Here is a 72089-nt window from a genome sequence, read left to right as displayed (position 1 = left end):
GGAGGATGGGAGGCTGGTTGTAACCTAGTGGGCCTTTGCTCATCTCTGTTCCTGGCCATCTATGCCCCACCCTACTGGACTTTTTACTAACACCCCCCCTCAAAAAATAGCCTGTTATATAACTGGATGGCTGAGCCTCTCCTACCTGCAAACCCTTGTAGGCAGCTCAAAGGGCGGGGTCCCCTTACATCCTATTCCCCCCCACCTAGCCTGCAGGTACACTGTCTCATGCTGGATGCTAATCTCATCAGCCTCAGCTGCTCAGCCAGGTAGAAGAGGGATCTAGAAGAGGGAAGTGAAGCTGGGGCACAAGGGGGTGTATCGGGCTTTTTATTTTTGTCACTGCCATGAATTGCTCTCTCCCTCTCTAAACTCATTCTCTCTGAGGCTTGGTTATCGTAAACAGGCCAATGAGGAGGCAAACCTGTCTGGACTGTGACACTGCAGACTGCAGGTGAGATCTCTCGCGACGGTGCAGTTAGGTTATTGCAGGGAGGGGGTGACCCTTGTTAAATGGCCGAGGTGCATTTCCTTCACTTGCTTCGGGGTGTGTGTGTGTGAATCATGTTGTACAATGTACAGGCAACTCTCCGTTTACGTGGGGGATACATTCCAAGGCACCACACATTTACGTGAAATCACATATACTTGAAAAAACCTTTGGAAAAGCCTGCAAATGCCCTCTAAACCTCTGCAAACCCTTGGGAAATCCTTTGAAAAATCAGCAGCACTTCCAGACACCAAACTCCACCACAATTGCTCCCTCCAAACCTCCTTGCTCAAACTTCAGCTCTCCTCAGGCCTCAATGGTCAGTGCAAGAGCTCCTGGTGTTGCACTTGCAAAGGCTCATGGGATTGGTAGGCATTGCTCTCGGACCATTTTGCCATTTTTAAAGTCATTTACTGGTTTGTGCATGGTCAATTGGTCATTGCTTGTACAATAAACAATAACACAAAAGACAGCAGATGTTTTTATAAAACAAGAACAAAACAATACAGACTACCGGTAGGTACCAATGGCAGACATCCATCAAGTTCTAAGTTATGGGAAATCATGAACTGAATATATACAAAATTATTCAAATGCTTATACAATGACATGCAGAAGAGCTTTAAGACCTCAATTAATCAACAGCTGCAAACTGGGCCAGCCCACCCATGAGGCAAGGTGAAGCAACTGCCTCAGGTAGCAGGTTCCACAAGGGCAGCAAATCCTGATGGAGATATTTATTTTCCCCCTTGTCCCTGGCTGGCAGCGGACACCATTTTTGGGTTCACCTCAGGTGCCAAAATGTATTGGAACAGCCCTGGTGGCAAATCACAGAAAACAATTCACCAGTGTGATATGCTGTAAGTGTAAAAACAAAATATTTTTTTAAAAAAAAATCCTTCCAGTAGCACCTTAGAGACCAACTAAGTTTGTTCTTGGTATGAGCTTTTGTGTGCACACACACTTCTTCAGATACCTATGCTGTAAGTGTGATGTAGTAGTGAATATACCGTACACTGCAGCCTAGAGTCACAGAGAGAATTAAACACGCGCACAACACTGGTCCAGATGCACGTCAGAAGTTGAAGCCCTTCCTTAAAGTAAAAGCATTTGGAAAGTCAAAATTCAGAAACGTACTTTGCAATCCAAATTAACCTGCCATCTTACATAACTACATGCTGTGAAAACGTGTTTTAACAGACAATATTTTACTTTCAAAGCTACTGGGCTGGGGAGAACAGAAATACAAGGCTTGCATAAAACTACTTTTTAAAACATTTACGTAAAGCGCAATCTCTCTCAAAAAAATTCTCAATTGAAACTGGATGCATACTTCACCTAAGGAGGTTTATTTTTTATAATATTAGAAGTCCTTATACTTGGAGATGGACCGTATGCTTTGCATGCATAAAACTCCAGGTTGAATTTGGAGCACATCCCATTCAAAAGATAAGTTAGTAAGTGATGTGAAAGAAATGGTAGGAGCCACTGACAGACCCGACAATACTGGGCTAGTCCGACCTGTCACAAGGCAGATTTCTAAGGGCCCTCTCAGAAGAGCCTGTACACCTGAGTCTCCATTTTGGAGATGCAACTTCTTGCTGCCTCAGCCGTAGGAAGGAAATTATGCTGAGCCACTGCAGAGTGATGAATGATCCAATCAATCCCTATTATCGGTTGCTGAGCCAGAACAGGAGAAGGCAAGAGGAGAACAGTAACTCATGGAGGGATGTAGTGGGCAGCCTCCTCTGTAGGAGTGGAGTTCTTTCCATTCGTGAGATAATCAGCTCCAGCCTTTGCAAACCTGGTGCGCCCTCCAGTTGTTTTGGACTACAAGTCCCATCAGCCCAGACTACATGGCTGGAACTTACAGTCATGTTGGCTGGGACTGATGTGAGTTGTAGTCCAAAACATCTGGAGGGCACAAGGTTGTCAAAGGCAGCTTTACTCAAATTCATTTCTCCCAGCACATGAGCAATTCTCTTGCATCTGCACCTGGCACCCTAGGGCAGTTGCCAGGGCCTTCCCCGGCAGCTCCACATCATACAGCTCTTACACTTGCCATGAAAGTCCCAGAGTGATTTAATACTAGAGTATCCATTCTCAAGGAAATCGGCCCTGAGTGCTCACTAGAAGGACAGATCCTGAAGTTGAGGCTCCAATACTTTGGCCACCTCATGAGAAGAGAAGACTCCCTGGAAAAGACCCTGATGTTGGGAAAGATGGAGGGCACAAGGAGAAGGGGACGACGGAGGATGAGATGGTTGGACAGTGTTCTCGAAGCTACTAGCATGAGTTTGGCCAAACTGCGGGAGGCAGTGGAAGACAGGAGTGCCTGGCGTGCTCTGGTCCATGGGGTCACGAAGAGTCGGACATGACTGAACGACTGAACAACAACAACAAATTAAAACATCAGAGTAGCATTCAAGGACAGAGCCTGCCTGCTTTCTACTGGACCCATTGTTCTGAAGGTGACATGAGTTGTGCTACAAGTCCAGGTGGGGACTACCAAGAGTGCTCCCCCAATGAACTCAGTGCTTGACCCAGGACATACAGGGTAAGGCCCTACTGAAGGTATCCTGGGCCTAAGCTGTTCAGAGCTTTGAAATGGCCCAGCACTGCAGTGGATGGAAAGCTACTGCCAGCACAGCTGTGTTTCAAGCCATGTTTTTCATTGCTGTACACACCAGAGAGGGGTTGGGGAGATGTGCATTACCTGGTTAGTTTCCCTGCAGCTGCAAACCCACTCCCTTTCCATGAAGCCATTATCTGTGCATGTGCCGCTAACTGTACATGTGCAATGGATGTCTGAAAGGTATATACCTCAGTGTAACTGCAGCTGACGGTTTCAAATCAGATGGAAGCTGGTTTGAGAGGAAACGCATTGCAGCAGTATTTATCCAGAAACGACAGGCAACATGTGGATTATGGCTAACGTTTTGTGTTTTTGGCTTCAAACACCAGCAGTGGGAGTGCACTAGAGCTGAACTCTAATATAAACCCATCACATTTATTCTAAGCTTTGAAATACAACTTTAATCTCCAAAATGGGCATGTTTGATTTAAAGTGCTGGCTTTTCAAGCAGCAATCCCTCCCCCCAATCATTTGCCTTCTTCTCCAATCCATCCATTCATCTCCCACACAGGTGTCCTTCACAGCTCCCTTTGGGTTGCCTTGAGTGCAATCAAAATGAGGGCCACCCACAGCTGCATCCTGGACTCACCAGGCAGGTCTGTGTCCTTGGCAGAGAGGCCCACACTCAACTGCAGAAAGACGCCAGCCTGAGCAAATGCAGTTTGAGGCACATCTGGACACTATTACTGCAGAGGTCTTGTTGGGGGCAGCAGCAGTGCCAGCCTCCCCTTTGGTGCCTCCCACACCCATTGTCCTCTTCACAGCTCAGGATTTGGTGGAAGCTAAAAGTCTCCCCTTCCTACTCTTCTACTTGTGTAAAAGGCCCTTCCTTGATCACAAGCACGGAGTCTCAGAAGACCCCTGACTACGGCCCAGGGGCTTCCCAGGAAACATAGCTCAGGAGACAGAGGGACTCTCTGCTGTTTTGCCCTTCCAACGCAGGAGTGTTTTGCACTTCTCACTTCCTTGTGAGGGAGGCAGGAGCACTGGAGGCTCATGGCACATTAGTAGGATCATTTTATTTACAAATGTATACTAGGTGGTGGTGGCTGGTGGTGTTCCTTGGGACCAGTAGGAAGGCAGGGAGGCCAGCAGCTGCTGGTGCCAGAACCAATGACAGAGGGTGGGTCCCTGCTGCAAAGGGGCTTGCAATCTAGAATTCAACACAGGGAAAACAACTGAGGAAGGGGAGAGAATTAGAAAAATGGAGGCAAGGTGGAAAGGAGAAGAATGTGTACTTCTATGGAACACACAATTCCTCAACATTCCCAAAGATAGATGCTTTAGGGCAGGGGTGGTGAATCTGAGGCCCTTCAGATCTTGTTGGACTACAGCTCCAACCAACCCTCACCATTGGCCATGCTGGCTTCTGGGGATTCTGGGAAGAGGAGTCCAAGAACACCTAGAGCAGTGTTTTTCAACCACTGTTCCGTGGCACACTAGTGTGCCGCGAGATGTTGCCTGGTGTGCCGTGGGAAAAATTGAAAAATTCAAGAGAATTACTTTATATATAGTCAATATAGGCACAGAGTTAAATTTTTTAACATTTTCTAATGGTGGTGTGCCTCGTGATTTTTTTCATGAAACAAGTGTGCCTTTGCCCAAAAAAGGTTGAAAAACACTGACCTAGAGGGCCACAAGATCCTATCCTTAGGGCTTAGGGCTGAGGTGGGAGAAGGATGGACCAGGCAATGAGTTTGTGTTTACTGAACAATAGTCCCCCCCCCCCGGCCCACCGCCACTCTTCCAACATTGCCCAGCAGATTGCTTTTATATTTGAGTGAGTTTCCAAATTAATTGGGGGGTTTAGAGAGGGAAAATCTACTCATCAAAGATAAAAAATCCCACTGAGCACAGGGAATGCCCCGCGGCAGCCTAAAGTAGCTCTTTGGGTAGCAGCCAAGATGTGAAGATAATGAGAATGGCAAGTTGTTGCTTAACATGGCTTAACATTATTGGAGCAATATATGTGTTATTTTTTGCTTTTTAAAGTTTCCTTTAAAACATTATCAAAAAAGCATTATCTAACTTAGGCATGCCCATTAACTTCAGTGGAGTTAATTAGCATTGGATATAATTTTGTGTGTGTTCCCCGTTTGGAAATGAGCCACAGGCCTTAAAAGGGTGATGGCCTCTGGTTTAGTCTGTGGAAATTGCAATGAGCTGCTCCCAAATCTTTAACCCAGTTATGTATAGCGTAACTTCCATGATAAATGAATACATATGTGATTAGCACTCCTTTTTTTGCCTGCTCCCTTTCCAATCACTTCTTCACAAGGTGAAAGCCTCCTTCAACTATTTTTTACTCTCTTAATTTTTGTACATCTTTAGCAAAAATTGAAAATGTTTAAAATTTAAATGTTCAGTTCTGGCAAAGGGATATATGGGGATGTACTGGGCAGAGGCACTGGGTTTTCCCCAAGATTTGGGGGACGTGTGTCACACATGTGATGTCACACATGTGATGTCACACACACGTCACACAATGCCACCAATGTTTCCTGACGCTGTGTAAAATGGTGCATATTGAGGAGGCTGAAGACGCCTCAGCCCCCTCAGGGTTGGCACACCTGGTACTGAGGATGGGGAACCTGTGATCCTCATGCTGTTGGTCTTTAATTAATATTATCAATAATATAGCACCCTTCATCTGAAAATCTCAGGTTGGTTCACAAGATAAAACCCCCATCACCCCTGACCTTTGGCCATGCTGGCTGGGGCTGACAGGAGTTGGAGTCCAGCAACATCTGGAGCAGAAAGATTAAGGAAGAGGGCTGGCTATATGAACCCTCCATTAATATTTAGAGACACTTACCACTGAATACAATAGCTGGGGACTACCACCACAGGGGGGCTCTTCCTGTTGGCTTCCCATAGGCATTTTGTTGGTCACTGTGGGAAACAGGATGCTGATCGGGTCTGATCCATCAGGGTTCATCTTATGTTCGTATTGCTTCCACCCACCCGAATTTAGAGACATTCTATCCAAAATCTCTGTAATTACAGTGAAACAGTCCTGGCCAAGGCTGTGGGTATGATTCCTCATGCCTGGTTTCCCGAAAGCAACACCTTCCTTTGAGGTCTCTTGCTTGGACCAAGGCTGTGTACTGTTAACTCACCCGAATGCAGCTCTTAGATTTGTGCCGCCAGGGGGAAAAAAGCAGAAAAAAGCAAGAGAACCAATTTGGAGGAAGCTGGTAAGGCTAATGACCAAGAAAAAAGAGGCAGGGGTGGTGTTGAGCACCCCCCAGAATGCAAAGAATGCAGAGCTGTTGCTGTTGCTGAGATAGACACGGATGTTCATTCGTAACCTCAAACCAAACTCAGTCGCTTGCCACCATAATGGTGAACTCTTTACCAATAGGGCTCAGCCCCCCCCCCCCCAAGTATCCAATCGTTGTGCCATCTCAGGTGACAAGAAGTCAAGCAATTAGGTGTCATTTTATTCCACACAATCCCCCTACAGGGTGCTTCAGAGTTGCCAGTGAATTTCATTTGTAATGAAATTTCAAAGGAGGATTGGGAAGTTCTTAATTAAAGAAAACATCTGAGGAATTCTGAGGAGAGGAAAAGGAATTGTGGCAGTGGCCCAAAGCGCCCAATGCAACAGAATGAACATTTCATGTGGGACATGGGGGTGGGGGCGCAGTGTCATTAGTTTGCCTGAGAGAACAAGAATGCCAGGTTTATACCCTGTAGACTGTTCCTAACCCAAATAAAATTGGAGAGCAAACTCCAAGGCTCCCATCCCATTCGATTTCCAAAGCCCAGGAACAGATTCTACGCCCAGGCTGCGTTTCTACAAGGACTTCTGCTTGTGCAATGCTGCATTCTCCCCTTCTTCTCCTTGCTCATGCTCTCTAAATCCACTCTAGGGTTTTCCCCAAACTTATGGAGAGAATATTTGAGAGAATGTGGGGTGTGCATGGGGCGTGGAGAGGAGGAAAGCCCTGTTGCATAAGCAGGATAAGGTGCGGTAGTTGAATACCTATAGGAAGGCCTACTCCACTCATGCAGGCTCATATGGGGTGGATGCCTGGGGGGGATCTTTATTTTGTCTTTCATTTTTTAGATTAAAATTATTTGCATAATTTATTACTTTTGTTAAATTTTCATTTGTATTAAATCAATTCAGAATTAGTCATTTCAGATTTCAATCTGTATTTTGTAAATCATTATTTGCAATTGGACATGCACACACCTAACGGTGCCTGTGATTTTTAACTGTGAGTGGAATGATATTGGCAGGCTACAGGCTTTTCTCTAAGGCAATGGTTCCCCAAGTTCATGCTCATGGACCACTGGTGGTCCCCTGACCACAGCTTGGGAACACCTGTTCTAAGAGCATCATGCCTACCAAATGGGGCCGGGTAGGAGGGACAAGCCGAGGATGTAAGGAAGGGGTGTGGGTGATTCCTTTCCTTTATGCCCCTTTTGATATTAAAAACAGACCCCAGCCCTTTATACCCGGAGAAGGCAGGCACGTGAGGAGCAAGCGTGGCTGCCACCATCACGTTTTGTTTGGCCTTGAGGCACCCCAGCCCTGTTGTCAGTCTGCTCAACTCAAAACAGCAGTAGATTCATGAGGGATGTTCAGGAGGGGCAAGGCAAGAGGGGTAGAGAATATCTTCATAAGAATATGAGATTCCTGGGGAATAAAGCAAAAAACCCTGCAGGGATCAAAGATCACATCAGGAATGTTCCTGCTGGCGTCATGTCCAATCTGGCCTACATTCCTGCAGCTGCTATCCAAACGCAGCTGGAACCAGCTCCCACAGTGAAGAAGAAGAAGAGGCCACCACAATGCATGCAACGGCCAGAAAACGTGAGCTTTTATTATAACAAGTTTGGGGGTTATAAAGCTATGTGTCATACTATCCAGGGCTTAGAATCTAAGGAAGCTACTGAGCCTCTTGGGCTTGCTGATTGGAGGGTCGGCAGCTCGAATCCACGCAACAGGGAGAGCTCCCATTTCTCTGTCCCAGCTTCTGCCAACCTAGCAGTTCGAAAGCACACCAGTGCAAGCAGATAAATAGGTACTGTTGCAGCAGGAAAATAAACGGCATTTCCGTGTGCTCTGGCACTCTTTTTATGGTGTCCCATTGTGCCAGAAGTGGTTTAGTCATGCTGGCCACATGACCTGGAAAGGTGTCTGTAGACAAACACCAGCTCCCTCGGCCTGAAAAGCGAGATGAGTGCCACAACCCCATAGTTGCCTTTGACTGGACTTAACTGTCCAGGGGTCCTTTACCTAATTAGCACATGTAAAAGATAATTACATGAGGAACATTTCCTGGGATGTGTATTGGACATGGTAAGCCTAGCCAAATCAACAAGTGTCAATAAGTCAATCAAACTTCTTTGTGAGACGACCACCTGTGCAGATTACCGGTAACTGTTAGGTGGACAAAGCAAAAAGGAAATAGGTGTCAGAATGCAAATGAATGGAGCCCTCTAGTTCATAGGTAGGCAAACTAAGGCCCAGGGGCCGGATCTGGCCCAATCGCCTTATAAATCTGGCCTGCGGACAGTCCGGGAATCAGCGTGTTTTTACATGAATAGAATGTGTCCTTTTATTTAAAATGCATCTCTGGGTTATTTGTGGGGCATAGGAATTCGTTCATCCCCCCCCAAAAAAAATATAGTCCGGCCCCCCACTATGTCTGAGGGACAGTGGACTGGACCCCTGCTGAAAATTTTTGCTGACCCCTGCTCTAGTTCCTCCTCCTGTAGATAAAGAGAGCATAGTTTAGGGAAGGGGAGTGGCAGTGATGTAACCAGGAAGCAGAGAGGAAGAATTTAGCTGGATGTGTCCTGTAGAGCACGGGTCAGCAACCTAAAGCCCATGGGCCACAAGCAGCCCACAGGGGTCATTTAACTGGCCCCCGAACTGAGCCGCCTGCTAAGCGAGTCCCCGCGCGCTGTGCTAAACTGGCACAGTGCAGCACGGGGACTTGCTTCCATGGCGCCAGAAACCGCGTCTGCGCATGTGTAGATGCTGAAAATCGTGTCTGCACAGGTGCTGGAAATTGCATTGACGCAGACGCTGGAAATCGCACAGAGGGATATCCGCTGGAGTGAACCGGCCCAGGTGAGGTAAACCTTGCCGACCCCTGCTGTAGAGCAATAGAGGCTGCAGAGAAGGGATGCTGATGTGATTCTGGAATAAGCTGGCACCTTTTGGGGCGCTGCTACTGCTGTGAGCCCCTCCTTAGGTAGGCTCAAATTGTATATATGTAAATAAAACCGTATATCATAAAGACACCACAGCCCCCATTGTGCCGCATTCCCCAAGAAAACTATAGCTCTGGGTAAGCATGCCTGCAACCCCTGGAATCTCAGAGATAAGGGTGGTGGGTAACAATATGTATGGGGAGCAGCACACACATACACATGATTTAAAAGACTGCAAAGGGAGATGTTAATGAGGATGCTTAAAAAACCGCAAGGCCACCAGCAAATCCAAAGCCTTCCCAAATCCCCATTTCCCAGGCCCCTCGCCTTGCAAATGCTCTTGACCAAAAGAGCCCTGAACTCCCAGGCACACGGCTGTTCTAGGAATGCCCTCTTTCCACAATCATGTCTACAGCATCCCGTAAGACCCAGTGAGGAATATATATATATATAACCACCCCCATGGCATGTAGATCTAAATAGATCACACACACACACACACTTATATAATTCATTATTTTGTTGTTTGGTGTATTCTTTATTAGGCAGTATATACCTTTGTGTATGAATAAAATAAAGATTTTATATTACATGGAGTAAGAGAAAGTGTTTTCAACAAATCTGGCATGACACATTAAGGAATTTGGGAATTTAGCATCAAAATGCAAACCTAAGCAGCTGCCCCTCCCCCGTGGTAAATACCGGTACAGTACCTTCTATCTGCATGTAAACTGTTCCAGTCTATGGCTGCCTACATACCACCCATTTAAAGCAGAAACCCCTGCAAAGAATCCTGGGAACTGTAGGTTAAGGGTGCTGGGAATTGTAGGTCTGTGAGGGTAAACTACAATTTCCAGGATTCATTGCAGGCGGGAGTGTGCTTTAAGTGTATGGTATATACACAGCCTGTAATTCAGGAATGGGCAGAAGGTAGACAGCTCCCAGCCGCTGGCAATGGCGCTCGCGCTGGAAGTCCCGGGAATGGGCAGAAGGTAGATTGGGATTTCTGACTTCCAGTTGTTCAACCATGGATGGCAACAACAAAATGATCATGACAGAAATGACAATGCTGAAATGTTTGCTGGTGGGGATAACTAGGAGTAGATTTTCATAGGTTCGTAGAAAGTTGCCTTATATTCAAGTCAGACAATTTATCTTTTTGGCTCTGATACGCAAAATAAATCCCTGGTCACAGGATTATTTAATACCAAATCTACTTCTTTTGCAACTAGCTCCAGGTGGTGGATCTTGGAGTTGTAATAAAAAATAGAAGTAGATCTTGCAGAGTTGAAGTTTGCCCACCCCTGGTTTAGATTATATGGGATAAGCAGGGACAAAAAACATAACATTTGCTGCCCTTTTACATTACCTGAGGGGATTCAACCACTGTACCTCACTTGCCTTCCCCTGTAGCCTGTGATATGGCCTGGTTGCTTCCGTCATCTGGAACTAGTTCCTCAGCAGTTGCATGCCTGCTCTTGTTTAAGGACACCAGAAGGGCTTCTGAGTGGGGGCCTCAGGCCAGAGCACCTGCCCCCCAGGTTATGGCTACCAGATGTCCCCATTTCCCAGGGACAGTCCCTGGATTTACAAATATGTCCCTGGCCAAAATCAGTCCCCGGAATGCCCCCGGATTTCAATTAATGTCTCCGGATTTATATTTTAAGTGTTGTAGATTTATTAGTAGGGAATGAATGTTGCATGATTGGTTCAACGGCAGAATACACATCATATGGGGACTTCCGGCAAGGCAAAATGGCGGGCACCATGGCAGCAAGCAGCTCCTGAAGCCAGCCAGAGCCAAGCGCGCTACCAGGCTGGCTCTGGGCTGCTGAGACTGCCGCTGACAACACCACTGCCGAGGGGGACGCCCGGCCTACTCCACAGTGGCTAGCACTGCTAGAGAGCAGGCCAGGGCCCAGAGGAAGGGCGCGCGGCAGAGGAGACCACAGTTAAAAAAATAACTCTCCCCCTCTTTTTTTAAAAAGTGTCCCCGGATTCTTTGAAAAAAATCTGGTAACCTTACCCCAGGTGCATCTGGCTCCATCATAATATATATTTCAGCCACAGGTTAAGATGAACCTTCTCACCCAGGCATTTGGGTGGGGGGAGGATACAAGTGTTATTCTCGGGTTATAATTTTTTATTTTTAAATTTAGATTGTGCTCTAGTACATTTGAATGTAATGTTTATACTGTACTGATTTTGTCTGTACCTTGTCCTAGGACCATAAGGTGAATTGGGGCATGGTTAGAAATAGAAATAGCCACATAAAGAATGCTGTAGTTTATAATGCACAGATTGCAGGGTAGGTGGGGGCTGTGAGTAATTGCAGCAAGGGAACATATTATTTGGTCTCTTGATCTATTCTGTCCAGGCTAGGTGCAAGGCAGACTAGCTGGGGAAAGGCGAGCTCTGGGCAGGACTTTAGGAACATGGAGCTGGGGTGGTTAGTTCATCAGGAATAAACCTGTTACAGGTAGGTAGCCGTGTTGGTCTGCCATAGTCAAAACAAAATAAAATAAAAAAATTCCTTCCAGTAGCACCTTAGAGACCAACTAAGTTAGTTCTTGGTATGAGCTTTCGTGTGCATGACACTGAACCTTACAGAGCAGCAGCAGCAGCAGCAACAACAACAACAACAACTGCATCCTAATTGCAACAACAACAACAACAACAACAACAACAACAACAACAACAACTGCATCCTAATTGCTAGCCTTGCCCCTACTGGGCCTAGCCCACTCTAAGATCTTATCCACACTTAACTTTCCCCCACATTTTCCAGGCACGGTCTCTGTGTCCAAGTGCCCTTTTGTTGCCACAGAGCTTTCCCCCATGAAGACATGCTTTTTAACGTACAATAGGAGCAAGCAGCAGCAATCCACAGAAAACCCAAATTGACATTTGCTCTGATTGATCACAAAGGTATGGATTTTCGTGGGGAGTGCTTTGTGGCAACAGCGGCAACAACAAAAACTGCTCAGACACTAAGCTTTTAAGCACAGACCTGTGCCTGGAAAGAGTGAGGGAAGAGTCTCCCACTCTGTCCTCCCTTGGTCTTCTGAAACGGAGTCCTCCAAGTTTGAGGATGGCTGTGCCATATCCTTGGGCTGCAGGGGCACTGGCACCAAAGGCTCATCTGATGCAAGCACTTCCACGGGCCTGTTGTCTTGCTCCTCTTCAACTGACAGCAAGCCACAGCGAAAGGTAACCTTAAAGGGCTGCACTTTCACCCAGACATCAGCCAAATAGCCTGATGTACTCAACTGTAGTTGTACAGTACCATTTTATCAGTGATGGACACAACCCAGCAAGAGGCTCTCCCATGTAAGCCCCATTGAAACAAATGGGAGCTGGGCAAGAATGCTCATGTGGGAAGACCTCCTCCTCCTAAGGATGGCGCAAGAGATTGAAAATAGGCAATTGCCCAAGATGTGGGCAACTTGCAATTGCACTTTGTGGGGGCAGCAATGTGGTATTATATGAACAGGGCAGGAAAAACCTTTAAACCCCCTGATTCTACAGATTTCCCTGTCCAGTGTGTTCCAGTCAGTCTTCTCAGAATCACAGAATCGTAGAGTTGCAAGATACCCCAACGACCATCTTTCTAGTCCACCCCCTTGCAATGCAGGATTCACAGCCAAAGTATCCCTGACAGGGGGCCACCCAACCCCTGTTTAAAAACCTCCCATGAAGGATAATCCACCACCTTCCACTGCTCCGTTTATGAACTTCCAGATCCTCCAGCTGCCCACAACTGGAAAAGGGATGGCACAGGCCCTACAGATATTGTTGGGAATATAACTCCCATCTCCCCAAACGATTGGCCATGCTGGCTGGGACTGGCAGGAGTGGCTGTCCAACAATATCTAGAAGGCCATAAATTTCCCACCTCTGGGATTAGACGGATCTGCAAACTGATCCAACCATTCTTGTCTCACATTCTCTCTGTCTCCCTCTAAAGCCATTCATCCACGGGCATCCCCCCCTCCCCATGTTTATTGATCTCCTTTATCCCCTCCTCTCACAATCTTGTTTCTCTGTCCCTTTGTCTTACCGCCTGTTCCCTTCTGCCCATTGTTTGTTCAGAGGCCTAAAACAGCACATGCCCAGTTCCTTACCAACAAAATGGCTTCCTCCCTTTCATCTTTATCGCTGGTCAGTTTCTTCCACTCAGGGGAAGACAAATATTTTGCACGGCCTTAAACCAACACAAAAGCCCATCCTCTCTGGCGCCACAGAGTCAAGAGTTTGGTGACCAAATCCTACCCTGCCCCCATTATTATTATTATTATTATTATTATTATTTAGGGGGGGTGCCAGTTCTGTTTCCTCACCACCCTCCTGGCCCACTCACTCATGTGGCTACTTTGAAAATAAGAACCGACAAGAAAGCCTGCCATTTTGGGCAAGGGGGGGGGGACTGAAAACTTCCATCCTTGAGGCTGGGTGGTTTTCTCTCTCTTTTAATTCCCCCCCACACACCCTTTTGGCAGGTGGTTGATGGAAACCACATGACGGTTCAGCCCCTGAAGTCATTTTTTGGGGAGGGAGTGTTTGTGTGCGTAGAGAGAGCGCTGTACCTCATTGAAACCAGCTTGCCTACAAGGGAAGTCAACTCCTCTCCATTCCCTCCAGCCCCGTGAGAAGGGCTTGACACACGCAGCTCCCGCCCGCAGCAAAGAAGAAAAAGAAAAACCCACAGAGTCAGGGGAAAGGAAAAGAAGAAGAAGAAGGGGATTTAAAGGCAGAAGGAAGCAGGCATTTGGCTAAAGAAGAAAGTCTGCCCCAGGTTGTGACACCCAGGACCAAATTCTGACCCAAAGGTACCTTTTCTTTTCATTCTGCATCCCGCTCCCCGCATCCCCAGGGCGTCTGGCAAAGTTTTTTCACACGGACTGTCCCCGTGGTGGTTGGGTTAATGAATGGACCACACAGGGATTGCAGTCAGGGGAATGAAAGCCCTGAACTTGTGCTCTAGACTCCCTTGCTCTCACTAAAGCTTAACTTCCAGGGCTCCCTTGCTCTAACCATTGGAACTTAACTCATGGAATCCCATTCTCCCCTAGGAATGTTGCCTTCTGAATCTACCCTTACCCTATTTACTATTACTTCATTTACCACTCCCTAAAGCCCTAAAACCTTATACTGTACTAGTTTCTTTCTAGTGATGGGGAACAGAACCCAGGAGTTCAACCATGGGAGAAGTCTGCTTGGCACCCTCCCTCTGCCCCAAGCCTCTAACTAATATAGATATGATTTCCACTGTAGTGTGTTTGTGTGTATCTGCCTGCCTACCTATCTACAGTGGAATCCTTATCTGCTGCCTGTCGCTGCCACTTCCCTCCATTCTGCTCCCCTTCCTCACAAGCTGATGAGAATTGGGCTGTTAACAGCTTGCTCTTAAACCCTGTAGTTCTCAGGTTTCCATTTGTTAACTTTCATCTGCTTGGCAGCTGCCTAACCCTGCAAGAACAAGACAGGATTTATTGGTTTTCGCTCTCGCTCCCTCGAACAATCTTCAGGGTTCCCAGGCTGTAGCTGCTGACTTTCTTCTCCTTGGTAGCGAAATGTTGGGGCCACGTTCTGACCTCAGCCATAACAGTCCATTGAAGCCTCCTGTTATTCTTGCACCATTACCAGGGTCTCCAAACTCCTTTGAAGGGGTGGTTCCCTCGGCAGGATCTTCTCTTTGCTCGATATGCGGAGGGGGTCCTGCCACCATGAGGCATGGGGGGGGGGACGACCTCACACAGTGTATTTCCCCGTCATTCAGGCTGGTGGAATGAGATCCAAGATGCAGGGCCCAATCCCCTGGAGAGTTGTCTTGCACAAAGCCCCATTGAAGGGAACACTGGTGGTGCAAGAACACAATAGTGGGTTGGGCAATGTTACAGAGTCGGAAGGGTCCTTGGAGGTAATAAAGGAGGGCTGTATTTTTGTGTGTGTTTGGATTTTTTTGCCAACAACTGTGCCAGTCCTGTGAATATTCCTTAGGGTCCCTTGGTACCTCTTTGCCAGGAGGACAAATGTAAATGTGCGAACTGGGTGATAATGGGCAATGCCCTTGGTCACAGCATTTGGCAGTATGGGAATTGTAGCAGGGGTGCTGGTGGACTGCATTCACCTAGTTAATTTGTTGCATGTCGCATGTGCCCAAGGAAACTTGAACCTGTTAGTGGGAAGAGAGGAAAATGTTTATTGTGTGCATGTTCCTAACGGATGGCTTGGTGCACGTCTAACTCCTGCCCACCACAAATTTAAAAATACTGGGATTTAAAAAAGGAGAAGTGAAGGTCAAGATTCTTAGGAAGCTCAATGCCACCAATCCCCCATCCCTCTGCTCCGTGGAATTGTGGCACACACACAGCCCTCCTCATTGACTCCTGCATCCTCAGCACCACCCTGGTATCACAAAAGATCGTCATAAACAGAGCCCTGCTGGCTCAGATCGGGTGGATCTAATCCAAGGTTACCAGATTTTTTTCAATGAATCCGGAGACACTTTTCAACTTCAATGGATTTTGTATGGGGACTGGTTTGTAAATCCGGGGACTGTCCCCGGGAAACGGGGACGTCTGGTAATCTTAATCTAATCTAGCATCTTGTGGTCAGCCAAATCCCACATGAAGTCCATATCTCATATTCAGAGGTATGTTGCCTCTGGATGTGGAGGTTTCACTCATCTCTTGTGGCTCATTGCCACTAGTACCCTACATCATGCATTTGTTTAATCCCCTTTGTAAAACTGTCTGAGCCATCACCACCTCACTTCATGGGAGCAAATTCCTTAAGTTAATCAGAGGTTGTGCAGAAAAGTACTTTTTGTTCTGCCCATTCTGAACCTACCGCTTATCAGTTTTTTTGCATTGTCCTTTGTCCCAGTACTGTGCCTCGTTTTCCCATCCCATACTGCTAGACGCTACCTCCTCTTTTAGAAGCTTTTCATTCTCCTATTTCCCTTGTTGTTTACTATGGGGAATCCACCTCTCTCCCCTAGCTAGAGATGGAATCCTGCGGCATGTACAGCCCCTCCCCAATTCCCACCCCTCTATTCAGTCTGCTAACCTCAAAGACCCTCAAGTTCCTCATTAGATTGGATCTGGTGCCCACTGAAATCTGTGCCTGTGGCCCAGCAAGCCAGCATTGCATTATTTTATCTTATTTTCATCTGAGCAAAGCTGTTAGTTATGGATGTCATAAGGCACTTGGTTGGCTTGTTTGTCCAAAGTGAGAATGAAACATGAGCATAGCAGACTGGAAGAGCTTTTCATTCAAAGCCAGCATAAATGTTTGCAAACCGGGACAGCAAATCCTGCAACGTCTCCAGGAGCATCCAATCCCACCCTTGGAAGCAATTACATGGGGAGGCCCCAAGGGGGGATAGGAAACCACAAAAACCAGCTAGTTTAAGCAAAGCCTCCTTGATCCTTTCAAAGAGTCCTGCAAAAGAGAAGATGCTAAATGCAAAAAAGAGGAGGAAGCTGGGTTATCAAAGGCTTATACTATATAGGGAGAGGCATTCAACTAAACGGTATTATGAGAGAGTTGGTGGCTATCATCAAGTGAAGGAAAATGGCACTGGAGGTCAGAATTTTGCAAGGCATGGCGGGGGCAATGGAAAGGGTTAAGTAGTCAATGTAAATGAGAGGCAGCATTGGTTCCTAACTTCATATCTGAGAGAGGAGGTCCAGCAGGCTAGGGCAGGGAGGGCTGGGAGAAAAACCCACACATGCTCATCAACTCTACCTCCTTGTGCCAGCCCCTGCCTGTGGAGCGTGCAGATTTCTTGGCACGCTAGCTGCTGAGCTGGCAGGCATGGCGCACTGCCTGCCACAGAATCAGCAGCTTGGCTCCACATAGCCACAGATGCCCAAGACCAGCCACGGAACATGGCATCAAGGCACAACCTCTCCTCACCATCCCATCTCTGAGCTGAGCTCAAATGCTTCTTAACCCTCCATTAGACATATGGCACGCTGCTGGCGAAAGCTGTGTCTGGGTTCTACCAACACCAACTAGTGATGCAGATATATCACAAAGGTTCAGACAACCTGCTGATTGAGCTGCATCCTGATTTGTCTGCAGGGAGATTAGACAACATTGCTTTTTAATTAGCATCGATTTTGATTTGTTGTGGGAAAGTAACATGAAATGTTACCCCACACTTCCCAGCATTTTCCTGTCACTTTTCATATTGCAAAATGTTTGATCTTTTGGGGAAGTAGGCTTGTTGAATGAGACCTCCCAATCAACTGTAATTGTGCAACCCAAATTTGTTGGTACGTGACTGCACCTAAAAGCAGGGACAGTGCCTTGATGGCTGGTTTCATTAGCATCACAACTCTCAATCTGCCCCCAGAGAGGCAGAATACCTGTATGAACTCCACAGTCCACTGCACTTTGATGGGTCTTTTGTCTGTTGTGAATCTGAGCTCCCTTGATTGCACTGGCTCCCCGGGTTCATACTTAATCAAATATACCACATGGAACCAGGAAACACGAGAGAGGACAGAACATCTGTCCAATAAAGGCGTCCTACTTCCACATGTGTGTTTGTGTATATGATTATATAATCATGTTTTATTTCTAGGGCTTCTAAAATCTGTTACTAACTAACACTAACCATTTGTACTGTGGTTTAGGATGTTCAAAGCACGTACATTGTATTGTAACATTTACAACAATCCTGTATGGTAGGTTGATATTGTGGGTGGACTAAATCTGAGCAACAGTGGCAAAGGCAAAATTTGAACCAAAATCTTCCCACCTCAAAATTGGAAGATGCAGTAGGCAAGCTGTCACTCAGGCTGTCACTCTTTTTTTTAAATTTTGTTTTGACTATGGCAGACCAACACAGCTACCTACCTGTAACTCTTATTGGTGTTATCATTGAGGAATCCCTGATAAGCTTCCTGGGAGCCACATGGCTCTCTGAAACATAGATTCAGAGGACTGCCCACAGGGGAGTTTATTGTGTGTTTGCAGATGTTTGTGTAGTCCACATGATGTTACTCTCAAACAACACCAATCTCGTGCTTCCCACCTGAACATTAGGGTTTACCTGATACGGGGATAATCCAATAAATTGGGCAAAAACAGACTCCAAAGCATGTCACTTAGGGTTGCAGATTATTTCTTTCCAGTCTTTTGGGGTGAAAGGCTCAGTTGTCACTTTCTGTTATTCCCCTTTCCACGCCCACACCTTCCTCAATGCTTTCATTTCTTTTTTGGCTGTGCTTGTAACTATTTCAGGGGTGCTATTGAATGGAGGAATACTGTAATTTTATTTTGATCCGTCAGAATTGTACACAACCAGAAAACTGCACAAGGAAATTCACAGCTGTGTGTTTTTGCCTACTTCTTGGGTGGGGATTTTTTTTAAAAAAGAAACAACAACAACAACAACAACAACAGGGCACATCTGTAGCTCTCTATGTACATGCCCTGTTGGTACTTAATTGGCACAATAGAATCTAATTAGAAGCCAGGGACAAACACAAAAGGGAATGCCCACTGGCATGAACGGGGAAAGGCTATACAAATTCAAATATACAAATTCTAATATGCGAGGGTGTGGACAACTTTGGTCTAATTTGAATGTGGGAAAAGCTAAGTAATGCTTAAAGGTGGGCAAGCCTCAGGTCAGACTACTATTCCATTAACTTCAGCATTGCCTGCCTTGAATGCCAGCTGCATTATAGAGGGTGCTGTACAGCACTAGGTAGGAATGGGTGAGTTGGTCAGTGTCAACTTTCTCTCATTTGCTTATATTGAATTTGGTTCCCCATATTTCCACTGAAATTGCATTCTTTTGGGTGGGGGATTGTCAGCATTTCAGTGTGACCATTTCCTAAAAAAACACATATCTGTATGCAGTTGTGACTAATAAAACACATTATTTCAAGTAATCCCCCCTAATATAATGATTTTTGTATGTTATTTTCATGAATATATGCATTTTTATGCACACCTTCTCCTAATATACATCATGTGTTTCTGTTGGAGATTTGCATCTCCGAATTTGGACAAGTGCAAATTTTGAAGGCTAATTACGTTTGATTCACCTATCATTTCAAGAAATGCAAATTAGGTAGTTTCTTTTTAAAAGGCAAACAAAACTGGATCCCGCCTCCCAATATTGAGCAGTTATACTGATTTTTCACAATATTGGAGGTTATGCGGTGTCACCATCAAACTACTTTCCATTGTAGTTATAGGAGCAGGAAGCAGATTTGTTGTGCAAGACTGCTATTTAGTCATTGTTATTTATTGCAGTGTACTCACTTCCTTTGTAGTGGATTAGGAAGGTGAACTGCTATAGCTCAAAGTGCATATAATGGCATCTTCTCAAATGTGTGCACAAATTGCCCAAAAGTTAAAATGTGAAATAGTAAAGTGAAAAATGGTCAGAGCTCTGTAGAAGTATCTCCTGTTCATTTTAAAACTGGAGATACCAGGAATGAATCCAGCAACTTCTACATGCAAAACATGTGCCCTACAGTCGCTCCCCATTGTGCTACATCACAGTGACCAGGTTCATGTAGCACAGTTAAGGCCAACTATGGTTTACTGGAAGTGTTCAAACATGCTGGTTCTCATCAGGGAGCTTGCAGCTAAGCCAAGGTTCGTAAAGCATTGTTTGCAGCCAAGAATAAGCCTTGGCTATAGATGGCGGTTAGGGACGTGGGTGGCGCTGTGGTCTAAACCACTGAGCCTAGGGCTTGCCAATCGGAAGGTTGGCGGTTTGAATCCCCGCGACGGAGTGAGCTCCTGTTGCTTGGTCCCAGCTCCTGCCAACCTAGCAGTTTGAAAGCACGTCAAAGTACAAGTAGATAAATAGATACCGCTCCGGTGGGAAGGTAACCAGTGTTTCCGTGTGCTGCTCTGGTTTCGCCAGAAGCGGCTTTGTCATGCTGGTCACATGACCTGGAAAAAGTGTCTGCGGACAAATGTTGGCTCCCTTGGCCAGTATAGCGAGATGAGCGCCGCAACCCCAGAGTCGTTCGTGACTGGACTTAACTGTCAGGGGTCCTTTACCTTTACCTTTTATAGGTGGTGGTTAACGAAGAGAGAGCTTAACCATGATCTGAGGCTCCGATGACATACTTAGCTGCTATGTTCCCCCAGTACATTCCTTTAAGGGCTCCCCCACTCTTTGCTTGTCCGGTGCCTAGAAAGCACAGCTCTGGGTGGCTTCCCACTTGTCCTGTGCTTTCTGGGCATGGGTCCAATAGGTTTTCCATTTGTCATTGCCCCAAGAAAACCTGATCTTTACTGCAGAATCGAGCAAACTTCAAGCAGTAAAGAGCAGGACAAGCAGAAGTGTGGACAAGCCCTAGGTCATAGTTTGGCTTAGTTTTATGTGAAAACGTGGCTATTGACTCTTAAATCTGAGATTTATATGATCATGAAACATTTATCCTCACTCTGATTAATTAGATTCCTCCCCCTATAAAAGAAATTTGATTTAGGAGATCTGAAATAGAAAACTTGACTTGGGCTTTCTTTGATAGCTTTTATCCATCACAACCTACTTTTAAAAATATTGAAAGCTGGAATATTTAGGACTCTATTGTAGACAGAATCACTCAGAACTGCTCTTGGGATCTAGAGGGTTGCTTGATTGCAGGCTTATGTTGCACAATGTCCTCTCATTGGCATTGCTGTTAAAAATATAAAATGTTCGGACAGAAGCCAAATTACTTGCGGTCTAGAGACAAATGTAAGGACTGGAGTTTTTATGCCTCCCTTTGGTAAAGGGAAGTGCAGTTTGGTGAGCTGAAGGAGTACAGATGACTGAAAGCCTGATCTTCTACGTTTGTTTCATAAACAGCAAAATCTTGCTGGATCCCAGTGCATGGGAGAATGCTGTAACACAGAGGGAGCTGTGTGGAGCTGTGCACTTACCGGTACATTTCGGGTAACTGTAAAAGCGCCAGGATAGGAGCACAATCAGGGCTGGCTCAATACTATTTTTTGTGGCAAGAAATCTAAATCTAGCCACGAAAGTTATGCTGTGCCTCCATGGTCAGAGATGATACGGTTCTGCGTACCAGTTGCTTGAAACCGCAGGATGGGAGTGTGCTTTCGCTGGGGTCCTGCTTGCCGACTCCCCGTAAGCCTCTGGACAGCCACTGTGAGAACAGACGGCTGGACTAGATGGGCCTTTAGCCTGAGAAACTTAATTCACATTTCTTCACGGCACTTTTTTTTTTTTTAACATTCATCCACATTACTTTTAAGGTCAGAAGTAAAGCAAGCAAAAATGTGGAGAATTTTATATTGACAGTCATCAAGGCTGAAAAGAAGTTTCATATCTTATTTGGTCTCACTTCGATTTTATGGGTGTAAAATGTATAGTCTCAACATGTAGCCCGTATTGTTTGTTAGCTAATTCACAGACCAGCCGAGTTCTTGCAAGGAGTTTCTAGACGAATGCAGCTGCTTCAAACCCTTAACTGCTGAATGGTAGCACTTAGGAAATTTGAAGGCCAAAATAAACACTGGGCAGATTGGGGAAGAAAAACTGGGGAGCAGAAAAGCAACACTGCAAAAAGGTAGATAAATTAAGAGTTGCAGAGTGTTGTGGATGGTAGAACTGGCAAGTTTTGTGGCTAACAGGGATAGGTGATATAGGGAAAAAAGCACAGTGGGCCTCTGAGCATGTGTAGAGTGCCTTCCCTTCACTTCTGGTTACTTGTAGCCAGTGGTTAAAAACAGAGGTGCCCAGGCTACATCCTGCCCAGAACCTAATTCCTCTGATAACACTGCCCCACTGTCATTCCAGAGTGTATACAAATACAGTATGATATAAATATGATGAACAATGGGGGTGCTGTGGAAGCACATCAAAACACAGTGTATCACATGTACTTTCTCCTCTCCAGGACTGAGTTCTGGGAAAACCAAGCGCGCATGCTTGCAGCATGAGCCAACTGGGGGCTGCCCTGATTGGTTAGAGCATGTGATGTCATGAAACCACAACCTCCTGCCCCATCTTGGAGCAGTGTGATGTAGTAGCTGCATTGGTCAGATAAGGACTGGGGAACCTAGGGCTCTTCCAGACTCACTATTTTTGGGTAGTATGCAATCACATACTGACAAATTCACGTGGCACTGTGATAGCTGATTGGGTGGTCTTGCACAATAAATCGCAAGATCAGTCTTTTTGAACATAGGAACCCCTACTGCTCCCTGGGTGACCTTGGACTAGTCACTGCCTCAGCCTAATCTTCACAGGTGGTTGTGAGGATAAAATGGGAGGGAGGGAGACCCATGTATGCTGCCTTGGTGCTCCTTGGAGAAAAGATGTAAATGTATTCCATAAATAAAATAATAAATAAGTCGCAGGGCTGAAAATTCTGGCTCTGAAAACAGATTGGGGCAGGTGAGCCCTAATTTCTGTTAGAAGGAGGGCTGCTCTGTGAACAGCACAGCTAAAGCGCATAGAAGCTTTCCCCCTGTGCGTCTGCACTGCAAGCTACCCTGTCCCTTCTGCTCACTTGCACAAGCCAGAACGACAGGGCATCTTACAGAGCAGAGGCAGGGGAAGCTCCCCCCCCCCCGCGCATCAGCTGTTAGCTTGGGAAGAGCCTCATTAAAGCACTGTTGCACCTCTGGCTCACGAGAAGACCCTCTCCAGTACCCATAGAGGATGTCCTCTTTGCGCTCCAGGGAAAATCTTATTGTGAGCCAGAGGCGTGGTGTGGGGAGAGGGGCTGGAACACAGTTCTGATGTGTTCCGGCTGAAAAAAAGCCCTGGCCCTGGAACAAAGTTCTACATTTCTAGGATTATTAGGTTGCTGGAGGGCATTAGAGGCAGCCTGGCTTCAGTCCCAACTGGATTCGGTCTTTTTAGAAGTTTGTTTGGGTTTAAAGCTTATTTACCACATCCTGGGTGTTTGAGGTGAGTAACAAAAGCATACCTCCCAACAAGACGGAATAAAATATAATAATCACATTAAAATGCCTGCAAAAGTCTCTCTTCACCTGTCAGCATAAGCCCCTGATCCCCCCCAAACCAGCCTCAAAATGCAGGAAGTGCTTCTAACTCTTCCAAAAGGTGCTCAGGCCTGGAATCTAGCCAGGCCTCTGTGGGTGTGTGAATTGCACAACCTCAAAAGCCAGATGGAGGAGGTCATTTCAAGCAGCAGGTGGCAGAGTAGCTGTGGCAACCCCCTGGCTGTTCCACCCCACCCATTCCCCTCTGTTGGAAGGCAGAGTTGTGCATGCCGCATGGCCAGTCCTCTGCACTCTAAGCCAACCTGTTGCCTCAAATGCAACGGAAGACCAGCAGTGGAGTGTCCCCTGCTCAGGGTGCACTGGGGGCAGGTTGCGCCGCAGGAGCGACCCCTGCCCACTGCTGCAAAGCGAGGCATGCTCAGGGTGCCCCATGAGCCTTGTTGCTTTGCAGCGCTGCTTTTGGAAGGGGTGCTGGGCTCGCAAGGAGGGCACCGTGAGAAGGACGCAACAGCCCACGATGCCCTCCCTGCAAGCAGCGCCCCTCGGAAAAGCAGAGCTGGGCTCACAGGCCAGGGGGCATGCCTGCTGCGTCCTTCTCACCTTCCCTCCAGCTGGAGGGAGCCGAGGATGCAACTGCTCATGAAGGGGCAGGGTGTCTTGATGAAAACTGTGCCCAGGGCAATGGCCCTCTCACTCCCCCCCCCCCACTGTGGAGGACAGCATCCCATCACCTTTGTAGAAGCAAGGCCCCACCCATACTTCCACTTGCCCCTGGGAAAACCCACTGTTTACTGCAGAATTGGAGCAAACGTTAATCAGTTTTCGGGGGGGGGGGGAACCCTGCTTCAAATGCACTTTAATTGTATAGTGTGTACACAGCATAGAAACTGCCTTCTTGACCCACTATTGGTCTTGTGGACTCAGTCTGCCAGAGCCTGTCTTCGTATGCAGGGAAAGTCCCTGACTCATTGGCTACTCTCACCTGGTTTAGCTGGGATTGTGGCCACTGTCACATGCTGACAGCTTCTAGGCACCACAGGTGAGAGCTGAGTACAGAGTGGGGACTAAAGGTGGACAAACTACCCCAGAAGGAGCATGACCTGTTCTCCACCAGAGGTGCTATCCCCTCCCCTAACTCCCCATACGCCCTGCCCAGGCTTGTGTCCTGGGAAGGTCACTTTGGTGTTGCTAATACTGTACAGCAGTTGAGTGCTAACAGTACACAGCTTGAGTTTGTCTTTCCGAACCAAGACTAAAACTGACTAAGACTAAAAAATGAGTAATTGTTTGCCAGCATCCTCAGCAAAGTGCTTGTAGCACTCTGAGAAAGTCACAGACATGTACTTCACAAATTACTGCCAGTGGTCTCGACTGCAGACACATCCATGTTACAGCAAAGACCTGAGATGACGGATGGGAGTATTAGCTTGGATAAAGGCATCCAACATTTTGGCTGCTCCTCTGCCTTTAACAGCAGCTTAACTTGCAAACAAAAAAAAGCACCATGTTATATGTATGCCAATAAAATCTTAATGGGCTTAAAAGTTAACACTTCAGATTGCAAAAGGGACTGGGGCAAATTTTGCAACCCTAGCAGAGAAAGGCCACAGTGGCTCAGAGCAGGATTTGGGGTCCCTTCTTAGGAGGAACCATATTTGGTGCACAAGAGTGAAGCCACAGGATATCATAGTTGTATGGTTCAAAGTGAGCCCCTTGTAGGTTAAATAGAAGAAGACCAATTCATTCAGTCGAGTTCTAAGGCCATTGCTCAACTCCCTTCACAACCTCTGATGCCCAGCAAATAAGTAACTTTCTCTAAAACTAAATTGCTTATCTGTAAAACAAGAATATTGATTAATTTCTACTTCATGGGTCTGTTGTAACAACATGCCAAGGCAAAGATTGTAGGTTGCTCTGCAATTTTTAAGCGTCAAGTAAATGCTTAACAATAATAATGACAAGCATATTCAGAATGTTTGTGTTTGTTTACTGGTGGACTCAAATTGTAGCTGAAATCTTTGATTCATGTAAATTATGCAAGTTGAGTATATCTGCACAGGTTTTCTTACTCTGTACAAATAACTAAATAATGCTCTCATGACACTCCCCATTTCAGTCAGGCTTGCATAGGAGAACTTCCTGACGAATCCCGTTAATGAATGGAAGAGAGATGATGGCATTGGGATTTTCTGCCGCAGGCATCAAGGCATCTGGGCCAGCCCTGCTACTCCCTCACCTAGTAACTTCTCTCTCTCTCTCTCTCTTACACACACACACACCCAAACTCCACTGGTCAGTCCTGCTTGTGTTTTGTCTCTGCCTAGTGCTGCATGAGCGGACCCAGATGCCAGGGAGGGAGAGTTTTCCACCATCCTGGCGTCTGCTCCAAAACTGGAACGGAGAACTGGGTGTGACCCCGCCTGTAATCGCAAACACTCGGATCTTGGGATATAAAGGCTTCTATTGTGGGCTCTGAGGGGGCTGTGGATTTGGAAGGGATGTGAAGCGCTTCGGCAGAGACGCCAGCCTCCTGTAATTGTTGGCTGTGGCCTGTGCGGAGAGCAGCTTTTACTGGAAGCAGCTCTTTTCTTACAAGGAAAGGCCATAATTCAAATTCTGGGCTGCTCCAAGAGAGACAATCTGCTGTGCTGAGTGCGTGGCCACCTTTCCCCCCATGCCTTGCTCCTGTGCCCACAACAGTAGCATGACTTAAAAGAAATAAAAATCAAGCCACCTATCGCAGCATGAAGATAAAATGGGGGTGGGAAGCGTACCTGAGCTGCATGGCAGCAGACTACTGTTGAGAACACACACAGGCTCCCTCAGCCTCGGCCCTCCAGATGTTTTTGGCCTACAACTCCCATGACCCCCAGCTAGCAGGACCAGTAGTCAGGGATGATGGGAATTGTAGTCTCAAAACATCTGGAGGGCCAAGGTTGAGGAAGCCTGGCATAGAAGAATAGTGGGTCCTTCCAGGTAAAAGAAGGAAAGGAACTTCCAGGTGTGCAAAATACTATTATGTTGAGTCCCTACATCCTGAGGGGCACTCTTCAGCATAACCAGTTTGAGTCTTAAGTCTCAGACTCCGGAAATTGCATCTGTGCAGACACTATGAGGCCCACGGAGGGATCTCCACTGGAGTGAACCGGCCCAGGCGAGGTAAACCTTGCTGACCCCTGTTCTAAAGTTATAACTTCTACAAAAGTCACCTCCAACAATTTTGGAGAAGCAGGATACAAATTAATAATAAAAATAAACTGAGCATAGGGATGGGCCAAGACATTTTAATTCCCAAGGCAGGCAACTCAAATATAATCCCCCCACCTCCACTGCTTACTGTAGATTCATAACTGGAAGGGATTAAAGGTTCATCGGTATCTAATGGCCACTCCACACATTGTGGGCTCATGGTGTCTGTATGTGCACAAACTTAAGATGGTTCAGATCCTTATGTGTACAAATAAAAAGCATGGCTTTTAAAGTTTTCTTTTTCTAACATGCCATTCAACTAAAGGTAAAGGTAAAGGACCCCTGGGTGGTTAAGTCCAGTTGAATTCAACTATGGGGTGTGGCACTCATCTCTGCTTTTCAGGCCGAGGGAGCCATTGTCTGTCCGCAGGCAGCTTTACTGGGTCATGTGACCAGCATGAATAAACTGCTTTTGGCGCATGGAACACCGTGACGAGTGATAGAGCGCGTGGAAACGCTGTTTACCTTCCCGCCACAGTGCTCAAGATGGTGTACGATAAAATTGTTATAGGTCTTGGGGGGCCCTCCTAAACCTTAGAAATTAATGAATGGTAGGATTTTGATTATCTGAGAAATGAAGGGAAAATACCAGCTGCAGAGGGATTCCTTGGCTAGCCTAAGGAAGACGACCTGGCAAGCTCTGGCCGTTGAGAACCAGTACATTGAGGGCCATTGGCAATGCAAGAGAACTGTCCCCTGCCCTGAGATGTGAACAGAGACAGGGGATTCAGAAGGTTGCCAGGATAACGGGGTGAATTGTCACAGGAAGAGTTGGGGGGCCTTTGGCAGGAGCCTTGGAGGAGCTGAGAACAAATGGCAGAACCATCTTGGCAGGCTGGCTGAAGGCAGGCTGGGAGAGATGCCCTGTGCTCCAATGCTGTGGGGAACAAGCCCCTCTTGAGATGATCATGCTGTAAGATCTGGATTCCCTCCATCTAAATTCAGGTGTAAATATGTGAACAAATCATATTTCTTAAAGCTACAACAGCCTCCGCCGCATCTTTAATTTTCAAAAGGAGCACGCACCCAGGTTGAGGGTCAGGACCCCTGGAATTCTGTGCATGGCTCGGCAGAGATTGAGGTAGCCTTTTAATAAATGCAAAGAACAAAATACCATGGATTTTAAACAAACAAAAACAGCTCTGAATAGCAAAACAAAACAATAACCAGCTTACAAATAAAACCTTCCTATGACTAAACAAAATAAAATTAAAAAAATTCCTTCCAGTAGCACCTTAGAGACCAACTAAGTTTGTTCTTGGTATGAGCTTTCGTGTGCATGTATCTGAAGAAGTGTGCATGCACACGAAAGCTCATACCAAGAACAAACTTAGTTGGTCTCTAAGGTGCTACTGGAAGGAATTTTTTATTTTATTTTGTTTTGACTATGGCAGACCAACACGGCTACCTACCTGTAACTTCCTATGACTAGTTGTTCATCCCAAGCGTGGAGGAGCGAAAGGCTGAGTGTGTGCGTGAGTTTCTAAGGGGCAGGAGGTGACATTTGTGCCACGAGGTTTCAGGCTTCACCCTGTTCATCAGGAGAGCCTTCACAATTTTTTGCTGGGCCTGCAAAAGATCTAAGGACCTCGCCCTCTGCTAGAACATGCTGCTTGTGCCATTTTTCTTCTTACTGCAGCCAGAGGCAGAGAGGAATGGCAGGGGCAGGTCAGTCCTGTCAAGCCCTAGTACCTGACCAGCCACAAACCCTGGAAGAATGAAACCAATAGCGACCTAGTAAGCCTACCAGTGGGGGAAGGGAGTCTTTAGCACACAAGCTCACCCCCTCGGCAGATTCTGCTGATCCAAGAAAAAGTGGGCCATCATAATTTTCAACAATAATTTTCAAATAGTGTTCCAGGGAAATCTTGGATTTTCTTCAAAATATTTTAAAAAGGGGTCATTGTTTCAATTACAGTATATTCTGGCGTATAAGACTACTTTTTAATCCAGGAAAATCTTCTCAAAAGTCAGGGGTCGTCTTATACGCCGGGTGGAAAATCTGTGGTTGAATATATCTCAAACTCTATATGTTAACTAGAAAAGTTGGGGGTCGTCTTATACGCCCAGTCGTCTTATACGCCGCAATATACGGTAACCATGATGAAAAAATTAGTAATGGTGGACAGGTTGATGACAGTGGCTTGACTCTAGTTTGTTGTGATGTTTGAATGTGGTCACTTTAGTTGTATATTGTGGGGATGGGGAAATTGTGGCCCTCTAGATGTTGTTAGACTCCCAACTCCCATCAGTCTCAATCAGCATGGCTAACTGTCAAAGATGGTGGAAGTTGTAGTCCAACAACAACTGGAAGACCACACAAATTCTCCACCTCTGGTGTATAGCATTTCCAAAGATACATTACTTTGAGAGTTGTGACAGTTTTCCCAAAAGCAGCCCAAGCCATCTCATGCATGTACACGTAACCTTTGAAATATGACATTTGATGTCACTTTTGAGGGTAGCACCACCCACATCTTCTTTGTCATTCTGTGTACAATTTATCTGGCATGCCTGCTTGCTTTTAATATGCCAATGCCAATACAAGTAAAAATGAGGTGGCTGGCCTACTATTTAAAGCTCTGAGTTATAAAGGGGAAATTGTTAAGTAGTGGGTGGACACAGCAGACAACACAGTGATTTTCAAGCAGCTCTTGTTTATTCTCAGGCTGGAACAGAAGTGTGCTGAAGGGCTCAGCAGCCTGCTTATATAGAATTCAGCTACAAGCAACAGTAACAACTTTCTGTAGTTACCCAATCCCTGAACGTCACTTTCAATCCCTCATTTGCATGTGCAGACCTGAGTGAAAACTGCAGCAGAATGAACTATATACACACACCCCTAGTGGCCCAGGGTGAGAAATTCAATACATAACAGAAATAATTTGCACTAGACATGTATGCGAACGGGAAGTGGCAGTGTTAACTTTCCACGTACAGTGATTGACTTGTGGAGGAGCATTCAAGCATGTGACGTCCTCCCTGTTGTCTGAGAACACTGAGGAGGAGGAGGATCAAGTTGGGGCATGCAGGAAAGCCCTCCTTAGTGGCTTCAGTGAGCAGGTTAGGTGGGGCTCGTGATGAGTGTCAACAGAAGGGTTCTTATAAAAGGATCAAAGGTATGCTTCTGTGCGCTAAATTTGCAGACGGGTGCACGGTTCCCTCCTGACACAGTGGCAGTACAGGGCAGGACTCGTTTGTACTGCCCTTGCAAGACCTTCACCCTCCCTGCATGCCTTCTTTGCACAAATGAGAGAGGATGAGAGTGTCTGGATACCACCAATATGTAATTAGAATGAGCATTTTGGCCAGTTAAGAGTTGTCCGGCAGTAGGGATGCGGGATAATTCTGAAAAGAACAGAAAAGGGAGTGGAAATTGCCAACGTTCACTTATTTCTCCCATGTCCAGAACCTAAATCAATCCAGCGAATACAATTGGGATTCACTGCTCTTGTTGCCTTCAGTCTGAAAATGATAAATAACTGAATATGTTTTCTTCCCCATTTGTGTTGCATTTTCTTTGCATTGAAATGAATGGGATAGAATAATGTGATGACAATGTGACTTATGCAATTAATTATGTAAATTGCATAAGTTAAGTTATTTTGGCACAGCAGACAGTAAGTCAAACAACATAGTTTTTGGTGGAAGACAAACCGTAGCAGAACGGAAATGTGCTGCATGCGATGAATACAGGGCAGAACAGAAGATGTTCCCCATCCCCAGGTTCAAGCCAAATATGTTTCCCAAAGCACATTCAGATCAGCTCTGTTTTCACATGCCTCCAATCCCTGTATTCTGAGTCATATCCATTAAATTTGGAAGCTGCTCAGTTTCCTGTGATATTTTGTATTTAGAAAGGTGTTTGTTCAGCTGTAGTCCATAACAAAATTGACAGAAATCATACTTAAATAAAGCAGGCAAGATAAAATTGAACAGATCCATAACTGCACAAACCAAAATATATTATCCAAAGTATAAACAAGGATAGAGGTGTAGCCGTTAAATGTTCCCTTTGGTTTTATCAAGGCTGACACAAAATTAGCCACTTTGTTGAAAATCTCTTGAAAACAGAAAAATCAATTTTCTGTTTCTATTTGAGAACAGAAAATCAATTTTCTGCAAATTGGACCCAAACTCTCACTCCTCCAGCACTTTGGGAAAGAATCTTTTCATAATCCTCACACATAGGACAATGAAATAATTCTGTGGATACCTATTTGATTTATCCTGTTCTGCAATTGCAGCCCTACTGATTCTCTGCTGAGATTCCTGCATTGTAGGGAGTTGTGGTAGATAAAACTCAGGGTCCTTTCCAACTCTACAATTCTGTTATTCTGTTGGTAAATCTTCCATCTAAAACAACAGATTATGTTAACTAAAAGAGGGTATAAGCTTTCCTCAAAGGGAATTTGTTGGCAAAGCTATTAAATAATTTTTCAGGCTGTGCTGACATTTAGTTGGGGTGTATCAGGGAACAATACTGTTTTATAGACTTCCTTCAGCTTGTTCTTAAATTCTAGTTTGGCAAAAGACCTCTTGACTCCATAGAAGCTGTAAGAATGGATCAGCCAAACCATTCTGTGCTGCAAAATATCGAAGCTGTGCTTGTCCAAGACTTTTTGCTGCCCAAGCAGAACCCAAATGGCACCCTCCTCTATTCTAGAGCCAACATTTTAAATTGGGGTTGGCAAGAACATACTGTAGATTGGGATCTACTGGCAGAACTCCGGGTGATTGACAGGTATTTCTGTCTTCCAATTTTCTAACAATATCAATTAAAAAGAACCCCCGCCCCACGAAAAAGAAAGATTATTGAAAAGGAATGTTTGGTTGGAAAGGAGTGGAACTTGATGTGGAAGGATGTGAGTTTGGTTCTGGTACTGATCACAAATTCCTGGCCTGCATATGTGCTCAGAGGTACTATTTTCTTTAATTCTTAATACCCAGCACATTTTTCCATAGGGAAATTTTGTCCTCTGCTCCATTTGTTGGGCCTTGGGCCTCAGGAAAAAAAAACAAACAAGCCAGACCCTGCCAGCCTAAAGTTCAAATTCCTGCTTTCAAATGTCTTGCTACACCATTCAGACAGCCTCCTAAATCCTGCTGCCTGAAGCAGCCTGCTTTGTGGTAGCCTCAGTCCCAAACCTGCTGAGAGTTTGGATAATCTACCTTCCTGGCATAGACAGGAGTTTGAGCCAGAAACTAAAAAAAAGAGACAATTGGCGTTTTGTTTCTAGAATAAGAGTTTTCAGTTCTAAGAAAAACTGAAGGTATAATTTAGGGGCACCAAATATTGGTAGTAGCAATATTTAATATGGGAAACCACATTTCACTAACTTGGTGCCCTCCAGATCTTTTGGACTTCAGCTGATGGGAAACAGTGCCAGGTTGGTGAAGGCTGCTAGAAACAAGAAGTGCACATAGCCACATATCTCTGTCCAGTCTTGAAGCTGAGGATATTGCTCTGATTTGAAGGTTTTCTTAGAGTGGGCAGGTGCACCAGCATTCTGTTACACTGTCCTCTAAAATCTCAAAACGTCTGCTGAGGCCTGTGTGCAAGAGGACCATCTAGTTCCCCATCCTTGATTGAAGCTGTAGGTGCCTTAAATCTGCTAACCTGCGCTCTCTGTGGGAGACAAGGTTTAGATTTAGGATTAGGAGAAAAGGGTGAGGGCACCACAGCCCAGGCAAAGAGAAGAGTCCCTTTAAGCACTGAGCAATCTTGCAACCCAAATTCGGCATACGTTTAGGTTTAGGAAAAAGAGCTTCCAGCTTTGAGAGTATGACATCCAGGAAACTTTGAGCCTCTGGCATGCATTGCCCTGCCTTCTGTACAGAAAATTCCCTGTCTCTGGAACCTGTAGTAATGTTGTAAACCTTTGCCTCTTCAAACAGTATTTTTTTTTAAGTGAGGTGGAGAAAATAAAAGCACACTCTGCAGAAAGGCAAGTGTCCAAGGAAAAAATGGATCTATCAGCAGAGCAGTGTATGTTAGCACAACCTCCTCTCCAAAGGTAACAGCTCCTTGCTCAGACTTTCTGCTAATTTCAGACGCCGGTTGGTTCAGGATTTGCAGTTTCCAGGCGTACCTTTGGCCAGGTCTCCACTGTTGGCTCCTGACCCTTCAGCAGTCAGAAAGGAAGCATCGTGAGACAGACAGAGGCCCTAACTGGGAATCGCAGCCCTGAGCAAACCATGCTTTCTCTTACTATACAAGAATCCAGGGACTGGGACAAAATCTCCCTTGCAGCATTCACACAGACGTGTCCACGACACAGAGTAATAATACGGTAGGGAGGCTCCACCTGGTGAAATCTAGGACCCTGGGCTGGGAAGAATTAAGATCTTGACATAAAAAATGGGAAAATATCTTTTTGTCCTTTTTTGTTGCAAACAAAACAGAACGAAAAAGAAACATAATCAGCTCACGGGGGTGGGGCAAATGCTGTTGGACTACAGTTCCCATCATCCCTGACCACTGGCCCTGCAAGGAGGGGCTGATGGGAGTTGGAGTACAGCAACATCTGGAGAGTGCCACATTGGCTGCCCAATAGAAATAGTCCACCAATCCGGGCTTAAAACATATACATATAGCAGTCCCCATGTCCAAGTAGAAATGAAAAGCAGGCAAGCACACTTACTGCATGACATCTCCTCGCATGAGTCCTACTTCCTTACAGTAAGAGAGCGGGCGCGGGACCTGTACAAGCCAGTCACAATGATCTCACCTCTCGGCAGGCATTGCCATCTGGAAACCCATGATGACTTGCTATAATTTTCCACATCTAAAGACCTGGGGGAATTGGTAGGGAGTGGGGTGTGGGGAGAGAGAGAGAGAGAGAGCGCCAACTAAATCTATGGCAGGCTCCCATCGTTTTCCTGCCCATGCAGCACAGTCCAAAGAAACCCTCGTGGGGGGTGGGGGTGGGGGGGCAAGGGATGTGTCTCTTTCTGACCACTATAGGCCAGGAGGCAGGCGAAAATAACTGCTAAATTACAGTCCTGCTATTCTCAGCCCCAGGGAATTACAGGACGCCACAACCTTAGGCAAAGGAACTCTCCTTTTTTTTAAGGACCGGGTGTCTATAAACTTCTATAGCTATAAACAGTGCTGATTTGGCTTGCTATAGGAAACTATATGCAATGGGAAATGCGGACAGGGTGTCTTGTGTGTGCTGCTTTACAGAAGACAGTCCTCCATTCTGAAGGGCTGCCAGAGGACAGGCCTCTCTTTGAAGGTGTCCTCCCTTGGGAGGGCTGTCCTGTCCCAAGTCTGGTTGAAAAGATAAGGAGCAATAGAAAGGGAGCCTTGATACTTCCCATCAACAGTTCGCACCACCTGGTCAGCAGAGGGAGCAGGCATATCAGTTGCATGGCATCTTCTCTACCATGGTGAGATGTGTTTCTGTTTCAATGACAGCAATCCTTTCCAGATGTATTTATCATTTCTAAATATTTCTAAATGACCATATGCAAATTTGCACCCTCTTTTTTTTTGCAATGGTGACCCTAAGCATGGATGACTTGCCCACCATTCATCTGTCTGGAGGTGCACCTGCCATACCGGTACAGAATAGGCATACGGTGCTTATATGTACTTGGAGGGTGGGGGGGAAATCACTGTGCCTGGGTACTGGTAGCAAACAGGGCTGGGAATGTGTGGAAGCTAACTTGCCAAACATGCACACAGGAACAGTGGATCTTTACAAGCCGCACAAATATGGAAACAACTTTTATCTGTATGCACTTTGCCTCTCATCTTCAAAAGGTGTATATTTTTGCTTCGTACATTTACAGCACATTGGTGAACCACAAGAATTCTAAGACGTTTTAAGCACACACATACACAAAAGAGTAGATTTACGGGGTCAGCAAACTTTTTCAGTAGGGGGCCGGTTCACTGTCCCTCAGACCTTGTGTGGGGCTAGACTATATTTTGGGATTTTTTTTAAAATGAACGAATTCCTATGCCCCACAAATAACCCAGAGATGCATTTTAAATAAAAGCACGCATTCTACTCATGTAAAAACACCAGGCATGCCCCACAAATAACCCAGAGATGCATTTTAAATAAAAGCACGCATTCTACTCATGTATAAACACCAGGCAGGCCCCCACAAATAACCCAGAGATGCATTTTAAATAAAAGCACACATTCTACTCATGTATAAACACCAGGCAGGCCCCCACAAATAACCCAGAGATGCATTTTAAATAAAAGCACGCATTCTACTCATGTAAAAACACCAGGCAGGCCCCACAAATAACCCAGAGATGCATTTTAAATAAAAGCACACATTCTACTCATGTAAAAGCATGCTGATTCCTGGACCGTCCGCGGGCAGGATTGAGAAGGCGATTGGGCCGGATCTGGCCCCCGGGCCTTAGTTTGCCTACCCATGGAGTAGAAGATGCAAGCCAGTCACCTCTGGTTTATATGATGCTAGGTAATGCTTCTCTAAGCAGCAGCCTGAGTGGTTTCTGATGGAGATATCTCTGGTAGGAAAGGAGCAAATGTTAACAGCAGAGCCAATGGAAAAGATCTTCTATTCTCACCTCCTGCTTTAATGCAAGCAGGTGGAATTAAGAGTGGTGCGGTGGGAGACAAGACAAATCTGACCCATGGGGCACACTATTCAATGGCTGGGGTAGCTTAGTCAGTAGATCATGAGACTCTTAATCTCAGAGTTGTGGGTTTGAGCCCCATGTTGGGCAAATGTTTCCTGAATTGCAGGGGGATGACCCTTGTCGTCCTTGCAAACTCTACAATTCTGTGATTCTATTATCTCAGTAAAACCTCATTGAAATTAAACAGGAGAGCTCTTGTGCTGCTCCTAATCATTGACAGAGTTTGTGCAGGGTGGACCAGGTCCCCTATTACCAGTAAATAGAAGAAAGAGTATTTGCTGCCATTTCAGGATTTTTCTGCCTCAGCCAACAAAATGTATTGGATGCCCCCCCCCCCACTTAACATATAAAGCTCTCCAAATCCCAGTGCTCAAAATGATTACCAGTCATGGATACATTAGGTGCTGCATGGAACAGAGAGGTCACATCCATCCCAACCCCGAGGGCTTTTACAGCCTACATGCCTTGGATAAAGAACAATTTTCAATAATTGACAACAGTGAGGGGAGAGTTGAATGGCAAATGAAGGGGGTGGGTGATTTCAGCCATTTATACTCCCATCTGCTTGCCAAAAGGCACTCTGAGCAGACATGCAGCCACACAAAATTTAAGAGCACAATACAAACATATTAAAGTTGATTCAGAAATCTTGCATGCACAAAAAAATGTTTCCTCCTCCAAAACAAAAAACAGACTTCTTACAATATGGAAAATGATGAGGAAATATATCGGAATGGATGCTCAATAAGCACCAGTGTCATCTTACCTCTTCACCAACTCCGTATAAACAGATCGGGATGAACACTCAATAAGCAGGTTGTCTGGAAGCAGCCTCTGTTCTAATTTCATTTCCCTCTGATTAAAGAGAAGCAATGTCTCAGTAGTGCCAAAGGGCTTTAGCATGGAGACAAGCAGTTCCCCCAGGGGGTACTCAAGGGTACGCAGTACCAGCACCTCTTTTTTGTTGCTGTTAAAAAGCGTGACACTTTCTGTAACTTAACTTAATGGTGAGTAGTGGCACCTATTTTTCTAGAAAAGAAAGCACTGGAGACAATTTTTCTCAGGGACAGAGAGAGGGATTTTAAAAAAATACATGCGAGGACTAGAATATTTTTCTCTTACATGTCTATTAAGATTTGAAACATAAATGTTACTGAGCTTTAAAGTACTACCATTTCCCCTTCGTTCAGTATCTTCCTTTCTCTCATTCTATAGTTTATCACTGCAAAGGTGTACAACATATCTGAAGGTAAGCAGAATCAAAGTGAAAATCTCTGTAGAAATGCTCTAAAAAGAAAGAGAGGAGAGGGCAGAGGAAGGGATGTGGTGCAACCAGTGCTATTTTTCTAGAAAAAGAGGTGCCTCCCTTGTTTTCTTATAAAGGCAATGGCGCCCACCTGAGAGGTGCCGGAGTTCAGTTCCAGCTGAAAAAAGCCCTGGGTGCAACCCACATTTTTTTTTTTTTTAAACAGAATTTATTAACATTTTCATAATATAACACAAACCCAACCCCACACCTACAAATACAAAAACAAATACAAATACACATAAAGTCAGGATTCTTCTTCTTATTTGTAACCTTACAAAGAAAAAAAATTTCTAGTTCTGAATCTTGACGCTTGACTTCCCCCGCCTTTTCACCTTCGGTTTAATTCAATATACTATTTCCTTAACAACTTTTCTCTGTAAAAAATTTAACTTTACTTAAAAAAAAAAGAAAACATACTTATCTCAATCTTTGCATTATACCTTAAATCGTAACCAAATATTCTTATAGCTAAACTTATTTCTTCTGTCCTTTATCATGCTGCTTTTAACTTAAAATTCAATATCTCCTTACTTATTTAAAATAAACTTATCATTAACAGACTTCACACTCCGACTTCGGATACCATGGCAGACCATTTAGATTATACATTTAATTCTTCAACCCACTCCCCCTCTGTCCATTGTTTTTTCCTGTCTTTCTCCAGCGCCAAATCTCCAATTGCCTTCCTCTGAGTGTCCACAGTTCCAGGCATCATCCACAGCAAACCCAGCATCGAGCCTCAGGGCGTTTCTCATCTGCATTCTGGGCTCCTCCGTTTCTTTTGCTTCTTCTTCTTGTAAAAATTCTAATTCCATGTCCCTTGCCCCCGAGCTGCCACCTCGGGGTCTGGATATTGTAAGTTTTCCCATTTCCAGTTGCTTTTCCCGGATTTGCCCAGCCATCTCAGACCATCTTTCAAACGCCCCTCCCAGCTCTTTGCCAAGGCATGATTCCATTGTGTAGAACTTTTGAAAAGCCTCCTCTGTGGAAAGTAGATCTTTTTTATGAATAATTCCACTCAAGACTTGTAGTTTCCGATCAAGCAGTTCCATCTGCAAAATAGTGAGCTTTTCCTCATCCTTTAAATATGAGGTCGATGCCAGTGTGAGCGCGAAGTCCAGCATTTTAAGAGAGAGGGTGAGTGTCAGATTTCAGTTCCTGTCTCTTCCTTCCTTTGTTTCAAATTTTTCCTACGACACACCAAGTCGCCGCCATTTCTCCGAAGCAGGAGTATAAAGACCAAGACTTCAAGCGGAGATATTTTTCCCCCAGTTAACCCCCGAAGGGAGATCTCAACAGACTCAGTTTTCAAATTCCAAATACTTTCTATTGATTGTTGTGGCAGCAGTCACTTAAAGAGTTAATTTCTTTCACCAGCCGAAGGGAGGGAGGCGGGCTGCCTTTCTTCTTTCCCCCAGAGCATTCCAGGAAAACAAAGAGTCAATCAAAACAAAATCGAAAATTCTTTCTAGTAGCACCTTAGAGACCAACTGAGTTTGTTCCTGGTATGAGCTTTCGTGTGCATGCACACTTCTTCAGATACCAAGTGTGCATGCACACGAAAGCTCATACCAGGAACAAACTCAGTTGGTCTCTAAGGTGCTACTAGAAAGAATTTTCGATTTTGTTTTGACTATGGCAGACCAACACGGCTACCCACCTGTAAAAAGAGTCAATCAATTACTCACAGCCTCTGGGTTCTTATCAGCTCCTTAATGACAGGTAGAACTTAGACGCTCATCACAGGCTTAGCCGCCGCAATTCCATCCCGGTTGGGGCATGTCCCCTAAAGCCCGGCTCCGTCGTCCCTTCACCCCCACTCCCCCTTTACAGGGGGTGCGGGGGAAGGGTTCGGAGCCACAACGGGCACAGCCGGGGAGCCCAGGGAGCGGGACGCTCTTCCCGCTCCCCAACCGGAGCCCCGCTATGCGGCTGCAGGGCTCCTAACCCCCGGAATGAACTGGGTGCTTCGCAGCCGAAGCATCCCACGACCACCCATAATGGCGTCCGCAGCCGGAAGTCCGGGTGCAACCCACATTTGGCACCGTCACCCTGGGGGACTGGACTCCTGAAGTTGACTGGCAGCAAGTGTAAGGATTCAAGGAAAGACATAACATGACGACAGTTGAAGAATAAGAAATATTAGTTTAGCTTCCTGAGCTGACTGCAGAGGGAAGGCCACCAAGGCAGATGATACAGATGTCATAGACCAGATGTGAGATTAGGTCACCACAGTATGGTAGCCACCACAGAGAGGAAAAATCTGTTTAAAGGTTGCTTGGAGCTGGGAGAAGCGAACTGCAAATATTGTTCTGCTAAGGCAAACCCCCGGATGATACAAGAGTCTTAGAGAAGAACCAAAAGGTAGCCCAGTAGTATACCACGTGGCAACAAACTGCCTTATTTCAGTTACATTATTATTATTATTATTATTATTATTATTATTAATTAAATTTGTATACCACCCTTCATCTGCAGGTCTCAGGGAGGTTCACAACATAAAAGTACAACACAAAAATACAAGAACAAGAACAAAACAAGTGCAAAACAAAAACAAGAGAAAAACAAACAAGCAAACCAATAGCCCCACCCCCACCCCATGTGTGCGGGGGGGGGGAGGGGGCAACCTCTTCGTAGAAGACATTGCCTTTTTCTATGACCACAAACCAGAGGTGGGGAGTGGAAGACTTGAAGCAAGGGGTCTCCAAAAGCACAGAGAAAGAACTGGCGCTATGGAAGAATCTCAGGGCAGAACATCCTTCACCAACCTGGTGCTCTGCAGATGTTGTTGAGCTACAGTTCCCATCAGCTGCAGACAGCATGGCTGTGCTAGTTGAGGCTGTTGGGAGTTGTAGTTCAACAACATCTGGAGGGGACCAGGTTGGCGAAGGCTGGGGTAGAGCTCGAGAGAGTGTCCCAAATACAAAGGAAGACTAGGGGAAAGGTACTCCCTCAGATGCGTTGTTTTCCATGAGAGATATGAGCTTGAGAATTGTAGGAGTGTGCTGTACATGGCAATGACCGTAACCTTATTACCTTCCTTTTGTTTAGCATATGGTGGGCTATGCATTGAAACCACACACACACACACACACACACACACACACACACACTTATACCTCAGCAGTTGGCATTTAGCCTTCTCAAGAGGCTCCCCCTCATCGCCCCCCGGTCCCAGTAATGTTTCCTGTGCAGCCAGGAAAAGGCAAACCCTCTCTACTAATGTTTTCAAATAAGTCTTGGCAGAAACCAGTTGGCATCCTCAGAGGAGCAGTGTTACAGCTGCGTGCTGCCCTGTTCCAAGTCGCAGACTGAATAGAGGGCAACAAAATGTAGCTGCAAAGTGCAGGGTCACACACACACACACACAGAGAGAGAGAGAGAGAGAGAGAGAGAGAGAGAGAGAGAGAGTCCTGGTGGGCCAGGACCACAGGCCAGGATCCAGGCTGTGAATGCAGTCCCTGCGGGCAGATTCAAGAGATCTTTGTGCACAGTCAGTTGTGTTGCAACTGACTACACTCTTGCACACACACTTCCTTCCTGTGGATACTTACTCATGGCTCCCTCATCAATCCCTCATGGTTCAGGCACACCCCCCACCCTGTTTTTCAATTCCTGACAGTCAAGTCACTAGGAAGTGCCTTGTTCAATTCATGTCTCCCTCAACCCTTTACTTACTGCATTTATATACTTATATATTCATTAGCAAGCATTGTTATTTACCATACAGCCCAGTCTTGCTTAGAGCAAAGTCCCCTGCCATGTGCAGGGAGGGTGTAGAACAAGAGGGCCACAGAAATAGAAACAGGGTGCTTTTATTATGGTGCTTCTCAGGCATGCAATTTGCTGCAGCATCTACATGACGTCATTGCCACCAAAATGCAAGTCTGTATTTTTTCTCACTCTATTTGATCCAAATTTACCCTTTTCGGAGCAGATCTGAGAAGCAAACTGCTGCCAACGATTCATTTGCAATGTTCCAGCATCAAGTTTACAGTACAGTGGTACCTCGGGTTAAGAACTTAATTCGTACTGGAGGTCCATTCTTAACCTGAAACTGTTCTTAACCTGGGGTACTACTTTAGCTAATGGGGCCTCCAGCTGCCGCCGCACGATTTCTGTTCTCATCCTGAAGCAAAGTTCTTAACCCGAGGTACCACTGTATTGAGGCCTCACTTTGAAGTACATTACAGTATATACTAATATCCCCATCTGGAAACACAGGCAGGCAGGCACGAACACACACACACACACACACACACACACACACGTACACAGAGATGTACACATCCCATCCTTCCTCCAAGCAGTTTGCAGGTCGATATGTGGTACTTTCTACATTTTTATCTTCACCACAACCTTGTAAAGTAGGTTGGGATAAGGCCAAATTTATGTAGATGTGATGTCAGAAGCCATATTTGGGGAGGCAAGGCTCCCCTAAAATATCTTGATTCAGTAAAGGGTAAGAATTTAAGCAAACCCCTAAATTCATGGGTCTAGTGGGGGTTGGATTTTAAGCCAGTTTTCCTGTGTCCTGGAAACTGCCTGGCAGAAGAACCATGATGGGAATGGCCAAGCCATTAACCCATTAAGAAAGTAATTAACAGAGACTCTCTGAGCCAGACAGAAAATGGGGGAAAGCCCAGTCTGAGGTGACAGAGGGCCAGAGTTTCAGGAGGGAGAGGCAGAATTGCAGTGGGCAATGAGGTAAGTGAACAGCAGGTGCCATTCTGGCCCTGCTGATTATGAACAGAAAGACGCTCTGTGATTCTAAAGGCCTTGTGGATCTCACATCTTACAGTCCCTCACAGCACAATCTGACTTCTGTCATTCTCTCTCTCTCTCATATTCTCACCTAGCAGCTCCCACTATGGAACACCTTCTCCTGCTGATGCCCCTCTTGGGTCTGGTGAGCGGTGACTTGCCATTTGTGCAGAGAGGATTCTGGGACTTTTCCATGGATGATCCTAATGTCCAAGAAGAGGAAGAGGCGTCTGGCATCTTCCCTACGTCAGGAGGGGCTGAGGCTGAGGACACCGTGCCCTTCTATCCAGGCCTCTGCCCCTTTGGCTGCCACTGCCACCTCAGGGTGGTGCAATGCTCTGACCTGGGTGAGTTGGCGCACGGGAGCAAAATAGCAGCCCAGGATTCTGGGGGTCTCAGTCCTGTTGCAAACAGGGAGTCGGTGGTGTGCCACTGGATGAGGTATACAGAGCTAACAAAAGGGCTCAACATATTACTCTGAAAACTATTGTCGGGGAACTTGAAGCACACGGAGCCTGCTATCACGGTCCAAGTTTCAATCACACACTCGGGGCCCAACTGCCTCTTTTACGCAAGGAAAGGGGAGCCTCCAAATCCTGTTGGACTCCAACTTCCATCAGCCCCAGCTAGCATGGTCAGGGATGATGGGTGTTGTGGTCAAACTGTATTTCATTCTACTTATTCATTGCATTTAATAGCCCATCTTTTCCTCCAATGAGCTGAAGGTGGCATACCTGGTTCTCTGGCTCCTCATTTAATCCCCACAATAATCCTGAGAGTTGGTTAGGCTGAGAAGGTCACCCAGTGAGCTTCATGGCTGAGTAGGGATTTTAACTCTGGTTTCCCAGATCTTATCCAATATGCTAACCACTGCACCATACTGAAGGGCCACAGGTTTTCTGCCCGCCCTCACTTTGCAGTCTTCAGTTCCACCCTCTTAAAGGTAAAGGTACCCTTGACCATTAGGTCCAGTCACAGACGACTCTGGGGTTACAGCGCTCATCTCGCTCTATAGGCCAAGGGAGCCGGCGTTTGTCTGCAGACAGTTTTTCTGGGTCATGTGGCCAGCATAACTAAGCGCACGGAAACGCCATTTACCTTCCGCCAGAGCGGTACCTATTTATCTACTTGCACTTTGACATGCTTTAGAACTGCTAGGTGGGCAGGAGCAGGGACCGAGCAAAGGAAGCTCACCCCGTCGCGGGGATTCGAACCGCCGACCTTCTGATCAGCAAGCCCTAGGCTCTGTGGTTTAACCCACAGCGCCACCCGCTGTGGCTTAATAAGCTGGATTTACAACTGGAATTGCTGTTAGCTCTGATTCTGCTTCAAAGAGCAGGTTTTTGTGAGGAAAGCTCCGGAGGGAAAACCAAAGAAAGGGTGTTTGGCTTTGGACATGGAGCAGGGACCGAGCAACGGGAGCTCACCCTGTCGCACGGATTTGAACCGCCAACCTTCTGATCGGCAAGCCCTAGGCTCTGTGGTTTAGACCACAGCGTCCACCCTCTTAGGCTACTCTATATTTTGCAATACATGCCTGGCCTTAATGGTGCTCTATCCCCCTCTGTTGGTGGTTATGCAAAATAGCAGTTAGGAAGCCAACTAAGAGTAAAATGCAAGGTCTTCTATAAAAAAGACATATAAAATAAAGGTAAATAAAAATATCCTTTTTAACTGATCAACCATTGTAAAAGAAAGAAAGAAAAGAAAAAGAACTGAGTATTTGCTGACATTGTTTGGAAGCTGTGCATTGATGGCCCCATTGAGTGGTTTTGGACTTGAAGGTTCTTCTCAAACTTGTGTGTCAGAATATGACAGTATTATATGCTTGAGAGAGACCTATGCTTGGTTTTGGTCCAAATTATTTCTAGCAACCCATATTGGTGCAAACCTGGAGAGCACCAAGGTTGTGTGTGTGTGTGTGTGTGTGTGTGTGTGTGTGAGAGAGAGAGAGAGAGAGAGAGAGAGAGAGAGAGAGAAACTCTCCATGTGCGTTTTAAGAGGAAGGAGGTAAAGGTAAAAGGTAAAGGACCCCTGGACAGTTAAGTCCAGTCAAAGGTGACTGGGGTTGCAGCACTCATCTTGCTTCAGGCTGAGGGAGCTGGCAATTGTCCGCAGACAGCTTTCTGGGTCATGACTAAACTGCTTCTGCTGCAACAGAACACCGTGACGGAAGCCAGAGTGCACAGAAATGCCATTTACCTTCCCGCTGCAGCTGTACCTATTTATCTACTTGCACTGGCGTGCTTTTGAACTGCTAGGTTGGCAGAAGTGACAGGAAGGAGGATACAGATTAGAGCAGCATTCCCAATCCATGCCTAACAAACTCATGTTTAACCCAGAAGTGGTTCTAGGTATAGTTGGGTTTCCAGGTGGGACATGATGGGTGGACACAGCATCCTCGCCGTGCACAGCCTTCTGGAACCCCACATACCTCAAAGGATTAGTGGCTCTGATAGCTCAACAGATTCTGGGCATGGTTCTGCAGGCCTGGAGATCACCCCACACTCTCAAATCTGCCACTGAATCAAAATATGAGGCAGTTTCTCCCACCTTCTATACACATACAATGGCTCTTTTGTCATCCTCCCATCCCACACTCCATAGATGTTGTACAGACTTGTACAGGTGTTTTGCATGGCAGGTGAAAGAGAGAAATACCAAATGCCCAGGAGAAACTGTGGCTCCCTCGTCTCCCAGTTCAGCAATGCTTTTAAAAGCATGCCGTCTGGGTAGGAAGAGCTGGCAGCGCAGCACCAGGGGCGTTGCATTTTTCTTCAAGCGGAGGACCTGGCTAGATGAGAGGCAGCACGTGCGTCCAGAGTCAGTTCCCCTCCTGCAGTGGCAACACACCTTAGAATCCTGTTTCCTGCAAAGATGGCATCGCTCTTGCTTTTTGCAGGCCCTTAAATTGGTCATTATGTGAGGCAGGTGCCGCTGTGGTCTAAACCACTGAGTCTTGGACTTGCCAATCATAAGGTCAGAGGTTCAAATCCCCACGAGGGGGTGAGCTCCCGTTGCTCGGTCCCAGCTTCTGCCAACCTAGCAGTTTGGAATCACGCCAAAAAAGTAGATAAATAGGTATCACTCCAGCGGGAAGGTAAACAGCGTTTCCGTGCGCTGCTCTGGTGTTGGTGTTCCATTGCGCCAGAAGTGGCTTAGTTATGCTAGCCACACGACCCAGAGAAATTGTCTGCAGAGTGGACAAACGCTGGCTCCCTCAGCCTGTAAAGCAAGATGAGCACTGCAACCCCAGAGTCGTCTGTGACTGGACTTAACTGTCATGAGTCCCTTCACCTTTACCTTTAAATTGGGTCATTAGCAAGAGTTTCACTCCCAGAATCCTCTGCAACAGTGCAAAGCATTCTGGGACATGCCTGTTTGATTGGCACCATTCTATATTCCTTTGGGAGTAAATTATCTTGTACAGTCCTGGTTCTTGTCTTTCTGGGCTGCTTAGCAACTGCCACAATGATTTAACCTGCCCTATTAACTTTTCCTAACCCCTCTACCCATCCTCCTTCACCTGCTTCATCCAGGTCTCAAGGAAGTGCCTAAGGAGATCTCGCCAGACACAAAATTGCTGGATCTGCAGAACAACCACATTACTGAGCTACGCAAAGATGACTTTAAGGGGCTGCATCACTTGTATGTAAGTATGGCAAAAGCTTCCTCTCCTCAACCTATTACCTCAGTCTTTATTGTTAAAGAGGCTTGTGCAAAGGCTTTGAACCCCTGTCTCTCTGCTCTGCCTGCGGAGGGATCGCCACAACTCTCACTGCACTCCCTTAAAGCAAGAGACAGCATTGATCTCCATCTCCTCCTCCTCACCTTATCTTTGCACTACCCTCTGCTGGTAGGATTAGGGTGTGCACCTGCATTTTTTCACCCTTGTCAACACAGGGCCTAGCCACACTTACCTTTCCTCCACTCTTTCCAAGCATGGCTTGTGCTTTAAAGCCCCATGTCCAAAGCCAAACACCCTTTTTTTGGTTTTCCCTCCGGAGCTTTCCTCACAAAAACCTGCTCTTTGAAGCTGAATCAGAGCTAACGGCAATTCCAGTTGTAAATCCAGCTTATTAAGCCACAGCGGGTGGCGCTGTGGGTTAAACCACAGAGCCTAGGGCTTGCTGATCAGAAGGTCGGCGGTTCAAATCCCCGCGACCGGGTGAGCTCCCGTTGCTCAGTCCCAGCTTCTGCCCACCTAGCAGTTCGAAAGCACGTCAAAGTGCAAGTAGATAAATAGGTACTGCTCTGGCGGGAAGGTAAATGGCGTTTCCATGCGCTACTCTGGTTCACCAGAAGCGCCTTTGTCATGCTGGCCACATGACCTGGAAGCTGTACGCCGGCTCCCTTGGCCAGTAATGCGAGATGAGCGCTGCAACCCCAGAGTCAGACATGACTGGACCTAATGGTCAGGGGTCCCTTTACCTTTACCTTTAAAGAAGTAGGTTTTTGCAAGGAAAGCTCTGGAGGAAATAAAAGGCACACGGACATGAAGCTTTAAAGTGTGGATCTGTGCCTGGGAAAAGTGGAGGAAAGGTAAGTGTGGATAAGTGTTGATGGGGAAATGCACTAGAAAGTGTGGGGCAACACTTGCTTCAATGCAACATAATCTAGCTTCCCCACAAATAAATCAGGATGAATGCTCAACAAACAGGTCTGTCCTCCTGCATTTATCCCTCATTGTGAGAATCGAAGTCAGGCTCTCCCCACATAAGCATCCACTCTTGAGGATATAAATAGCTGCCTTGCACTGAGCAAGTCCCCTGGGTCAGTAGTACTGTTTATTTTGACTGGTAACCGTTCTCCAACGTCTCAGGCAAGGACCCTTTCCCAAGATTATTGAACATGAAATTCAAGGGATTGAGACTGGAATCTCTGATATGCAAGCCTGGGTTTCCCTTCCCTAATACATCCCTTTCTGAACTGAATTGGTGGAAGGTTACCTCCTTTCTCACTGCCCCATTCCTGGCCACTGGCAAAGTTATCTGGAGGATGGAATCCATTCCCTGTTCTATGCCCACCCCCACCCCATACGTACCCTGTCCCTCATGCAATTTCTTTCTATGGATGCAGGCCTTGGTCCTGGTGAACAATAAGATCTCCAAGATCCACCCAAAGGCCTTTAGCCCGCTGCACAAGCTGCAGAAACTCTACATCTCCAAGAACAACCTGGTGGAGATCCCTCCTAACCTGCCCAGCTCCTTGGTTGAACTCCGCATCCATGATAACAAGATCAAGAAGGTCTCCAAGGATGTCTTCAATGGGCTCAACAACATGAATTGCATTGGTGAGACATAGGTGCTCTACTGGACTGATGCCCACTGGGCCGTTCCTCCCTAGACATGCCTTGTGAGCTGTCCCGTTCCATGAGTTTCCTGAGGAATGTTGGAAGCTGGTCAGAATAAGCATTGGTTACTGCTAGGGGTGGGATTACCTGCCTCCATCAGGTTCTTGTTCTTTTCCCAATCTTACATTCAATCCTCCATGTTTCTGCGCAATTTGCCGTTTCATTTTATTTTATCCTTGTGAAAATTTGCCAGAATTTTAGTGTAAATTCCTCTCGATAAACACATTTTGTATGCAGTTTTTTACTAATGTACACATTTTTGCAAGCTGTTTCTGCTAACAGAATGCATTTTAATGTTATTTTCATCAATATATTCATTTTTACACACACTTTCCCATGATATGTGCATTTTTGTAAACACTGGTTGGTTGGATGGTTGATTGGTTAGAGAACTACATTACAAAATTCAGATAAGTGCAAATTTTGAAGGTTGGCTGGGTTTAGGTTCTCATACTGTTTTGGAAAGTGTGGATTGGATAGATGTGCCTTTAAATGTGATCTGAAATGGATTTCTTCCCCCATCTCTAGTTACAGCTTATGGTTTGTATAGAGGAGTGAGGCATATGATGAGCCCAGGTTTAGACTCTGTCTTAAATCAAGCCATGGCTTAGCCCAAGCAGTGTAGCACCAGCAGGTCAGGGGGAGAGCACCATGGCCACGATCTTCCCTCTGAGAGTCTGCACATTCACTAGTTCTCACTAAGTCACAGTTTAGGCTTTAGCATTACCTGCAAACCAGTTTATTTTCTACAGATGCATTTGTGTTCAAAGCAGTTTATAGAAAACAATGTGTTTGCATTCAATAGTACAGTAACCATATTAAATAAAAATTATATTATAACTAAAATACAGCACTAAGAATCCAAGAATTCCTTTTAAATATATCAGAGAAAATTATGTGAGCATAAAGCTTACCAACAGGTCGCTTAACAATACTCGTTTGCATCTGGCCACCCTAGAGAGAGAAATGGACATAGAACAATTTAAAATATGCCAAATGTTGGCATTAAACGTGGGCCTGATAAGAATGGGACGCTCTTGTTCTAGCTGACATGTTTTCTCTCCTCACAGAGATGGGAGGGAATCCCCTGGAGAACAGTGGATTCGAACCTGGTGCCTTTGATGGTCTGAAGCTGAACTACTTGAGGATCTCAGAAGCAAAGCTCACGGGGGTACCTAAAGGTAATGTGTGTGACTTCTTTCTCAAAGCTACCTCCTTATAGCAATGCTTAGCCACAGCTTTACTTGGCTATTATTAATGTAATTTTCTGGTAGCCAATTGCTCTGTAAGACCAATGCATGCTCCTCTTATTTTCCTGCTCTCATTGAAATACTGCCCCTCAATGAGGCCAAACTTAGATTCACAAAATATTTAGGGGTATGTGTCCCCCTGTGTCCTCCCAGAAGAAAGCAATGGTTGCAGTGATGGGCAGGTGGTACAGAAATTTAATCCTATCAATCTTTCTATACAATACATAGATATATATATATATATAAATAATCTCTCTCTGCCTCCACAACCAGATCTTCCTGAAACCCTAAATGAGCTACATCTGGACCACAACAAGATCCAGGCAATTGAATTAGAGGATCTGATCCGGTACTCCAGAGTCTACAGGTAGTGTGAGCAGGAAAGTAATGATGGGCTCCTCCAGACGGCCTGTTTATTATTATTTATCATTTATTCAATTTATATATCACCCTTCATCCAAGAATCACAGGACAGTTTACAGCACAGTAGGTCCACTGTTGCGTTCTGGGAATCATGCCTAAAGCCAAAACTGCGTATAGTCAAAACAGATTGGGTTCAGTGGTGGGTGGGATTGCCAAAGTAATTTTTCTCGGTACTCCACCCCAATTGTATTTATTTTTTATTTTCTTCCATGCGTGTAAAGTCAAATGCACACAAGTTAAATGTGTGCAGCTTTCAGGCTTACTGTAGACAGTTTATTCAGCATCCCACCAGTTTATTCAGCATCCCACCAGTTTATTCAGCATCCCACCAGTTTATTCAGCATCCCACCAGTTTATTCAGCATCCCACCAATTTATTCAGCATCCAACCAGTTTATTCCGCATCCAACCAGTTCATTCAGCATCCAACCAGTTTATTCAGCATTCACTCTGTGCCACTGAGGTTACCTGAACCACTGACAACAGCAATGGATCCAGGAGGATCCCCAAGCTATGTATCCACTGCTTCAGAGGGAATGCAACCCCATCAAAAGCAGGCAGCCTCCCATCTGTCTGGTCTAGGGAACCACCCACTAGCAGGGCCTCAGCCTTCTCTGGATCGAGCTTCAGTTTGTTGGCTCTCATTGAGTCCATTGCCAAGCCAAGACCCCCAAGATGCCTGCGGGACACATGTGGCCCTCACAAGCCTTCCCTGCAGCCTGTCACAGGTTAACAGTTCACACTCTGCCCCCACCCTGGCAATTCTCTGTCCTCAGTTAGCTAAACGGCTGCATGGAGGCTTACATATGGAGTCTGTTTTACATGGGAAGTAAGGGACATGGGTACATCTGAACCTGTGCACCTTCCTCCCTGCCACAAATGCATTGCCTTCAGTCTGCTAAACAGCTGTTTGGAGGTTGGAAGGAAACACAACCAGCAATCGCATCCCGCCACTCAGCTGTCTCCTCACAGCCTTCCCAGTCCTGCCCAGATGATTTGCTCTGGGAATAGCTGAGGTGTGTGCTGACCAGGTTGCTCCTCCGCTCTCCTCCGCTCTCCTCCGCTCTCCTCAGCAGTCCCATCACACAACTCCCCCTCCCCAGATGACTGGCACTAGGAACAGGTGAGGAGGGCACAGACATGCCTGCTGCCCAGTTGTTCCCAGCACCAAGCAGCTGGGGAGGCACAATGGGTTCCCAATGCGCCACAAGAGTGAGTGGGACTTGGAAGGCTGTGTGAGTTTGCATGTGTGACAGAGAGCAGGTGGACGATGCACAGACAAAAACATACTATGTGTATGTTTTTGTCTCTGCATGAGAGAGGGGCAGGAGGTACGTGTGTGTTTGTGCACACACACGAGTGTGTATCCTTCAAATCGTTGCCACGTGCAGCCCTTGGGGCCAAAAAGATTGCCCACCCCATTCTAAGATTATAAACATTCCTAAAATTGTTATGATGGGTCCAACGGTCATGAAGGCGGTTTCTGGGGCTCATCCACCTAAGAAGGTAGCCCATCTAGGAGAAGGAAACCTTTGGTCATGAATCTCTGCTGCCTTCTTTGGGAGAAGAAACAGACCACTAAGAGCCAGAATAGCTGCATAATATAAGCCACCTGCACCTGCGGAAATTTCACAACTATTGTGTTAAGTTTCCAAAGCTTTCTTCAACCAGCGAAAACATCTGAGGCAAATATTTTGTTCATGGCATCATGCAGACAGATGTCTTTCCCAATTCATTTAGCTTTCGGATATCTAATATTTCCTCCAAAAGATAGAATGATAGAATTCATGCATTCAAAAACAGAGTAGGAGGTCTTCAACAGGGGAGCGGGGGAGAGAAAATTTCAGGATGGAGTGAGCACAGCTTACAGGCAAGTAGACAGGGTTCGCCTCTTTCCCAGTGTACACCCTTGCCAGTTTTTTAAAAAATATATATAAACAGGGCAGGTACAGTTCTTTATAAGGAACAGACACAAGAAAATAGAGGCAGCTGGAGCTTTATGTAAAGCAGGTTTGAAGCTGGTATGAGTTTGTAGCATTGACTTGCCCATCAACTGCTAAATAGTCCTGCCATTTCAAGCATCAGCCAGTAGAGGGAGAAAGAGCCAAACTTATTAGTCCTGATTCCTAGGCCACTTTTCAGTGTAATGCTCCTCATACATACACCTTCCTTCTTTGGGTTGGTTGGTTGCTTGCTTGCTTATTAAGCACATTTCTATCCTGCTTTTCTACTACTGCCCTGAAAGTGGCTCTCACACAACAGATGCTCCATGAACCACACTGTTTACCCAAAACCCACCAGACCCTCTAGATCAGGCAGAGGCTCTTTCCCATGGGGCACTCTCGTGTCAGAGGACTGTGTGGAGGAAGAGGGCACAGGCCAGAGCAGGAAGAGAGACCAGGCAGCCACACGTCATCCTGACTGTCCTCACCCTGCCCTAGTTATAGCCACTTCCCTCCTGATCACCACACCTGGAGACCTGCTTGCCACAGCAGGTGTAGGAACAGGGTAGGTGGTGGGAGGGATCAGGCAGGAGGATCTGTAGAAGTCCAATGACAGCTTTATCCCCATCTTCCACACTTAAAGGAATACCACCATAAATGCAAACAAACCAGGATGAATGCTCAATAAACAAGATGGCTTGCTTTTCCCTGATTGCTCTCATCCTCTGCTATTTTATAGTTAGGTGGACACTGGCTGAACGCTGCATGTAGCTGTAATGGTTTGTAGTTGCAACTGTTTAAGCCCCCATTTTATATCAGCAACTCATTTCTCCTCTTCTCCACACACATGAAATGTGAAGCTTCCAGCAATCAGAGAAAGAATTGGAGGAAGGGCATTAAGGAAGCAGAAAAGAGGCAGAGTGACAGGCAGCCATATTCCAAATCCAGACTTGGCAATGGGGGCTTCCCAACCCCAGGCCCCCCTACTGGCCAAACGGAAGATACTGTTCAGTTGATTAGGCAAGGAAAGAAGGCCTGGCTAAGCTAGAGGTTTCGTGCTGCCCCTCTGCCAACCAACCACAGGGACCCAATGTTGCACAGCCATACGCTTTGAGGCTTGAATGAGACTCTGCTGGGTCCAGTCTTCTGAGTCACAGATGCACAGGGCTTTGGACTAGGACGGCAAGTTATGCATCACCAAAAAAAAGGGATATCAATTTGCCTACAATGTGCATATGGTAATTTATAGGTATAGATGCAAAACTAGAAATAATTATTAAGTAGAAATACATCTCACCGTATTGGGAATGACAAGAGGTGTATTGTACGCCTACTGGGTCTGCTGACCAGGTGCTGCTAACTGTTGATAGAAACTCCTAGCCCCCCCTCCTGTTTTTATGGTTCCTTATTTTTTTAAAACAGACTCGGGTCAGCCCTCGAAACAGAGGATCCTTTCAAATAGAGGACTGTCCTCTGGCAACCCTACAGAATAGAGGACCACACTGTGTAAAGGAGGGCAGCTGGCCATCCTAATTTTGGCTGTAGCCCTGAACACCCTCTCATCTCCCCCATTACTCTTCAAGAGTCCAGCCTACATCAAACTCCTGCCCTTTTCCAAGAGACAGATTTTGATCCACTTAACCTTGGTGATATTTGGAAGCTGCTGTTGTTTTGCCTTTGTTTTCTTTGTTACCTCCCCTTCCTTTCCTCCCGCTAGGCTGGGCCTGGGACACAACAACATCCGCATGATTGAGAACGGCAGTCTGGCTTTCCTGCCTAGCCTACGTGAGCTGCACTTGGATAACAACAAACTGTCACGAGTTCCTCCAGGACTGCCTGGCCTCAAGTTTCTTCAGGTACCAGAGGGGTCAGGGGTGGTTTGTGGAAGAGGTGAACAAATGCAGGACCAGTTTCAGGAGTAGGCAAGTTTGGGCAGCTGGTAGGACCCTACATTCATGAAGGTATCCAGCAACTGAGAACCAGGACCATCAGTGTTGCAGATGGGTCATCTTGCAGCTTCCTCTTTAGGCTGGCATGTGTTTTGCTTGAGTTGTGAAACATTTTTCTCCTTCCCAACCATCATCTCATGCTTTGCAACCGCTTCTACATTCCTGATATATTAACAGTAGGGGTGAACTAGATCTGGCCAGATCCTTTTCTTCCCAACTGCCTGTGGGTCAAGTTTGATCAGTGGGCGAGGCCACCCATCAGTTAAATCACTTTAACACCTGGTGGGTCTACGTAGGCCTGAAGGCAAGAGGTTTCCAAACAAATACAGTTTGCCAATCCTGATAATTATAATTTTTAAAGAACACCGTCTGAGCATGTGAAGTTTTGCATTTTAAAAACTCATTTAAATCACAGCACCGTCATGGCTAGGTAAATAAAATGGGGTTTGCTTTTGCTGTCCGGAAGTTAAACACATTCACTTTAAAAAAAAGAAAAAAGAAAATCAACAGTAGAGATTCCCATGATGCTAAAAAAAATGTAGGCCAACAGCTCATTCAGCATATTGTCTGCAGTCCTACGAAACCACAGCACGCACCTGAGCTTACCTTGAGGAGCCTTGCAGGATCTGAGTTGTCATATCAAAGGAGAGCTCTTTCCCAGGTCTCGGCTGCCTCACAAGCTGTGAACGCAAACTCAGTGGATCTTCCACCTCTGGGTAACCAAGTCTCACTTCTCCTCCCACAGGTTGTGTACCTTCACTCCAACAACATCACTCACATTGGTGTGAACGACTTCTGTCCCGTAGGCTTTGGGGTAAAGCGGGCATCGTACCACGGCATCAGCCTCTTTGCCAACCCTGTGCCCTACTGGGAGGTCCAACCAGCTACTTTCCGCTGCGCTACGAATCGCTTGGCTATCCAGTTCGGAAACTACAAGAAATAAAAAAGTTAGAGGAGGGTGAAGGGGAGGGAGGGTGGGATGAAGGGACAGAGAAAGCCAATGGGAAAACTGGGGGTAGGGGTGGGGGGGTGAGCAAGGGAATGTGGAAAAGCAAAGGCCATTCTGGGGAGGAGGGAGCCAGTGGGGAGGACCCAGTCAGGGTAACTAAAGAGACCTGGCAGAATACCAGCCAATGCCCAAGGAAGAGAAAGGGAAGGGATGGGAAGGGAAGGAAGCACACAGAGTTGACATGTGGAGGGAAATAGGTACAGATCTTACAACTTGACCAGCTTCAGACCATCAGCCCATACAATAATGCTGCATTTTTTCAATGAATTCATTGTGATAGACAAACTTTGCTGTTCCTTTGGGAAGGATCACTACTGCTGCCCTGGGGTGGAGCAAGATGTGAGGGATGGAGAGGATTCTCCACCACCAGAAGTTGCCGTCATCGGAGAAGGGCTGCAGCTTGGCTTTAGGGCCCATGCTCTGCGTCCAGAAGATCCCAAGTTCAATCCCTGGCACTTCCATGTCCCCTGTCTGAAATACTGGAGAGCCACTGCCAATCAGTCTGGTTAGGTATATGGCAGTTTCCTGTGCTTCTTTCTATCAGACACTCTTAAGGCAGATTCACAAATTACTGCTTTTTACGCTCAAGTCCATGAGTCCATGGGGTCACATGTATTGATAAACAAGGCAATGGCCACATCAGTGCATTCCCCACACCCCATACATTGAGCCATTCCTACATTACCGAGTGCATGTATCTCTACATGCAAGTGTAGGCCTGTATGTGCACAATAATGTAACATGGGAATGATGCCTGAATTTCATGCACAGATTTAGTCCTTTGCCGACTACCCAAATGGCTGTGGGTGCTCTTGGCAAATATCTACGTGAAAATATCCCCCCACCCCCACCCCGCCCCCTGTAAAGCAGTTTCCTCCAGTTTCCAGAGGGGGTGCCATTTTCCAGACTCCACCCTCTAGATCTGGGCAGCCTTGCACATTACAGGAAGTGCTGAAAACCCAGTGCCTATGTGAATTCTGCATATCTTTTTGCTCAAAATTTTGCTCAAAATTCAAAAACAGCCTCTGTGTATTAAAAAAGAAAGAAGAGAGAAACAATGCTGATGTTAAAACTCCAGTTTTATGCCAGCTTAGTCACAGTGGTTTCCTCTGACACAATCTTGGAAAGTGAAGTTTGGTGAGCAAAACTAAAAATTCTCTGCTCCCTCCTCCTATACATTTCCCAGGGTATTCTGGGGAGAGGAAATGATCATAAAATCAGTTTCAGACTGTAGTGTAGCCATTTTAAAACTGAGTGGCAGCCCCTAGCAAGTTGGCTTCCAAATCAGAGTGATCCGAGACACCCATTACTCTGCTCCCATTGAGATCTTTATTGTAGAAAAATGTCTACAATAGGGCTATTCTGCTGGGTGCACATGGCACCTGAAAATGGCGGGTGTACAAGAATGTTAAGATCGGAACAAACCTTTTGCGGCCTTCTTGGTCCTATGCGGACATTCAAAGGACAGCGCGAGTGTGAACGCAGCCCCCCAACCCTGTGCAACCACAGAGCGTCATTTCAGCTCAAACCCACCGCTCCTCCTCCAGTCTAGCTCCTAACTGCCACATCTGGTCCCACGTTTGTGGTAGGGTTGGGCAGATGCTGGGAGCCAGCGGCTGAGCATCACCGCTCCCATTTTTACTCCCTTTTGCAATGAGGAAAGCCCAGCCAAGTGAGTGACGGCATGTGCTGCCTCCAACCTGGCCAGGCTCTGCATGGAGGGGGAGGCTGCCCTGTAGTCCCCTGCGGTGGGATAGCGCAGCAGCAGGGAACCTTTTCAGCCCAGGGGCTTCCTTCCCATTCTGGGGGCCACATGGCGGTGCCAGTCAGGGCCAGAGGCAAAAACCGGCCAAGCAACGAATGTAAATGTTTCCTTTGCACAGAAGGCTAGACTACAGACACATCCTGCAACCACCATCCAGGCAAACAAGAGCCATTACAGCCAGACCAAGACGCTGCAGCCTGGGGAGGGTCCCAAGGGTCTGGGGCAGGGGGCAGGGAGGTGCTCCCTCAGTTCCCAGCCCCTCCTCAGCCATGTCTTTGCTGACCTGGGTACCTGAGGGGCTCTCCAAGGCCAACTTCCCCAAGCCATTCCAAAATACAGGAGCTGGCAGTACTGATCTTCTTGAAGGCCCAAACCCCAAGGACAGTTGCCAGGCTCCCTGAGGCTCAGAGGGTGGTGTCAGGTAGACGGAGGTGGGCGGAGCCTAGTAAGATGGAGGTGAGGCCTAGTAGTGCTTGCTGGGGCCACAGAGGACAACAGCGCTTGCCTGTGCAGCCCTGGTGCCTCAGGAGGGAAGACTGAAGGACAAGGGGGAAGGAGGTGGGGAATAGCCCACCTCCCTCTCTGAATACTGTCCCTTCCCCCTGAGACCCAGAGAAGGAAGCTTAAGACCCTGACATTTCAAGTCAACTCTCAGACACCAAGCAACCCCAAACCAGATGCAGAGCACAGATTTCAGGCCCAAGCACTAATCGCTGCCGGATATGGCCTAGCTAGGCACCCCTGGAGATGATGCTGAAGTTGGTTTGGGACGACTGGAGATAACAAATAAAACAAAGGGATTTCCCCAACCAAGTTCTGCAGGGGGTGGGAGGAAATCAATGTGGGAGAACACATGACACCCCCTGCAGAAAAGGGGGGGTGTGTTGCAACGAAGCTTGTCTGAAGCTATTCGTATTTTTAAATATATATAGAAGGAATGTTCTTAGAAGAGTGAGGCTAGATTTTAAGGCGAGATCCAGCACCTCCAGAATAGGAGGGAAAGGGTTGTGTGCGTATGTATGTGTGTGTACACACACACACACGCCCCGCCAATGAAGGAACTTCTATCACAGCTACCTTTTTTGCATGGCTTCTTATATCTGTTTATGACCCAGCAAAAGTGATGCCCGTGTATACAAAGAATGAAAGATTACAGTTGATTGGGACTGCAGGAGAATCATTTTGGAGATGAAAACCCCAGTTTATGCCCACTTCCTTGAGTCTAGTATTGCATGGTGGAATTCTCTCTTTAATTAAAGGAACTCCAGTTTTGGTTCCACTTGCTCTCCCTTTGTGCTGCAGTGCCTCTCCTATGCACAGCCACTTGGCAGCCATTTACACACCACCTGGCAATCCCTGTGGCTTCTTCCCTAGTGCCTTAAAATTAACTTAGCACCACCACAATGCCTTTGATTGCATTTCTTAAACTGTCAGCAGGTGGATCTGTTGCTTTGCTTAGCCATTCAGTACAAGACCTTTTGGTTAAAGTGAGGAGGGGGACAAAACTTGGAAGGTAGAGAAGGGGGTTGCTATTGCAGGTGACTTGCATTCCCACAGTGACCTATTTAGAAAATAAAAAAACAGTTTTAATGGATAACGGTACCCATTTCCTTCAGAATCTTGAGGCTGGAACCTCTAGCCTTCTTGTGAATTTGACTTCTAAGCCTTTGGCTCTCTATCTGGATGTAGGGAATGTCTTTGTAAGACTGTATTTGCTCTCTTTTAAAAAACATCTCTTTGGGTTGTTGTTTTTTTAAACGCTCTCTTAAACCATGTGCAATATTAACTTCTGTAAAGGTGTCCAATAAAGTTAGTGATAATTGCTAACCTTTAATGGCTGTGGATCATTTTGTGGAGGTGAATAGAGTCTTTCCTGCTTGGAAACATCTGTTCTGGACTGATTTGAGTACAGATACCACCTTCTGAGGGAGTTCGATCCACTGTTAAACAACTGTCAGAAAGTTCTTACTGATGTTGAATGTAACACCTCCTATTATATAAACCATTCAATACTTCTGTGATATCGTAATAGAAAACCTTTGACTTCACAATTATTGCTAAATGCAAATCTATTTTCTTCCATAAATGTACAAATTATTACTAAAATCTCAACATCAAATATTTAAATATTTAAGTGTTTTCTTATTAAAAATGTGTAAATGTGTATTCATTTCCTTATTAGAAGCAAATCTTTTACACCTGCTTCTTATATACACACAGGTCCCTCTTTACAAACCTTTTCTATGCAAAAATTCACTTATCCAAACATGAGGAATGTTACCCAAACCTCAGGGTACTAACCATAGATTCAGCTATCCAAAAAGAGATAATTATTTTCCTTTCTTATTTACTTTTTGCTGGTTGGTTGAGGAATGGAGGGAGGGATTGGACAAATGAGCATCCCCCCCCCCTGAGTTTTCTTGGGTTGGGAAGACTTTTCGGGGACAAAATGCCACAGTCGGAAACGCTTTAGAAATTTCCCCATAGGAATCAATGGAAATTGTCAACTTGTTATGTGAACAATTGCATAACGAATGATTTCCAGGCAGGGGTGCCAAGCTGAATAAAATATTGGAGGCGAAGGTGGCAGGTAAGCCCTGCCCTGCATAATCAATCACATGTCACAGTGCACACACACTTATTTGAATGGCAATGCCCATCAACTTTGGGAAGGGGGGGGGGCTGAAGACCCCTCAAGACCCTAGGAGTTGGCTCCTATGTTTCCAGGGAGCGCACCGTGTTTGGTAAGTGGGACCGGCATGTGTGTGTGTCGAATTTCATTTATTCATTTTCTCCCTTACTGTTATGATAGACATATCCCAGTGAACTTTATGATTTCCATTTGTTCCCGTATCAAATTAATTGTTGCTTTCTTGGAACCCAATTCTTCCACCATGATTTTGAAAATATTATCCTTGTTATAGTTAATATATATGAAATTGTGTTTGATACATTCTGGCTATACATATCGTGTGCATAGTTTTGAAGACATAATAGGAGGAGATCTGCCCTTATCTGGACCTGGAACCAAAATAAGCATTCTGAATGTGGATATGTTAGGATGGGCTGTTTCACTTTGCCTGCTCAGCATGTTTTGCTGGGTGAAAGAACTTCAATCTTCTCATAAACTGAATTCTGAGGTTGCCTCTTCGATATGCTTTAGCCAGGGCCAGCCCACCCATGAGGCAAGGTAAGGCAACCACCTCAGGTGGCAGGATCCACAGGGGCAGCCGGCCCCAATGTAGATATTTACTCCCACCTTGTTCCTGATGTAGATCTTCACTCACTCAGATCCTCCAAGTGTCCCTATTTTCCAAGGACATCCCTGATTTAGAGAAGCCGTCTCAGTTTCTGATTTGATCCTGGAATGTCCCACTTTTCCTTAGGATGTCCCTATTTTCATTGGATAAATGTTGGAAGGTATGGAGTTATCTGACCCCTGAGCCGTCTGAAGGGAAGTTTATTTTATTTTATTTTAATGTTTTATTATGTTTTATGTATGCTAGAAGCTGCCTAGAGTGGCTGGGGCAACCCAGTAAGATGTGTGGGGTATAAAGAGAAAAATTATCATTATGTAATGGGACGTCCTTATTTTCATTGAATAAATGTTGGAGGGTATGCTCACCCCTTCTTCCCTGGCTGGGAGGAAGATACCATTTTGTGGTTTGCCTCAGGTACCAAAATGTCTTGGGCCGGCCCTGGCATTATCAAAGACCACGGTCCACAGCAGGGCTCTTAATCAGCTCAGTTCCTCTTTTGTTCCAGTGGGGTTTGTGCAGGAGAATGTGCCAGCATGCCCTATAGGATGGCTCTTTCTTGCTCCCAGATAGGAAAGCCTCTACTATGTCAGCTGCGATAGGGAAATTAGCTAGACTAAGATGGGATATGGCCTAGTATCCCAGGGCTCAGAGACAAAAAGCCTGGGTGGTGTCTGTCACAAGGGGGCAGACTCGGAGACTTGAGATATTTCTTGCACACAAAAAATATCTCAAGTCTTTACAGTACAGTCAACTAGAATTGTGCAACCTGAATTTGCCAGTGTGAGTCCACTTGGTCCAACATTCCCTTTTACAAGAAGAGTCTATAATTTAAAACATGTAGGTAATGCCTTCCAGGGTGCTTTTTAGACAGAAGCAAGTGGAAGGATTTGAGCCAATGCCTTCACAGGCCTGGGGAAGGGGATTTTTTATTGCCTGCCAAAGGGAAAAGCATTGTTGGGAGCAGTCCATTCTAGGATAGAGAGAGGATAATTGTTTTTCTCCTCTCCCCCCTCCCTGGACTCAAACTGGCTCTAACAGCATCACTAAGGAAGGCAGCAGCAGCAGCAGTAAGTGATGGGGCTGGTGGTGATGTTGGCATGAAGCGGTGGGAGGAATGTGGGTCCAGGAGGCCATTCTAGAGGGTGGGTGGGGTGTATAATTACAGCAAGGGTGTGGAACAGGACCTCTGATGCCTTGTGTGAATTCTGTGCGGAGGAGAGCCAAGCTGCAGGCCTTATTATCACTGCAGCATCTCAGTTTTCAAAGGGCATCACAGAATATCAGTACATACTGCCCACTTCTCTGAGCGGGGAGATGTTCCAGGGACAAGGCTACAGTTTGGATATGGGGGGGGGGGCTTGCAGTTTATTTAATCATGGTGCCTTTATAATTTTCAAATACACGAGGAAGCAGTCTCTTAAAAACAGGCAGCAGAAAACCCAGTTCCCACTTGCTCCAATTGAGCACATCAGGAGAAGAGGAAGTGTGTGGGGGGGGGAGGGGGGAATAAGCGCTCAGGCTCCACCTTTGCAGGAAACTCCCCAGGGGCATTAAGAAGAAGCATCAAGTTATTTTGGCAATTCCCGAGCCATTAATTCACACTTCCCTTTTGCTCCGCTCTTTCCAGGGACAGACTTTGGTAATCTTTGGTAGTGTGGCACCCTGAGTGAGGCCAAAATTTGGTGCCCCAAAATGGATCTTCTCAATTTTGCACCCCCTCAGCGCAGCATCCTGTGCAAGGGAACCACTGTCACTGCCCAAAATCCGGCATTGGATCCATGCTTTGAAGCTTCATGCCTGAGCATTCCTTTTGCCCTGGAAAACCTGCTCTTTGAACAACATTTTGGGAGCAAAACAAAAGGGTGCTTTAAAGCGCAGGCTTTGCCTGTAACGTGCAGAGGAAAGGTAAGTGTTGATATGCCCACTCACAGGATGAAGAACAAAGAAAGATGGAGGTACTGTGGGGCCTTACATCATGGGAGGAGGCCGTGTGGCCCTCCAGAAGTTGCTGGACTACAACTCCCATCATTCCTGACCATTGGACATGTTTGCTGGGGCTAATGTAAGTTGGAGTCCAAGAACAAGATCTAGAGGGCAAAAGATTCTCCACCCTTTCTTTAGAGATAGGAAGACTTAGGCTGCAAATATGTTGTTGTTCTGTCGTTCAGTCGTGTCCGACTCTTCGTGGCCCCATGGACCAGAGCACGCCAAGCACGCCTATCTTTCACTGCCTCCCGCAGTTTGGCTGCATCTATACCAAACAGTAAAAGCATATTATTTCCCCCAAAGAAGACCTGTTCCAGAATTCCTTTTGATTTGGGGAGCTTTAAGCTTCATGAGTTCACTAGATCCAGGCAAAAATAAAGGTCAAGGTTGAGGAGTGTGACTTGGTCCACTGACCTTTGTGACACGAGGAGGTCCATTCTCCTCCACATGCAGCTGTGAGTGGACCCCACCCTGCCTGATCTGGCAATCCAGGCAGGTCCCTGGAAAGGAGACTGTCTGGGAAGTCCAAGTGCTGCGGGTGACACCAGGCACCTTTTTCTCCAGGTCATCAGGCCACCAGGCAAGTGAGAAGGGAGACAGGGCAACCAAAATGTAAAAAGACTTGGAGCAATGTTAGGAAGGCTACGGTGTTTCGTTTATTATAGTGGGGGAGGGGGAGTCAGTGTGTGTGTGTGGTGTGTATAAAACGAGGCATGGTTTGAGTAAAGTGACTGGAGAGATGCTTGTGTTGTCATCCCCGAGGGTGGTTGGCAGGAGATTCAGGACAGACCAAAGAAAGTGCTTCTTCACGCTGCACATAAAGGGGGTCAGAGCAAGACACTCAGCAAGGTTCGAAGGTATGCGTCCACATTCAAGATAGACTAATTTCAAAAAGACAAATTTAGGATGGTGACAAATAAATAATATAAAATAAATAATATAAAAACTGAAGTGCTGCTATCAGCATAGGACCAACTACTTACTTTATTAGAAAGTAAGTGAAACTGTATCTATAAGCATGTAAACGCTTCTTACAATAATCTCTCAGTGTGCAAAGTCTAGTGATGGCTATACAAAAAAGTCCCATGGATTGCAAGAAGATCAAACCTATCCATCCTCAAAGAAATCAGCCCTGAGTGCTCACTAGAAGGACAGATCCTGAAGTTGAGGCTCCAGTACTTTGGCCACCTCATGAGAAGAGAAGACTCCCTAGAAAAGACCCTGATGTTGGGAAAGATGGAGGGCACAAGGAGAAGGGGACGACAGAGGATGAGATGGTTGGACAGTGTTCTCGAAGCTACTAACATGAGTTTGGCCAAACTGCGGGAGTCAGTGGAGGATAGGCGTGCCTGGCGTGCTCTGGTCCATGGGGTCACGAAGAGTCGGACACAACTGAACAACTGAACAACAACATACAAAAAATATTTTTAAGGAATAACCACAGTCATCTGCACTGGGTTGTAAAACTTTTGAACTAATCCCTCTAGCTGTGCTTTTAAGAACCATTTGACCTGCAGCAATTTTATCATCTTCCCCATCTGAAGATGATAAAATCTGAGGCTCTCACAGAATCACAGCATGCACACAGCTCTGGTGATAGTTTGTGATAAACTTCCTTGGTGCCAAACCAGCCTCCTTCCTGTCTTTCTCTCTTTATCCCTTATCTCTCCAGTCCATCCCACCATCCCAAACTAGAAAACTTTCGTTGCCATGGCAACGTGACCCAACTACTCAAGTCTCCATCTGCCTTAGGAGCTGTTTTAAATTTAGATGTGCGTGTCTCCCTGCTTCCCTGCCCCCTCTGACACAGTGCAGCAAGCAGAGTGAACATGAGAGGCCAGGTTCTGCTGGGGTGGCTGCTTGTGCCTTTGCTACAGAGAAGGGTAGGGCAACTACCCTAAGAAGGAACAGCTGTAGCTCAAGGGCAGAGCATCAGCTTTGCATGCAAAAGGTCAGAGGTTCAATCCCCAGCATCTCTAGGTAGGGCTGAGAAAGACCCTCTCCCAAAACCCTGGAGAGGCAACCACTGTGGCAGGGAACACTGAATTAGGTGGAACGATACAGCAATATGACAGATTCCCATGTCCCTATTTTCATCTGTAACTGGGCCTTTGACATTAGCAAGAGGTGTTCCTCTTCATGATGTGGAAAGGGTGGCTTTCTGCTTTCTGCACTTCACGCTGCTGTCTAGAAGCACAAGAGCAGGGCATGCTATTGTCTTCTGGACCATTGGCAACTCTTGCACACTAGTGATACGCGGACAGAATGGCCATCTCTTCACCTAACTGTAAGTCTGTGTGCAATGCAATTCATGCAGATGTCATGTGGAACAATATACCTAGTACAAAACATTGATTCTTCATACTTTAAATTGCATGTGTATCATATTTTATATACAGTGGGGAGGTATAAAATTGCTGGCCCTCTTATTTGATGGGGAGGCCATTTAAAACTAAAATGCTAATAGTGTCAGGAAAAGGCTTCAGTGTTCAGGCAGAAACATTTATGGGTCCCTATAATTACCAGTCTCTTCCTTGTGGCCCCAGGATCCAAGTGCACACAACTATACTACTCATCATTTGACAATACTGTCCTTCCTGTTAGGTAAAGGTAAAGGGACCCCTGACTGTTAAGTCCAGTCGTGGATGACTCTGGGGTTGTGGCGCTCATCTCGCTTTACTGGCCGAGGGAGCCGGCGTACAGCTTCTGGTCATGTGGCTGGCATGACTAAGCCGCTTCTGGTGAACCAGAGCAGCGCACGGAAAAGCCGTTTACCTTCCTATTTATCTACCGGTACTTGCACTTTGACGTGCTTTCTAGTAGCATCCAACAATTCTATGATTCTAACTCACCTCCGCCACCTACTACAGTGGTTGTGCTCACCAGTGTATATCATGTACAATCTGCCAACACAATATTTGCAGCTTATGTTATCGCCTGCACCTGCTAAAGAATCTACTGCTGAATCTACTGCTGTAACACTATTTGTGATGGCCTGGGAGTCAGACTCTGATGCTGAACCTGAGGGATCCCAGCCTGCACAGGATTCCCCGCCTCCAGAACCAGCTGAGCCGGGGCCAGGGCTTGAGCCTGAAGGATCCCCACCTGTGCTGGATCCCCAGGTGCAGGCATCAGCAGAGTCTGCTCTGGCTCCTGATGGGAGGGAGGACCCATTGCCTGCAGGTGCTCCACTCCCAGCCTCTTCAGAGGAAGCTGAGGCAGCCCCTGGGTCCAGTAACCCACCAGCCTCTCCTGAGCTGCAGAGGCTCAGGACAGAGAGGCGAAGAGAGCTAAGTGCTTTCAGGAGGAGTGCTCGACTCCAGGCCCGGAGGAGAGGCGAGTCTCCGGAGGATTGGGGCCGCCCTAAGCATAGGGCCAGATAAAAGCCAGCTAGACCCAGCCCAAGTTGTGTGAGCAACTTAGTTGCAAGCGTATGCTCAACCTGCAACCTCGTGCCTGCACTTGCCTTGGACCTTGACCTGCTCCCTGCCTCGCTCCCCGCCGGACTGACCTCCTTTGGACCCCTAGACCCAGGACTGGACTTGGACCTCGCTTCACGGACAAACCCCTGGGGCCAGCACACTATTGTTGCACCACTAATGATCAAATGTGAGTCTTCTTCCCCCATCAGCAATCAGGAGGAAGTTGAAGACACTGAAAGCACTATGTCCAAGTCAACCACATCTGGTAGAACATCAGGACATAAGGACTTTATGAAACTTACTTCCAAGTACATAAACCATGGCCCAAATGACAATGACTTAGAACATTTTCATCAAAATGGCTATTTACTGGGAAAATCCAAATGAGAAGCATTTGGAGCAATTCTTTCACTGTAGACATGCTATTGGGGGAACTACTCAACACCTACTTTGCCTCTGCCTTCAATGCCCAGCCTTGTGATAATAGAATTAATGATTCAAGGAGCAAGCTGCAGCCCAAGATTGAAAAAAGGTGGTAAAGAATCACTTAGCTACTTTAAATGAGTTCAAATCTCCAGGGCCTGATGAGCTGCACCCAAGGGGACTAATGGAGCTTGTGGATGTACCCAGAGCCTCTGTCTACAATATTTGAAAATTCTTGAAAAACAGGTGAGGTCCTTGCAGACTGGAGGTGGGCAGGTGTCTCCAGCTTCAAAAAGGGGCTGGGGGAGAAGAAGACCCAGGCAACTACCGACCGGTCAGCTTGACATTGATACCAGGAAAGGTCCAAAACAGATACTTAAACAGTCAGTCTGTGAGCACTTAGAAAAGGATGCTGTTGTTACTAAGATCCAGCGTAGGTGTCTCAAAAACAAGTCATGCTAGAAAACTTTGATCTCTTTTTTTTGATAGCATTACAAGCTTGGTGGATCAGGGGGGATGCTGTGGACATAGTGTAATCTTGATTTCAGTAAGACTTTTGACCCCCATTATATTCTTGTAGAGAAGCTGGTGAAATAGGGGCTGGATGAGGTAACTGTTGGGTGGATTTGTAGCTGTTTCCTTGTCATCCAGGGGGAAAGTGACAAGTGGGGTGCCATCAGGTACTGTCCTGGGCCTGTTGTTGTTCAATGTCTTTATAAATGACTTGGATGAAGGTATTGAGGGGGTGTCATCAGATGACACCCAACTGGGACAGGTAGCTAATGCTGCAGAAGACAGAATCAGGATTCAAAATGACCTTAAGAGATTGGAGAACAAAATGAATTTCAATAGGACAAATGTAAGATTCTGCAAATAGGCAGGAATAACCAGCTCCACAAATATAAGATGGGGAACACCTGGCTTGCCATTAGCACACGTGCAAAGGATCTAGATAGGTCTTAGTAGACCACAAGCTGAAAATTCGCCAACATTGTGATGTGGGGTAGGGAGGATAAAAATGCTAAAGCTGTTCTAGGCTGCATCAGCAGAAGTATAGTGTCCCACCTGAAATACTGTGTCCAGTTCTGGGCGCCACAGTTTAAGAAGGATATTGACAAGCTGGAGCATGTGCAGAGGAGGGCAACCAAGATGATCAAGGATCTGGAAACCAAGCCTTATGAGGAACAGCTGAGGGAGTTAACTGAGAGGAGATATGATCGCCATCTTCCAATATCTAAGGGGCTGTCACATGGAAAATGGAGCAAGCTTGTTTTCTCCTGTTCTGGAGGGTAGGACTGGAAACAATGGCTTCAAGTTACAAGAAAGGAGATTCCAACTAAACATCGGGGAGAACCTTCTGACAGTAAGAGCTGTTTGACAGTGGAATGGATTCCCTCAGAAGGTGGTGGACTCTCCTTCCTTGGTGGTTTTTAAGCAGAGGTGGGATGGCCATCCATCCGGTACAGAGAATGCCCTGAGACTACTTTGTGGTGAATGCTTTGGGACTGATTTTAGGGACCAAAGAAAGGGGGTGCAACTATTATGCAGTGGTGACCATTATGTGGTGAAATACAGTACTTTAAGTTGATAATCCTGCATTGCAGGGGGCTGGACTAGGGACTCTTTATGATTCTATGATGCGATGAAAGTATTAGAGAACTTTGACTGGCAAACTGTGGAAACTGCTGGCTTCTTCTATGGGAAAAGCAATATCTAAGGCAAATGAAAATAGTGTGAAGTTCACACCCTCCTGCTGCATGCAGATGCAGATGCAGATGCAAAGAAGCGGACTGTGAGTGCCTGCTCATTTCCTGCAATAGTGGTTTTGAATAAAGTATCATATTATTTTTCTTTAAACCGCACACAATCAGTATGTGGGCCCAAGATGGACTTTCAGTACTTGACTCCGGCTGCCCACAAAGAATTTATGCAGTGCACTTAATTGCTGGCACTTTGGCATTGTCCATGAGATGTGATAGTGTGGAGCAAACCAGAAATTATACAATTTATGTAATGGCAAAATTCATCGCAAACTCTGATGATGAGAAGCTGTACTTTCTATGTGCCAATGAACCCTGCAGCCATGGTGCAAAATGAATACTGGGGGCAGCCAAAGATCCCTGCAGCAAGACAGTTGGATCTGCAGTAGCTGGGCAAATATTCATGCATGCATCCTCCTCGGTCACAGGCAGAGCATCCATCAATGCAGGGGAAAAGTCAGGTGAGGGTTATCTTCCACTCCAAAATCAGGGGTGATGATCAATAATTTTATGTCCCCCTGTTGATGGTCTGATGTGGAGTCCACAGATCTAATCTTACATAGAGTTATGCGTTCAACTCAGTCAGTGAAGCTGAGTACATGCTCCACATCAGCCCTCAGGTCCAGAGACCGTCAACACATTGCAGAAGCCAGCCACTGCCCTCTCATTGTATTCCCCAAGCTTTTTGAGGTCAGGTGGGTGGAGGTTTCCTTCTCTCCTCTTTCTCTTTTGTTTTCTTTTTTCTTATATTTTTATTTAGATTTCTTTGTTTTTTATTGCATTTTATGTTGAAAAGTTTTAATATATTAAGAAGTTTCAATAAATTTTTTACAAAACATAAGAGCACAAAACCAAAGACACAGTTAAGAGAGCAGATGTGGCTTAAGGGATTTTTGCCCCCCAGAGGCTTGCAAGCGAAACTGCTCATAACAGCCAGACCCAGATGGTGGCAATCTGACCATTTTGAAATAGAAGAAATGTGAACGTGTGCTCATCATAATGTGAGTGGAGGCACAGTGGCACAACTGTGCGATCTTCTGTTGTGTGTTTAGTCGTACTGATATGTAACAATTGTATACTTACGCACACTGTTTAAGTAGTGTTCAATATAAGTCAATAAATGCATTTGACTAATAAAGTAATCAATCCCATAATATAAATGGTTATGAAGTTTTGAAATGAAGTTGTAGTCATCTTCATTTTCTATTTCTTTTTATCATTTCTCATCTATTTCTTTTTTAGAATGTACCTAGTTCTTTATTAAATCCCATATAGTCAACTGCACAAAAGCACATTTCACATTGCACAATTTTTTTGACTGAGCACAAAATGTGTCTCACTGCCATTAGAACAATGGTAATAAATCTTCCCCCATCCTGGCAGGGACCTGTCTGTGTTTCATTCTCTGTACAACACTTAGTAGCATTTTAAGCACTTGATAATCATAATTTATTTATCACTTTTTATTATTATCTTGACCTTCCTCCAAGGAACTCCTGCTGGACTTATGTGGGTTTATCCCATTTTTTATTGGAACAAACCTGGGAGGTACATTAGCCCAAGTGACTTGTGAGTCACCCAAGATCACATTATCCAGGGAGCTTTGTGGTTGAGTGTGGATTTGAACACAGATCTGCACCATTCCAGGTTCAACGATTTTTAACAGCAACAGCAGTGGGGCTTCCCCACTCCCAAGATAAGCTTCATTTTTTGGGTGCCACCTTCAATCTCTGTACTGACACATTCATATTTTTTTTTCAAATGCATGTAATGTATTTGTGGCCAGGCCTTCCCAGCCACCCACCCCAATCAATGCATCTAAGTGGTCTTCCTGCTTGATCAGGAGCCATGAGCATAAAACCTGGATGTGCACCCAAGTGCAGACGCTGCATGCCTGCACTGTGCTTTTTAAATGGGATGTGCATTTCTGCATGCATATCCCAGAAGTCGGTCCCCATCCACATGCAAAGACCTTTCAAAAGCATGCCCAGAGTCGGCTGGGGTGTCGTGCATTTAAAATAAAAACAAGTGTAGGCACAGAACAGATTTCAAGAGCCACCTTCCCTCCTCCCAGGGGTAGCAGCAGGGTGCAGAAGCCAGGAGTGAAGGTGTGGCAGCGAGTGGAGGGAGAATGTTGCAAAGCAATGGGATTAGCTAATGCAGGAAGACACCCTCCTCCTCCCTTCGGCCCACAACTTTGGTCAAGCACAACGAGACCAGCAGAAAACAGGTTGTGTGAATGGGAGCTGCATGCTGAATGACAGCTGGGTGCTGTGGAGAGGCAGAGGAGGGAGTTGTCCTGTCCTGGAAATCAATTTTCCTTCCTTCCCATACACCAGGGGTGGCCAACTCCCAATAGACTGCGATCTACTCACGGAGTTAGACTGGCAGTGATCTACCCCCTTTTGGGGGGGTTCAGGTCAAGGTTGTTGAGCTTTTCTTTAGGGGAGCCAAACTTGTTGAGGTTCTTTGGGGGGGGGGGGGAGCCAGTGATCTACCAGTGATCTCAAACGTCCAGTGATCTACCGGTAAATAAATAAATGTCAAGTTGCCCAGTCATTTCACAGTCTTTGTTCCATAACATTTGTATTTGAATGTACATATTATGTGTGTGTTTGAGAAAGCTGCCCCAAGTAATCCTGCCTTATGTGCTCGAGAAAGTTACTGCCACAGCCTTGTCAGGATGCAACTTGTACTGAGTCCCTGCTGCTTTTAGCACATCCATGTCATCACCAAGCATCGGCACAATCTCATTCATTTGTCCAAATATTGTCCTCTGCGGAGAACGGAGGCCTCCATAGAGCACCTGCTAACTGAAACCACCGTTATACACGCTGCACAACCTTGTAAAGGTTTGATATGGCGTCAGCTCAACATTAGACAAAGAATAGCTTTGTTTGCCTGCCTTTCCATTACAAGGATGCGCAGTCCAATTCTAAGTGAAGGCATTCTCACGGGGCGAGGCAGCGGTTGGGATGAGGGCAGCTGGTGCTCTTTCTTCCGGACAAAGGTAGTGCATAGCAAGGAGAGGGCATGATGCTCACTTGCTCGGGGATCCATAATAATCCAACAAGTTTATATTTTAAGACTTAGACACAGTTAAAGAGGGTAGGTCCATCAACAGGGAGGGCTGTAACTTTCAGGCCCTGCTTGAGGCCTTCCAAGAGGCTATTGGAAACAGGATGCTGGTCTAAATGCATAAGCATAGCCAGGATTCTTGTTGGGGGGCAGGCTTTTATTAGGGGGGGGCAGAACCTCAGATTTGTATTGCTTTTTATTGATTATGGGGGGCAGCTTCCACCCTTGGCTACGCCCATGTCTAGGTGGCTCTAGGTGGTCTGACCCAGCAGGACTCACCTTATATTCCTTATTCTTAACCTTCTACCAATCCTGGAGAAGAGAGAGACTTGTCTGGGGAATGCAGGTGTTTTGCTGTTTCCCACCCTCACCGCTCCATCCTCCTCTGCTGTCGCTTGCCATTTAAAGACCTCTTTAAGAGCCACGATTTCCCCCAAAGAATCTTGGGAACTGTAGTTCGTTAAGGGTGCTGAAACTGCAGCTCCGTAGGGGAGTCTCTTACCAGCTCTCAGCATCCTAGGCAGACTACGGTTCTCAGGCTTCTTTGGCTGTTAAAGTAGCATAAGAGTGCTTTAAATGTTTGGTGTGGGTGTGACTTGAGTCACAGGGTTTGCGCTGGCATCTTTTCCTTGCTCTCAACAGATCTAAGGTCACATCTACCGCACACCTTTAAATCACATTTATACCACCTTAACAGGCAAGGCTCTCTCCAAACAGCCCTTGGAACTGTAGTCTACCCACTGACAGAGCTACTGTACAATTTGCAGCACCCTCAACAAACTACGGTTTCCAGGTTTCTTTGGGGGAAGCAGTGCTCTTTAAGGGTATGATGTGGATGTGATCTAAACTTCCATGCGCAACAGCATAAAAACGAGCCAATTGATGGCAGAAGGGAGAACCCAAACCAATCCATTCCCTTCTTCCAGAGCCACCTCTCCGTCATCTCCCAGGCCCTCAAGAGCACAGGACTTGCTGTGTTTATGTGTGAGAGAAGATGCTTGGTGATGAGGCAATTCCCAGATTTTAAGCATTTGGAGCAGGTGAAACCCAGACAGGTGGCAACCCAGTTTATGATCCAATTTATTGGGGGGGGATAGGAAAAGGTGGCCTCGGGGCTGAGCTTCACAGCAAAGGTTAACGGCCTGCTCTTACATATGTTTCAAGACTAAATTGAAACACACACACATCTCACACTGAAGTTCCACACTGCTCCCTACCAGTAACTTGTGTCAGGGCCGTTGCTAGGATATCAGCAAGGGGGAGGCAGAGCAGGCTGGTAATAAGGGGCACAACTGTATTTGTCTTCATAGGCACTTGGGATTTTTTTTTTTAAAAAAACCTCTACTCAATCAAAAGGCTTTTCTAAAGTGCTTTTTTCCTTAATCGAGGAAAAAGCAAGATACATATTTGACAGACATTGTACTACTCCTTGAGAGTTTCCACGCAACCACAAAAACCTCAAACTAAGAAACGTATGCAGGCAGAATCATGCACACCTTATTTTTACATGGGGGTGGGAATTAAATGTACCCAGGAAGGCAGTTACCCACCCCACCCACTACTTAGCTGTAGGCCTGCCTTGTGCCCCCCTGAGGTAAATGGCCGACAGATGAGAAAGTACTGTTTTCTGAGCTTCCAGCAAACACCCCCATCCATTGCAGTGCCCCCTTCCCCTGCCAACGCCAACAGTCTCATTTCCCTCTCTTCAGCTGCTTTGTCTCTGCTCTGCTGCTGGAAAAGTATTCTGAGTCAAACCTTTTCCAAAATGGTGCCCCAAAACGTTGTTGGAGCACAACTCCCACCATCCCCAACTGCCGGCTGCACCAGGTGGGGCTGGCAGCAGTTGTAGTTCAAGACATCTGGAGGGCACAAGGTTGGGGAAGGCTGGCGAAGACGAGCATGGTCTCTGCCGGTTGGGAACGCCAAAGAGCGGAAACCAGGGGTGCATCCATAATTCATGGTGCAAGTAAGTGCTGCTGACAGTGGGCTCTTGGAGCGGGGATCATGCTTGCCTTGCCAGCTGGCCAGCAGTGCCCATTAGCTGATAGCTTTGCTCAAAACAACCTGCCTGGCAAGGCAAAAAATTAATAAATCATTATGCTTTGGGGACTGGGGGAAGCACTCCTGCTTGAGCATTTGCCAGCCTGCTTTGAGGGAGGCTTGTGGAGCTTCCCAAACTATCTATCTATCTATCTATCTATCTATCTATCTATCTATCTATCTATCTATCTATCATCTATCTATCTATCTTCGAAACAAAAGCTACTAACATGAGTTTGGCCAAACTGCGGGAGGCAGTGAAGGATAGGCGTGCCTGGCGTGCTCTGGTCCATGGGGTCACGAAGAGTCGGACACGACTGAACAACTGAACAACAACAACAATCTTCGAAACAAAATAGAAAATTCTTTCCAGTAGCACCTTAGAGACCAACTGAGTTTGTTCTTGGTATGAGCTTTCGTGTGCATGCACACTTCTTCAGATACCAACACGGCTACCCACCTGTAACTCTATCTATCTATCTATCTATCTATCTATCTATCTATCTATCTATCTATCTGTCTATCTATATCTACCTTTCATTTATCTACCTTTCTATCATCTATCTATCTATCTGTCTGTCTATCATTTATCTACCTTTCTATCATCTATCTATCTATCTATCTATCTAATCTATCATTTAGCTACCTTTCTATTATCTATCTATCTATCTATCTATCATCTGTCTATCTGTCTGTCTATCTATCTAGCTATCATCTATCTATCATCTAGCACATATTGTTTGTTAGGGCAGGTGCTTAAATCAGATGACACACAGGTAAGCTAGAGACTGCTGGCTGCCTTCTCTCATTTACCTAAGCCTATAAATGCTATGTGGAAGTTTGCTTGTCACTTGTGGTGGCCACTGTGTTAAAGAACGACTTCCCCTGCGAGACACATGCAACATTTAAAGCGCATTGCACCTACCCAAAGAATCATGGGAACTGCAGTTCACTCCCTCACAAGCTCCAATTCCTAGCACCCATAAGAAAACACAGTTTCCTGGCTTTTTCAATGTGCTTCAGACACATGGTGTGAATGTCTACTTGATAATCCAGGCTAATGACTTTAATGGTTGATGTGATTTTGTTAGTCACCTTTGGGGGCAATTTTTAAGCTGAAACATGGGATATACATTAATATATTATTTTAATTGTATGTTTATTTAGGCATTTTAGGTCACCTTTTAGGACAAAATGACAATTTAATT

General features: G+C 46.0%; 1 protein-coding gene across 1 annotated transcript; it reads left to right on the top strand.

Annotated features, from left to right (window-relative positions):
- The first annotated feature begins 14001 nt into the window (after nt 1–14001).
- Nucleotides 14002–53118, top strand: BGN (biglycan). The gene is made up of 8 exons (XM_033173008.1): nt 14002–14128; nt 41320–41568; nt 44761–44873; nt 46301–46514; nt 47645–47755; nt 48098–48191; nt 51907–52045; nt 52884–53118. The coding sequence occupies exons 2-8, from the start codon at nt 41328–41330 to the stop codon at nt 53079–53081; spliced, it is 1110 nt and encodes a 369-aa protein (XP_033028899.1). The 5' UTR covers nt 14002–14128; nt 41320–41327; the 3' UTR covers nt 53082–53118.
- The last annotated feature ends 18971 nt before the right edge of the window (nt 53119–72089 follow it).

The sequence above is a fragment of the Lacerta agilis genome, chromosome 16, assembly GCF_009819535.1.
Source record: "Lacerta agilis isolate rLacAgi1 chromosome 16, rLacAgi1.pri, whole genome shotgun sequence".
Lineage (NCBI taxonomy): Eukaryota > Metazoa > Chordata > Lepidosauria > Squamata > Lacertidae > Lacerta > Lacerta agilis.
Note: the sequence above shows the minus strand (reverse complement) of the source record. Positions and strands in the feature narration are given on the sequence as shown.

What these genes read in the sequence shown, in the direction of transcription:
- BGN (XM_033173008.1), top strand. Translation starts at nt 41,328, where the DNA reads ATGGAACACCTTCTCCTGCTGATGCCCCTCTTGGGTCTGGTGAGCGGT. An exon ending in GGTGCAATGCTCTGACCTGG is followed by an intron (nt 41,569 to 44,760) that starts GTGAGTTGGCGC and finishes TGCTTCATCCAG; the next exon opens with GTCTCAAGGAAGTGCCTAAG. An exon ending in CTGGCCTCAAGTTTCTTCAG is followed by an intron (nt 52,046 to 52,883) that starts GTACCAGAGGGG and finishes CTCCTCCCACAG; the next exon opens with GTTGTGTACCTTCACTCCAA.